The sequence below is a fragment of the Elephas maximus genome, chromosome 3 (assembly GCF_024166365.1).
Source record: "Elephas maximus indicus isolate mEleMax1 chromosome 3, mEleMax1 primary haplotype, whole genome shotgun sequence".
Classification (NCBI taxonomy): domain Eukaryota; kingdom Metazoa; phylum Chordata; class Mammalia; order Proboscidea; family Elephantidae; genus Elephas; species Elephas maximus.
Window position 1 is genome coordinate 213,252,978 of NC_064821.1, and position 72,089 is coordinate 213,325,066.

Genomic DNA, 72,089 nt, shown 5'->3' on the forward strand with positions numbered 1-72,089 from the left:
TTTGTTTTGATATACCCAAATAGGCTGCTGAAGTGATCTAGTTTGATTATTGGTGCCTTTGAAACTCTAACTTCCTGTCACCAAGTGATTAGAGCTCTTACTAGGTATATGAGCCCAGAAGTCCATTTACTTTTCCTGTATCAATTCAGCTTAGGTGTCCAGGTAGTTGGTCACCAAGTGTGTGGTGCAGGCTCTCACCTACAGTCTTAGACGAGCAGAGGTGGTTAGTGTAGGCCCAGGTAACTGGCTGCAGTATGCGGTTATGTGCTGAGCAAGGCAATGGGATGACAACTACCCCTGAGAGTGTGTGAGGCAAGTGTGTCCTTCTTCCATACAGTGCCCAGGTGTATGTGTTTTGCAGCTGGACTATGAGCAGGCAATGCTATTGGCTGTAAAGACTGGGAGACACAACTTATCCTTGGGCCCCTGTCACATGGTGGAGCCACCTGTCCTCAAGCCCCTGATGTGGGTACGTGAGGACACTGCTTAATAGGCAGAGAGGTGTCAAATGTCACAAACCTACCCCTCCACCAAATAGCTGAAACAGTTGAAGTTTGACTTCAGTTATATACCCTGTTGTACTGTGCTAATGAGGGCCTACACTGTTGAAATGGGCCCACGTAGGTCTATGCAGAGGTGAAAGACATTCAAAGCCTGTGGACCCCTTATACCTGTACCTTGTTAAAGGAACTGTTTCTGTTCTGAGTTCCTGACTCAGGGGAGCAAGTAGATTATTTTTTCCCTTTTCTTAATTTGTTCCTTCTCCAAGGCCAGGAGGATGCTCAAAGCATGTGACAGATCCCATTTCTAGCTCAGCAAAAGTGGCTATCACTGAAGCTGACTTGGAACCCAATGCAGTGCAGGGAGGAGTCGGGTAAATGGGAGAGAGTTTTTTTTCAAAGGAGTGTTTTTTGTTCCTTGTGGTAGATTAGACGCAAGTACTTATCTTTTGCTGATTGAGCACCACTTTTTGTTGATTCTGAAGGCATGAGTGGACTCTCCACCACTCGGTCTCCCCCGATGTGGAGCACACGTCCCAAATGCCACTGCTTGCCTCATCGTGCTCACACCAGCAGATCTGGTCTGCTGAGTGCTGTTTCCTGCCGGGTCACGTCTGGCAACTCATCACTGCTTCTGAACTGTCTCTCCTTCCCCCTGCCACTCAGTCTGATTCCTCAACTTTGCCTTTGATGTTCACTTGTTTTTCTGGTCTTTGTTGTAAGAGGGATGACAGGAAAAGTCTGACTACTCTGCCATCTTGGCCCCACCTTCTCTTTTGATTTCTTGACTGCTGCTTCCATGGGTGTCGATTGTGGATCCAAGTAAAATGAAATCCTTGACAACTTCAATCTTTTCTCCCTTTATCATGATGTTGCTTATTGGTCTAGTTGTGAGGATTTTTGTTTTCTTTATGTTGAGGTGTAATCCATACTGAAGGCTATGGTCTTTGATCTTCATCAGTAAGTGCCTCAAGTCCTCTTCAGTTTCAGCAAGCAAGGTTGTGTCATCTGCATAATGTGGGTTGTTAGTGAGTCTTCCTCCAATGCTGATGTTGAGTTCTTCTTCACATAGTCCAGTTTCTTGGATTATTTGCTCAGCATACAGATTGCATAGGTATGGTGAAAGGATACAACCCTGACGCACACCTTTCCTGACTTTAAACCACACTGTATCCTCTTGTTCTGTTCAAACAACTGCATCTTGATCCATGTACAGATTCCTCTTAAGCACAGTTAAATGTTCTGGAATTCCTATGCTCCACAATGTTATCCATAATTTGTTACGATCTGCACAGTCGAATGTCTTAGCATAGTCAATAATACACAGGTAAACATCTTTCTGGTATTCTCTGCTTTCAGCCAGAATCCATCTGACATCAGCATTGATATCCCTGGTTCCATGTCCTCTTCTAAATCCAGCTTAAATTTCTGGCAGTTCCCTGTGGATATATTGCTGCAGCCACTCTTCAATGATCTTCAGCTAAATTTTGCTTGCATGTGATATTAATGATATTGCTTGATAATTTCCACATTCTGTTGGATCACATTTCTTGGGAATAGCCATAAATATAGATTTCTTCCAGTCAGTTGGCTAAGTAGCTGTCTTCCAAATTTCTTGGCAATGATGAGCGAGTACTTCCAGCGCTGCATCCATTTGTTGAAAAATCTCAATTTGTAATCCGTCAATTCCTGGAGCCTTGTTTCTTACTAATGCCTTTAGTGCAGTTTGGACTTCTTCCTTCAGTGCCATCAGTTACTAATCATATGTTACCTCCTGAAAGGGTTGAATGTCGACCAGTTCTTTTTGGTACAGTGTCTCTGTGTATTACTTCCATCTTCTTTTGATGCTTCTTGGGTCATTTAATATTTTCCCTGTAGAATCCTTCAGTATTGCTACTCAAGGCTTGAATTTTTTCTTCAGTTCTTTCAGCTTGAGAAATGCTGAGGGTGTTCTTCCCATTTGGTTTTCCATCTCCAGGTTTTTGCACGTGTCATTATAATACTTTATCTTCTCTAGCCACCCTTTGAAATCCTGTGTTCAATTCTTTTACTTCATCATTTTTCCCTTTTGCTTTAGATACTCAACTTTCAAGAGCAAGTTTCAGAGCCTCTTCTGACATTCATTTAGGTCTTTTCTTTTCCCTCCTGTCTTTTTAATGACCTCTTGCTTTCTTCATGTATGGTGTCTTTGATGTCATTCCACTACTCACCTGGTCTTTGTTTGTTAGTGTTGAATGTGTCAAATGTATTCTTGAGATGGTCTGTAAATTCTGGTGGGATATACTCAAGGTCATACTTTGGCTCTCTTGGACTTGTTCTAATTTTCTTAAGTTTCAACTTGAACTTACATATGAGTGATTGATGGTCTGATCTGCATACAATCCCTGTCCTTGTTCTAACTGATGATAATGAGCTTTTCCATTGTCTTTTTCTGCAGATGTAGTTTATCTGGAAATGGCCTAATTTTGACATCTTATTAGAGAGAGAGTTTTGTTGGATGTAGAATTCTTGGCAGATAATTTTTTCCTGCAAGGCTTTATACATGTCATCCCATTGCCTTCTTGCCTGCATGGTTTCTGCTGGATAATCAGAGCTTAGTCTTATTGCTTTTCCTTTGTAAGTGATTTTTTGTTTATCCTTAGCCACTCCCAAGATTCTTTCTTTTTCTTTGGTTTTGGCAAGTTTGAATATGCTATGTCTTGGTGACTTTCTTTTGGGGTCTACCCTGTATGGCGTTAGTTGAGTTTCTTGGATAGATATCTTCTCATCTTTCGTGATATTAAGGAAGTTTTCTGCTAGCAAATCTTAAAAAATTCCTGTGTTTTGTATTATCTCCTCTGTTCTGGTACTTCAATAATTTTAGGTTTTTCCTCTTGATAGTATCCCACATAATTCTTAGGCTTTCCTCAGTTTTTTTTCCTGATTTTTCCTCAAACAAATTGGTGTCAAGGGATTTGTCTTTAATTCCCCTAATTCTGACTTCTGAGGTCTCAATTCTGTTCCTATGACCTTCTATTGAGGCGTCCAATTCTGAAATTTTATTATTAATCTTTTGGATTTCTAGCTGCTGTGTCTGTATGGTTTCTAGCAGCCTCTTTACTCTGTCATTTTGTCCTTGTATTGTTTTCCTAACTCTTCTACTGTTTTGTCTGTGTTCCTTGGTTTGGTGTGAGTTTTGCCTGATCTCCCTCCTGATCTCTTGGAAAGCTCTGTACATTAGTTTGCCTGCTGGGATTTTAAGGGGAGCCTATTGAATCTGTAGATCAACTTGGGGAGAACTGATATCTTAACCATATTGAATGTCCCTTCCCACAAAATGATATATCTCTCCATTTATCTTGGTCTTTAATTTTAGCAATGTTTTGTATTTTTTATTGTACAGGTCTTGCACATCTTTTGTCCCCCTTAGCCCTAACTAGTTCATATTTTTTGATGCCATTTAAAAAAAATTGTTATTAAAAATTTCAACTTTTGATTTCTTTTTGTTTCTAATGCGTAGAAATACAATTGATTTTTGTTTATAGATCTTCTAATCTTACTAAACTCACTTATTTGTTTTAGTAGTTTTTATAGATTATACTGGATTATCATTATACACCCCCTCCTCACTTATGAACGTGGTTAGGTTCCAAAGACCAGGTTTTTATGTAAAAACGATGTGTTGTATGAAAATGGAGGATGATCAGGGACAAGAGGATGCAGGCCGCCCCCTCACTGTCTTCCGCAATCCTGGGGACTGGCTGTAATGTGCCAGCTGTGGCAGGTTTGCTTCAACCCCCTCTTCTTTTTGCTCCTGTTCCCCCTCTTTTCCTCCCTTCATTCTCAACTCCTCCCCCACTGTCTCTCTCTCCTTTCTTCTACACTTTTGTTCTCCTCCCCCCTCCACTCTCTGGATTGCCTGGTCAGGAACTAATTGAAGCACAGGGGCTGGTGCTAGAGCACAGCTCCATGGCGCTAGGCAGGTCGGCCAATGGAGGAACCCAAGCACAGTGGGCTGAAGCCCCAGGGTAAGACTGTATAGGAGTGCTGAACCAGGTGCCTGGGGCTACGGGCCAGTCCCACACAGCTGCCCCATTCCCAGATGGGCTTCCAGCCCTCCTGGCTTGCCCCGCTTCTTCATGCCACCCAGCACTGCCACACAACACAGGGAGTTGGGCACATGCACCTGCCAAAGGAAGGTGAATCCCAAGGAGCTCAGGGCACTGCCTCCATTAGTGTTGGGACTGTACAGGAGAAGGTTCATGAGAGGGGTGACATCATGAGTTACTGCACAGGGTGACACAGACCCTAGTGATGCCACCGCAGCCAGCACTTCTCACCTCAGCATTCGTTACTGCCAGAGAGATGGTAGTTTTTTTTACTATTTTGTAAATGTGAAATGTCAGATAAGGAGGTAGTCAATAAGTGAGGAGTAGGTGTAAATGATGTTGTGTGCTAATACAGTTTTATTTCCTCCTTTCCTATCTGGATGCTTTTTATTTTTCTTACCATTTTTTAATGGGTGGAACCTCCAGTATAAAGGTGAATAGAAGTGGTAGATGAGACATTCTTGTCTTATTCTTGAACTCAGAAGGAAAGCATTCAGTTTTTTACCATTAAGTATGATGTTAACTGTAGGTCTTTCATTTATGCCCTTCATCAAGTTAAGAAAGTTTTCTCTATTTCTAGTTTGTTGAGGGTTTTAATCAGGAATGGATGTTGGCTTTTGTCAAGTGCTTTTCCTGTGTCTAGTGAAATGATCATATGGTGTTTCTTTTATATTTGTTAATGTGGTGAATTACACTAATTGATTTTCAAATAATAAACTAACCTTGCTTTCCTGAAATAAGTCCCATTTGTTCATGTATGTTACCTTTTTTCATACTGTTGCATTTGATTGACTAAAATATTTTTCATAATTTTTATATCTGTGTTCATAGTGATATTGGATTTTATTCGTAATGTCTTTGTCTGGTTTGGGAGTAGAGTAATACTGGCATTGTATAGTAAATTGGGAAGTATTCTCTCCTGTTCGATTTTCTGGACTAGTTTGTAAAGAATTGCTATTATTTCTTCCTTAATGTTTGGTAGAATTCATCAGTGATGCTATTTGGGTATGGAATTTTCTTTGTTGGAAGATTTTTAACTATAAATTCAATGTCATTGTTGGACATATATGGCGATTCAGGTTTCCATTTCTTCCTGAATGAGTTTTGGTAGTTTGTGTCTTTTAAGGAATTTTCCCATTTCATCTAAGATGTTGAATTCATTAGCTAAAGTTTAAATTTATTAAAACTTGTTATGTGACCCAGGATATGATCTATTTTGGTAAATTTCTGTGTGTACTTGAAAAGAATGTGTACTATGCCATTGAGGTGAAGTGTTCTGTGAATGTTAGTGAGGTCAGTTTTTTTGATAGTGTGATTTTACTCTTCCATACCCTTAGTGGTTTTCTGTCTGCAAACTCTAACAATTATAGAAAGAATGGTATTGAAATCTCCATTTATAATGGTGGATTTATCTATTTCTCCCTCCAGTTCTATCAGTTCTTGCTTTATATATCTTGGAGCTCTGTTATTAGGTGCTTTAACATTTAGGATTGTTATGTTCTCTTGAGGACTTGATCCCTTTATCATTATGAAATTACCTTTTTATCCCTATTAATATTCTTTACTCTGATTATGAAATTAATACATCCATTTCAGCTTTCTTTTGATTAACGTTATCATAATATACTTTTTCTATTATTTTACTTTTAATCTATTTGTGTCATTATATTTAGTGTTTTTCTTGTAAACCGTTGAGTGTTGATTTTTTTAATCCAATCTGGCAATCTCTGCCTTTTAACTGGAAAGTTTGCTATTTACATTTATTATAGTTATTATTGATTTGGAATCCCTGGGTAGTGCAAACAGTTAACACACTTGGCTGCTAACCAAAAGGTTGGAGTTTCGAGTCTACCAAGAGGAGCTCAAGAAGAAAGTTCTGGTGATCTGCTTCCAAAAAATCAGCCTTTGAAAACCTTACAGAGCACAGTTGGATTCTGACCTGCAAGAGGTTGGTATGAATTGGAATTGACTCCACGGCAACTGGTTATTTTTTTTAGTCAGGTGTGATGAGTCTGTTACCCAGCTATTTGTTTTCTACTTGTACCTTCTGTTCTTTCTTCTATTTTTTCATCTTCTTTTGGACTGAGTACTTTTTGTGATTTAATTTTATCTCCTTTGTTGACTTTTAAGATATAAATTTTTTTTGCTGTTATTTTATTGTTGCTGATAGAATACATTTTTAACTTTCACCATCTATTTGCAATATTATACCACTTTACTTATGGTATAAGAAGCTTAAAATAGTATACTTCCATTTCTCTACTCCCAGTCTTTTTACTATTATTGTAGATTTTATTTTTGCATGTATCATAAAACCCACACCACATCATTATTGTATTGTTTTAAAAGTCAATTATCTTTTAAGATTTAAGTAATAAGAATAAATTTTATGTTTACACATGTAGTTATTACTTATAATGCTTTTCATTCCTTTATATAGATCTATATTTCCATCTGGTTTCATTTTTGTTCTGCCTGAAGGACTGTCTATACCATTTCTTGTATTGCTGGTCTGCTGATGATGAATTTCAGCTTTTGTATATTTGAAACATTCTTTGTTTTGTCTTAATTTTTGAAATATATTTTCTCTAGTATGTAATGATAAGTTGACAGGTTTTTGTTTTTGTTTTTACTTTAAAGATGTTTCTCTACTGTCTTCTCCCTTGCATTGTTTTGGATAAGTAATCTGCTGTCATTCTTATATTTGTTCAGGCTTACATATTATTGTGTCTTTTTTTTAACTGTAATTTTTTTTCTTTTACTGTTTTGAGAAATCTGATTATGATTTGCCTTGGTGTAGTTTTCTTCATATTTCTTGTGCTTGGAATTCATTGAGCTTCTTAGATCTTTGAGTTTGTAGTCTTCATCAAATTAAAAAAAAAAATTAAACATTATTTCTTCAAGTATTTTTTCCATCCCCTTTGTTCTGTCCTTCAGACACAACTATATTAGGCCACTTGAAGTTGTTCCATAGCTCACTGATGCTCTTTTACTTATTTTTTCTCTGTGTTTCTTTTTGGACAGTTTGCATTGCTTTGTATTCAAGTTCATTTATCTTTAATTCTTCAAGGTCATATCTGCTATTAATTTAATCTAGTAGTTTTTTTTAACTCAGACATTTTAGTTTCACCACAAGTTTGACTGGTTCTTTTAAATTTCTCCTATGTTTTATATAACTTTTGAACATAAAGAATACAGTTTTAATAACTTTTTATATTCTTGTGTTCTCATTCCAATATCTCTGTCAGTTCTGCAATGATTTCAATAGATTTATTTCTCTTCTCATTATGTGTTATATTTTTCTGCTTCTTCGCATGCCTGGTAATTTTTTACTTAATGCCAAACATTGTCAATTTTACTTTTTGGAGTGCTGGATATTTTTGCATTTCCATAAATATTATTGTGCTTCCTTCTGGAATGCACTTAAGTTATTTAGAAACAGTTCAATATGTTGGGGTATCAATTTTAAGATTTATTAGATGAGATTAGAGTATTATTTGATCTAGGGCTAAGCATTCCTCACTACTGAGGCAAGATCCTTCTGACTATTCAGTGCACTGTGAATTATGAAGTTTTCCAGTGGCTGATAAGAGCAGGTACTCTTCTTGACACTGTGTGACTACCAGGTACTGTTTTCCCTAAAATTTTAGGTAGTTTTTTCCCTGGTCTAAGATAGTTTCCTTATGTATCCACTGGTTACTCTTCTGAATACTCAAGGATACCCTTTGCAGATCTCTGTAGTTCTTTCTCTGTGCAGCTCTGTGCTGTCTAGTTCTGTGTTTCATGAGCTCTAGCTGCTTTGATCTCTCTGGACTCTCAGCTCTGTCTCCTCAACTCAGGAAGTTTCTGGGCTCTACTAAGTTTCTTCTTCCTGTGCTATGGCATGCAAACTTTCTTGAAATAATTGCCTCATTTATTCCCCATTTCTCAGGGACCATTGACCTCTGGTGCCTAATGTCCAGTGTTTTGAAAATCATTGTTTTATATATTTTGCCTTGTTATTTTGTTTGTTTCATGTGAAAGAGTAAAATTCACCCTCCTTAGCCCACCTTGGCCAGGAGTAGAAGTCTTGAGACAGATGCTATTTAAAATCAATATAGGAGCTCCTGAGAGGGTTTGAACAATCTATAAAGACTCCAAAGTTTTTTTTTTTTTCATTTGTATATATTCCAGATTTGACAAGATTTCTTAAACACAGAGGGTCACTACAGCAATAATTACCAAATGGAGCATGTGATTCTCATTCACCACCCTCATCCTCTGCATTTGATGGGAATTTGTTAAACAGGTGCTGAAAGAATTGAAGGGAAAAAAAAGAGAGAGAGCCATTATTCCTTTAGTTTCTGTAAAGAGGGAGTTTTCAACCTGATATTATGGCATTGACCTGGATTAACATTATGGTAACAGATGAGTCCATTCTCCCTAATCTATAGACCTCGGCACAAACAGCTTCATATCACATCTGGTACCAATTTCATGATGTGCCTCAACACCTGATTTCATTGACAGATTTTTTTCTCCCCTTAGTTTTCACTTCAAGTTTCTGCCTACCCTTCTAGAACTCCAAAATAATAAAACAAAACAAAAACACCTTCTTTTGCTTCTTTTCTTCCATATAGAACTTGATGACCCATCAGATAAAGCTCATACCTCAGAAACACAGGGACAGACATGTACCTGAGAGAGGCTGGTGGGCATTCTGCTGAGTCATCCTTCTCTCCCATAAAATCTCTGAAACCCTATAAAAAATAATTTCTCTGTCTTTATAGTCTTCTCTAGGAGCATGGGAGATGAGCAGTACCTAGCCCAGGAACCCAAATATCTGTCCAGAGCTAGGTATACCAGAAGGGTAACTTCTCCAGGCAAAAGGATATTTTAGGGTAAAGGCTGTATTCTCCTCAGCCTCTTCAAGGACATGTATGTTTGAACCTGGATACTAAGCATGTTTTTTGCCTCTTTTGTCTTGGGGTCAACCTCCATTCCCCTAATTCCTCAGTTGTATTGAGTTTCTTCCTCAACTAGAGATGACTCCTCCACTTTTTCTGAGTTTTTACTCAGCTTCAGGTGTTTCCTGAGCATATAATCCCTTACAAAGGCCACCACATTGGAGGATTAAGATCTGAAGGGATGGGCAGGTTACCCCACTCCTAACTTGTCTGGTCCCTTCCCTGACTGTTCAACTTTCTTTCCTTGCTCTCTTATGAATCAGAATCAACTTCAAGTTATTTGGGGGAGTTGATATTGACTCCTATCTTGACAGACCCTTCTACATTTTGTACATGGAGGCAGGGAGCTGATGGGTTGGCCCCCATTCAAACATCAAAAAATAAACAGCAAAGACTCTGTGATTATTCCTGGGAACATTGTTAGCAGATAGCAAAAAATGCTACATGGTGTCTCTACTGATTTCAATCCAAGATTGTGGGTCCTTGATGTATTTAACAAAGTTTGTTTAAACTTCTCTGTTTGTCTCATTGTGGGTGGTGAGAAGTGGTCCTGACTACACCCCAGCCAATGAAATTGTTTCTCATAGTAGACAAGGGCTGTTAAAGTTCCTTCACCACCCCCAACCCCAAGTCATCTAATGTGAGTGACTTTAGAGGGGAGCTCACATATTAGGTGACTGCCATTGCTCTTGGGTCATAAGAATGACTTGTGTTTCCTTGTAAGAAAAGCCTGTGCATAACTGATGAAGGGGTCTGTCACCGCTAGACATATATCTTAGAGGTTGGGCTTCTCATTTGAAAGTCAATTAACTAAGAAGTCTTACTGTACTAATCGACTATTAAGTAAACTAATCCTGGGAACAAAGTTTTCACTGTTTGCTATGGCCACAAGCTTCTCATTTAGATTCAATGTTCTTGTAATCTTATATCAACAATATTTATCTGTAAAGTTCTCTGCCTTCCCAGATGGCAAAAGTCATTGGTAAAACTCATGAGACTAACTTGGTTATTTTGAGCAATAAAATTTTTAATCATGTCCTTTCACTTGGAGATGTAGTTTCCTTTACAACCCTTTAGAACTTGATGACCCATTAGGTAGAGCTCATACCTTTATGACTGGAGTGCTTGTGCTTTTCTTTCATCATTTCTCTCAGCTTGGGTTGATCCAGTGTGTCTTCTTCCATTCCCCTACCACCAACCCAAGGAATTGTCAGGTACCCAGTGTAGAAGGCCAGAATGAAGATGCCACAGGCCATCCAGGGGGAACTGAACTAGAGGGAACTGGGAGAACATGCTTAGGGTACTAAGTCAACAAAAAGTCTATCTACCTATAAAGATAAAATTTGTACACCAAAATGATCAAGGCACCTTTCACCTAAACCATTTTGTGCTGGCTTATTACGAAAAGAATGAGTGAGATATAAAGGGAAAGGGCTATTGTCCCAAGGTAAATTGCAGAAGAGAATCACCTTGAAGTTGTAGTAGAGAAAGCAATAAATTATCCATTTGGGGGTGACCTGGCTTGTTTCATCAATTACCTACTCATCTTTTCTATACCCTGAAAAATGAAGAATAATTTTTATTCCATATCCAGGTCCTTTTTCCTTTAAAATTTTCCTCAGCCAAATTACTGTATTGCTAACACTAACTGATGTTTACAGTGTATTAGCAAGAAAAATACATATATTTATCTTTATTTTAAAGTTTATTTTTCATGAACCCTTTTTTTAATACTAGTGCAAACACGGTATTTGAAGAAATGACAGATACATGGGAGCATGCTACTCGATGTTTATCTTTTATGTATCACTCTAGCTCTTTTCCGTGTGTTAAATAAATGACTTCATTCTTTGATCTCTTCCTAAATGCCTCCCAGAGTTAACTCCAATCCCTCTCCAAACGCAGAACCTGTTTACTACTTTCTTAATTTGCATGTGGTTTTGTGACTTATTAAAAATACTTTACATTGTTTCCTTTGTATTCTCATCTCTTTATCTATTTTAAAGAAGTATTGAGCATCTTTTATGGTCCAGATACTGCATTAGGTAAAAACAAAACAAAACAAAAAGCCTATTGCCATTGAGTCGATTCCAACTCGTAGTGATCCCAAAGGACAGAGTACAACTGCCCCATAGGGTTTCCAAGGAGTGCCCAGTGGATTCTAACTGCTGCCCTTTTGGTTAGCAGCCATAGCTCGTAACCACTACGCCACCAGGGTTTCCAATGCGTTAGGGAATGGGTATACAGAAATGTATAAACCCTAGTTCTTACCTTACAATATAGAGAGACAAGTAGCCTTATGGACCTTCATTTGGCAGATGAGAAAATTGAGGCTGAGAGTGAGTTAAGTGGCTTACCACAGGGTTTCTCAGCAAGCAAATAGTAAAACCTGTGTCTAAAGTCAGATTTGATTGTGGATAAACTATTCATCTAGTAAATGTAGCTATTCAGAGCACCGCTGAAAAAAGGATAGAAAGCATGGCAGTTCTTGATGCAAGCTGAATGTGTGTTGAACTTTGCCATACGCCTTTTCTGCATCAATTGATAAAATGATGTGATATTCTTGTCTTTTGTTTTATTTATATGATGAATTACATTAATTGTTTTTCTAATGTCGAACCATCCCTGCATACCTAGTTTGAATCCCACTTGGTCGGGGTGAATTATTTTTTTAATATGTTGTTGAATTCTATTGGCTAGAATTATGTTGAGGATTTTTGCATCTAAGTTCATGAGGGATAAAAAAAAAAAGCCCACTGCCGTCGAGTCGATACCGACTCATAGCTACCCTATAGGACAGAGTAGAACTGCCCCATAGAGTTTCCAAGGAGCGCCTGGCGGATTTGAACTGCCGACCTCTTGGTTAGCAGTCGTAGCACTTAACCACTACACCACCAGGGTTTCGTCATGAGGGATATAGGCCTGTAATTTTCTTTTTTTGTGGTGTCTTTACTGGTTTTGGTATCAGGGATATGCTGGCTTCATAGAATGAGTTTGGGAGTGTTCTGTCCTTTTCTGTGCTCTGAAATACCTTTAGTAATAGTGGTGATAACTCTTCTCTGAAAGTTTGGTAGAACTCAGCAGTGAAGTCTTCCAGTCCAGAGCTATTTATTGTTGGGAGATTTTTGATTACCTTTTCAACCTCTTCTTTTGTTATGGGTTCATTTAGTTGTTCTACCTCTGTTTTTGTTAGTTTATGTAGGTAGTGTGTTTCTAGGAATTCATCCATTTCTTCTGGGTTTTCAAATTTGTTAAAAAACCCATAAGAGTACAATTTTTCATAGTAATCTGATATGATTCTTTTAATTTCAGTTGGGTCTGTTGTAATATTGCCCATGTCATTTCTTATTTGGGTTATTTGCTTCCTCTTCTATTTTTCTTTTGTCAGTTTGGCCAATGGTTTATCAGTTTTGTTGATTTTTTCAATGAACTAGCTTTTGGTCTTGATAATTCTTTCAGTTGTTTTTCTGTTTTCCATTTCATTCAGTTCTGCTCTAATTTTTATTATTTGTTTTCTTCTGGTGCCTGAGTGTTTCTTTTGTTGCTCTCTCTCTATTTGTTTTAGTTGTAGGGATAACTCCTTGATTTTGGCCCTTTCTTCTTTTTCTGTGTGTGCATTTACTGATATAAATTGACCCCTGAGCACTGCTTTCACTGTGTCCCAAAGGTTCTGATAGGAAGTGTTTTCATTCTCATTGGATTCTATGAATTTCTTTATTCCATCCTTAATATCTTCTATAATCCAGTCTTTTTTGAGCAGGGTATTGTTCAGTTTCCAAGTGTTTGATTTTTTTCCCTGCTTTTTCTGTTATTGATTTCTACTTTTATGGCCTTATGGTCAGAGAAGATGCTTTGTAATATTTCAATGTTTTGTATTCTGCTAAGGCTTGCTTTATGACCTAATATGTGGTCTATTCTAGAGAATGTTCCATGTGCACTAGAAAAGAAAGTATACTTGGTTGCTGTTGGGTGGCGTGTTCTGTATATGTCTACGAGGTCAAGTTGGTTGATTGTGGCATTTAAATCTTCTGTGTCTTTATTGAGCTTCTTTCTGGATGTCCTGTTCTTCACTGAAAATGGTGTGTTGAAGTCTCCTACTATTATTGTGGAGCTGTCTATCTCACTTTTCAATGCCGATAGAGTTTGTTTTAGGTATCTTGCAGCCTTGTCATTGGGTGCATAAATATTTAATATGGTTATATCTTCTTGGTGTATTGTCCCTTTAATCATTATGTTGCGTCCTTCCTTATCCTTTATAATGGCTCTAACTTTAAAGTCTTTTTTGTCAGAAATTAATACTGCCACTCCTGCTCTTTTTTGATTGTTGTTTGCTTGATATATTTTTTTCCACCCTTTGAGTAGAACAGAAGTAAATCTTAAGTAATGATAGAAAATATTCAAAGAAGCTATGAAGGACAACCTCATAAGAGCAAAAGACATAGTGAAATTTTATGTGTTTAATATTTAAGCCATCCTGGAAAAAAATGAATTATTTTTCATCTGACCAAAAGTCAAGGGAATTGTTCTGACAGATTTTAGGAGACATTTCTGCTTAGGTTAGCAAGTCATCTAAATTAGTGGTTCTCACACTTGACTGAACATGAGAATCATCTTGATGATTTTTTTTTTTTTTTAAATCGATTCTAGGGCACCACTTTCAGAGAGAATATTTGCTCATTGAAATCACTTGAGGTCATTGTAATGTGCTCTCAGATTTGGGAAACATTATCTTGAATAAAACTATCTGAAAATTTAAATGGATGCTTATTTTACAACTTAAATATCAAAATACAATTATTGTTAATAAACACTAGTACTTTAGCTATAAGTTGTGAAATTCATAATACCACCAGTGAGAAAAATGAGCATTGAGGTCATGTACTTCATATATAAAACTGCTTTCTACAACTGCCTTATTTTAGTCTATGTTCCTTCCAGAAGCAGAGTGTGGAATAAGAATTTCTTTGGGATGGGATCCCAGGGAGCAGGAGAGAGAAATGGAGAGAGTAAAAGAAGGAAGGTGGAAAAGCTAAAACAATGGTGTTTTATCAAGCTGGTTACTCTGTGGGCAAAAAGGTCTTGAGGAGCATATAGAATGCCTCTCAGAATTTCCCACCCAAAGACCAACAGAAGAAGTGGTCTCTCATCCACCATTGTTTGAGGGTCAGCTCACATGGATGTGCGCCAGGTGGCATCATGCTGGCATTCTGAGACTAGGTATCAGCAAAATCCTGGGAGGAAAGCAAAACAGGGCACCCTCGAGGTACAATGCTGTCAGTGCCAAGTGAGTGGAAGCCTCCAGTGCTGGAATCTGGGGCAAGACCAAAAGGATGTGAGGTGGCGAGCATGAGGCATCTGATGCCATTTAGTTATAGTGCAGCAAACTTCAGATATCTTATTGCATACAAAAATATTACAGTAAGAATCTCTAAAAGATAAGGACCATTTACAAATACATAACTGAAAAATCGTTATCACATCCAGAAAGGGTGAAAAACAATTCCTTAATATCATCAAACATCCAGTGTTCAAATTTTCCTACTTATCATAAAACTTTATTTATTTTTACAGTTGGTTTGTTAGAATCAGGATCTGTACAAGGTTCATGCACTGCCTTTAGCTGTCTTCTTTCTCATTTCTTTTAAGCTGTGGGTTCCCCCTTCTCTCTTTCTTATTTTCCTTGCCATTTGTTTGTTGAAGAAAGTTGATGATTTGTCCTGAACAAAGTTCCATATTCTGGATTTTGTTCTAAAACTTTTTAAAGTATAAAATAATCAAATCTGCAGAAGAAACAGTGTAACAAAATAAAAGGAAATAGTTAACTTAGGACCACAGATCTGTTTTTCTATTCTTTGTGGAAATCTTTTTTTATAACAGATGGTTAATTCATTTCAAAGGTCATAGAAATCAGTGTTGATTTCTAAGACCTAAATGATTAACATTATTTGGAGATCCAAAATTCGGAAATGTATCCCAGACAAAAGTATGCTGTTGTTGTTGTTAGGTGCCTGTCATGGGTTGAATTGTGTCCCCCAAAAAATATGTGTCAACTTGATTAGGCCATGATTCCCAGTATTGTGTGGTTGTCCTCCATTTTGTGATTGTAATTTTATGTTGAGAGCATTAGGGTGGGATTGTGACACCACTCTTACTCAGGTCACCTCCTTGATCCAAGGTAAAGGGAATTTCCCTGGAGTGTGACCTGTACCACCTTTTAGCTCTTAAGAGACAAAAGGAAAGGGAAGGAAGAAGAGAGTGGGGGACCTCATACCACCAAGGAAGCAGCACCCGGAGCAGAGCACATCCTTTGGACATGGGGTCCCTGCACCTGAGAAGCGCCTCATCTGGAGGAAGATGGAGGACAAGGACCTTCCTCCAGACCCGACAGAGAGAGAAAGCTTTCTCCTGGAGCTAATGCCCTGAATTTGGACTTGTAACCTACTAGACTGTGAGAAAATAAATTTCTCTTTGTTAAAGCCATCCATTTGTGGTATTTCTGTTATAACAGCACTAGATAACCAAGACAGTGCCGGTGAGTCAGTTCCAACAGAACAAAACACTGCCCAGTCCTGCACCATTCTCATAAACATTGTTATGTTTGAGTCCATTGTTGCAGCCAATGTGTCAATCCACCTTGTTGAGGGTATTCCTCTTTTTTGCCGACCCTTTGCCCTACCAAGCACGATGTCCTTTTCCATGGACTAGTCCCTCCTGATAACAACATGTTCAAAGTACTCGAGACCAAGTCTTAACATCCTCGCTTCCAAGGAGCACTCTGGCTGTACTCCTTCCAACACAGGTAAAAATCTTTCTGTTATTCTCTGCTTTCAACCAAGAGCTAACTGACATCAGCAGTGATAGCCATTGTTCCACATCCTCTTCTGAATCTGGCTTGAATTTCTGGCAGTTCCCTGTCGATGTATGGTTATGACTGCTTTTGGATGATCTTCAGCAAAATTTTACTTGCATGTGATATTAATGGCATTGTTCAGTAATGTCCACATTCTGTTGGATCACGCTTCTTTGGAATGAGCACAAATACAGCTCTCTTCTAGTTGATTGGCCAGGTAGCTGTCTTCCAAAATTTCTTGGTATAGATGAGGGAGCACTTCTAGCACTGCATCTTTTTGTTAAAACATCTCAATTGATATTCCCTCAATTCCTGCAGCCTTGTTTTTCACCAATGCCTTCAATGAAGCTTGGACTTCTTCCTTCAGTACCATCAGTTCTTGATCATATGCTACCTACTGAAATGGTTGAATGTAGCCCAATTCTTTTTGGTACAGTGGTATTGTGTATTCCTTCAATCTTGCTTTGATGCTTCCTGTGTCATTCAACATTTTGCCCATAGAATTCTTCATTTTTGCAACTCGAAGTTGGAATTTTTTCTTCACTTCTTTCAGCTTTAGAAATGCTGAGCGCATTCTTCCTTTTGGTTTTCTAACTCCAGGTCTTTACATGTTTCATTATAATGCTTTGTCTTCTCAAGCAGCCCTTGAAATCTTTTGTTCACCTCTTTTACTTCATCATCTCTTCCATTCTTCCATTCGCTTTGACTTTCAAAGAACAAGTTTCAGAGTCTCTTCTGACATCCATTTTGGTCTTTTTTTCTTTCGTGTCTTTTTAATAATCTTTTGCTTTCTTCACTTGTGATGTCCCTGTTGTCGTCCCACAATTCATCTGGTCTTTGGTCATTAGTGGTCAATGCATCAAATCTATTCTTGAGATGGTCTCTAAATTCAGATGGGATATACACAAGGTAGTACTTTGGCTCTCATGAACTTGTTTTAATTTTCTTCAGCTTCAACTTGAACTTGCATGTGAGCAGTTGCTGGTCTGTTCCGCAGCCAGCCCCTGTCCTCATTCTGACTAATGATATGGAGTTTATTTGATTCCCGTGTATTCCATCCAGTAAGGTCCATGTGCATATTCACCACTTATGTTGTTGAAAAAAGGTATGTGCAATGAAGAAGCAGTTGATCTTGCAAAATTATATTATGCTATCTCCAGTGTTGCTTCTATCACCAAGGCCATATTTTTCAACTACCAATCCTTCTTCTTTGTTTCCAAGTTTTGCGTTTCAGACTGCTGAAGTTGGTAAAAATCTTCAATTTCTTCATCTTTGGCCACAGTGGTTGGTGCATAAATTTGCATAATAGTTTTATTAACTGGTCTTCCTTGTAAGTCATAATATCATCCTATCACTTGATAATATCCTCGCTTGAGGATAGATCTTGAAATATTCTTTTAGATGATGAATATGATGCTATTCCTCTTCAATTTGTCATTCCTAATAGTAGACCATATGATTGCCTGATTCAAAATGGCCAATACCAGTCCATTTCAGCTCACTAATACCTAGGATATTGATCCTTTTCATTTTTGATGAATTCCAATTCCCCTAAATTCGTACTTCATAATTCCATGTTCAGATTATTAATGTATGTTTGCAGCTGTTTCTTCTCAAAGGTATAGAGCAGGAAAATAATACATATTGCGTATACAGATAAAGAGCCCTGGTGGCACAGCAATTAAGTACTCGGCTGCTGAACAAAATGTTGGTGGTGCTAATCCACAAGCCACTCAGCAGAAGGCCAAATCCCTAGCTGTGGAATGGATTCCGAATCATGGTGACCCTATAGGACAGAGCAGAACTGCCCCATAGAGTTTCCAAGGAACAGCTGGTGAATCCAAACCGCTGACCTTTGGTTAGCAGCTGAGCTCTTAGCCAGTGTGCTACCTGGGTTCCATAAATATTACAGTCTGGGAAGCCCTATAGGGCAGTTCTACTCTGTCCTATAGGGTTGCTATGAGTCAGAACCTACTCAATGGGAAGGGGTTTGGTTTGGTTTCGTATATGGATATGTGTGTACACAGGCATATTATGTACATCTGTATGTCATATGCGCAGATATACATATATTTATAAAATGTTTAAATATATGGTTTAAAGGATTGTTTTTATTTTTCTTATGAAGTTTACATAGTCAATAAATTAGAACTTTTACTGAGTCTGCATTTCTGCTGGTAAATAAGATAGAAACATAAGCAAGCTCATACATTCCAAACATCTTTTCCTGCAAAATGAATTTCTTTCATGCTTTGCCTATGTTACAATTCTGTTTGGATCTAGCCCTAATTTCTCTGATTTATGGTAAGTAAACATTGTGCCCTATCCTAGCCATGTTAATAATAATAAGAATAATTAATGTACATTATTGACAAATAATGTATACGTTTAAGTTATTCAGATCCATGGAAACAAGGCACAATCCTTTCTGTACTAATATAATAACCTCCCAATTCTTCTCTTTGTTTTCTTTTCTACTACCACCTCCAACTCATTTTCGATGTGACAGACAATATTTTTATTTACTTAGTTTTGGTTAGCAGTATAGTTTCTTTTTTTTTTTTAAAGAAATATAAAGGTAAATTTAGAAAGAAAAACATCTAAATGATTGAAAGTGGTTCTTTGGAATTGCATCAGGATGGAGTGGAGTGAGTGTAGGAGATAGATAATTATTATTACTATTATTGAGCCCCTGGGTTGGAAGGTTAATACACAGTGGGTACTTGACAGCAGCGGGATACATGTCAGGGTATTCTGTAATAACGTAATAGTTTTATCTTTAAAGAACACAGTAATTAACAGGTGCAGCTCTGAGGAGGATGTCCACTATCCCCCTCCTGTCTAGATCTTGGGACTACTCTGAGACCATCCTTCCCAAGTGCTGGCTGTTTAGCTTTTACTTCAATTCTATAAGCTTTCAAACATCTTCCCAATAAATTCCTTTTCAGTTGGGGTCTATTTCGGTTGTTTGCAGCCAGAGGACTCTGATCAATATTTCCGCACAATGTATCTACCTGAAATGCCGATTTCATCTCTTATCTGCAATTCTCCAGTGGAGCCCCACTGTCTGCAGAACAGTAGAAGAGCCTCGGCTGGCCACTTGAGGACCTTCACCAAAGGCTCTTCTGGCCCACAGCAAGTGTGTCACCACTTGTATTTAAGGTTGGGAAGTTAGCTGTGCACTGAGTTTACTCGTTTTCCCATCTTCCTGGAACACATGGCACTCCCTTCTTCATTTGGCCAGTTGTTGCTCACTTTCAATGTTGGCTCAGGAATCATCTCCTCTAAGAAAACACCACCAAATCCTTTATTTGTACGCCTGTACTTTTTTAGAGCCCTATATAAGGAGCCCCGGTGGCACTACAGTTAAGTGCTGGGTCGCTAACTAAGAGGCTGATGGTTTGAATCCACCTGGCAGCGCCATGGAAGAATGGCCTGGCAATCTGCCCCAAAAGAGGTTACAGCCAAGAAAACCCTATGGGGCAGTTCTACTGTGTCACATGTGGTTGCTCTGATTCAAAATCAACTTAGCAGTAAGCAACAACAAAGACAGCGCCCTATACTGTATATAGCTTTACTTGTTATACACTATTAAAGATTAATATGATCTCTGTTGGGGGATGCTCTGCCACACAACTTCTGTGCCTCCCATCCAGGCCACTCAAGTTTTGTGAACTGAGATAAATATTTTTGAACCATAAAATTTTTACATTATATACCACATAATGGACTTAAACATTAAGCAACAATTCCAATGCTATGTTTCTTTATAATTTCTATTCAAAAATTTGACCAAGCACCCTACAGCTGATGGCTGTTCTTTGATGGCCATGTAAAGTTCTATAGAGTTTCTGTTGGGGAAACCACCAAGCTCTCCTGTACTGCCATAACCAGGTGCTGACATCAACATGATCTTTTATAAAGATGTTCATCAGCTCATGCTTAAACCCTTCTAGTATCTTCTCATTGCAGTTGCACTAAAATCTGATGTCCATGGATCAGTCCCTGCCTATTTTTCTGATATCATCTCTTGCCAGCTTCCTTCTTGCTCTAGCCACATTGGCCTTTATTCTGTTCCTAAAACAGGTGAATTGAATCTTCTTAAGGATATTGCTCCTGTTGTTCTTTATGCTGAGAAAACTCTGTAACTACCGCCCACTATAATCTTCTTGTTCAGGTCTCAGGTCAAAGTCAGAGTCTGACCCTGACCACTGTATCTAAAGCCCGTCTAAAGATTATTTATCTTTTCATAATATTTACCACTACCTGAAATCGCCTTGTTCTTCTATTTGCGTCTTTGCCTCTCTTACTTAGAATGGAGGCTCCAAGAAAGCAGGGATTCCACTTGCCTTATTAATGATGTATCCCCAGCACCTAAAACAGTGCCTATTCTGTAGGAGGGGCTCAATAAAAAATTATTGGTATTTTATTGGTTTAAACGTACTGGGCAGTAAGATGCGAAGATTATCATCTGGAGTCACGTCTCCAGACAGCATAAAAAATTATACCAAAGAAATAGGCAAAAGGAGGCCATTACCCAGAACTGTTATTTCCCCAAATGGAAACATCACTAGCCTTCCTCCTCCCACAATTTGAAATAGTCTCTGCTCACATATAATCTTTTTAATATGGCCTCCAGTAACTACACTATTTAAAAAGACAACTCCCTCCATGCCACCCGTATTTCATATTCAGTGAAACTTGTGAGAGCTAGGACTGCCGTGTTTTTCCAGGTCTCACCAGTTTTCCACCTTTGGCAGGGTTCATTCTTAACCACTTGTCTTTCGCTCTCTATTAGTGGAAAATATTTGAGTTTTCCCTCTCTGACCAGTTTCCGCCTTACACAGATTCTGGCTTTTGCAAGTATTACCGTACCTCTTCCTTGCCCTGTTGTTCCACAGCACTTATTACCTCCTAAAAGACTTTATAACACGCTTACTCACACTGCACTTTTTTATAGCCTTTCTCCCTTCCGAAAGAGAATTTTGTCTGTTTCTTTCATTAAAGTATCCCAGCCTAGAACAGTGCCTAACACATCATAGGTTCTCCATAATATTTATGGATGGATGAATGAAAGTGCTACCTTGGCCTATCTGTTTCAAGTTTGTTTACCTGAACACTATGGGGACAGAAAGGAGGCCTGGTGGTGCAATGGTTACGTGTTTGACTGCTAACCAACATGTAGTCAGTTAGAATCCTCTCAGTGGCTCTGCGGGAGAAAGACTTGGTGATCTGCTTCCATAAAGATTACAGCCTATGAGACCCTATGGGGCAGTTCTGCTCTGTCACATGGGATCACTATCACTTGAAAATCGACTCATTGTCACCTAACAACAGCACACCAACAAACTTTATTTGTAAAAGAAAATTTAAAAGAAAACTACAGCTAAGAGAGGAAAGAATCATGGTCAATAGACTGTGCCTATTGCAAACAGTGCTGGGATCTGTGTATCTTTGTGTAACACGTCAACATGCATTAGCCTTCATATCTCAATGCCCCTATTGGTTTATTTGAACCCACTAGGAGTGGCGTTGGTCCTGGACTCCAGGCTTCACTCTTTCCTTGACTAGAATTGAGGTCTTGCCACTCTTTAGGCTGAATTGTTGGTAGTCAGAGCATGGGCTCCACATTCCCTTATCCTACAGAAACTTTTTCTTTTTACCATACTAACATGCAAGACCACCCAACAATCCAGACGAACCTTTGTCTTAATGGAGTCTGAAGCTTCTTTCCTCCGTTTATGATGTGTAACAATCGAAGTGGGAGATATAAAGTTTGCAGCTATTATATAATCAAAACCATTTGTGTTTTCCCAGAGAGGAAGGAGGAGGCAAGAAGGGGATGGGAAGGCAGGGAGAAGAAAGAAAAGGAAAAATCCCCAAACTGGAAGCTTAGAGCCTGAGAGGTTAGCAGGAAGTTGAAACTCATCCAACTGTCACATAATGACAGAGAGAAGTGCTTTATGTATTCAATCATTATTAAACGTTCTGCAGGTCTATTTCCCACATTATTTGCCAGTATACATTGGTTTTCCAAGACTAGCATTTTAAGAGCAGCAGAAATATTTGCTTTTAAGATAAAAGTTGTTTCAGTTTTGAAAGCCATAAAAACAAAAATCTATGTGGTGAAACAGCGAACAAATGTTATATTCACCCTCACCTTCAAGCATTCTTTACTGAAACCAAAGAAACTTTTATGGCTCTTAACTGTAAAAGACACTTCTAGATGAAGGGCCACTCCAGGCTGGGCCAGGGGTGTGTCTGTCCCACAAATACATTTTAGGAATAAAGTGTTCAGTGTCCATCGATGGTGTAGAAGTGGTCAGGACTTCAAAGTAAGGTGATTTCCCCGTGGGCTGCCCACCCGCACACGGCTCTCCTGTGGAGAGGGGTTCCTCTAAGGCAGACCAGGCGATGGAAAATTGGGGGAAGTGAAAGTCTGCGGACATTTTCCTCTTTTAAAACTAAAAATACAAAGCAGTTGCTGTGAGTCCAATTCTGAGTCATAGTGACTCTTATATTACAGAGTATAGGCTGTAATCTTTACAGAAGCAAGCTGTCACATCTTCCTCCCTTGGAGCAGCTGGTGGGTTCCAACCAACCACCTTGAGGTTAATAGGTGAGCACTTAACCAATGTGCCACCAGGACTCCTTTCAGCTTCTAAAAAATGGTTTGAACAGGAATATGTCAGTTGGAATGGAATCACTGAATTTGTAAATCTTAGCATTATGGTATGTTAGGACTTTCTAGAGTTTTCTAATATTGAAGATAGCCAAGGTCCAACACTCTATTTTATAGATAAGAAAATTGGAGCACAGAGAAATGCTGTGATTACCCAAAAGGTCACATTGTCTAGCTGAGCTAAACTTCAACCCCAATTTTACAATTGGTTGAAAATAAACCTTGAACATAGATGTTCTGATTGTGATTTAGTCATTTTTTCCCCCTCTTTGGTCCTGTAAACGCCCTTGTGCTGTTCTTTAAAACCTTAAACAAGAATGGTTTTACTACCTCTGAAGAACGCTCACACAGCATACTTTAGTCCATTTGCTTCATTCCTATAAAAGACCACATCTTGAGAACATGTTTCATACAGTGCAGGTCAACATACACATAAAACCTGATCCCCCATGAATAGAAATATTTCTGGTGGATTCTTGAAGTGCAGCAGACTTCTGATGCTGCTTTTCCACAGAAAGCGTTCGCAAGTCCCCATTGGCATGAACTTCTCCTGGATTTAAGGCTTGGTTTACTTTACACAGAATGCGTATTGCCTGTTATTCTCAGCCACATGATCATCATGAGCTTCATAGTTTTTTGGGAACATAAGACTGAAGTTTGAATTTGGGTGGTGCCTGCAAGCTGTCTCTAAGGGTTACAGCGTGGTGCCACAGAGTAAACCCAATTAAATATCATTCCAACGTTAAGTTTCTCTCTTTTATGATTAATAGTTGGCTAACTGCAAAAGTGGAGACCACAGGTGGTAGGAACGGTTAACACGTTTATAACTGGAAGTTTGGATATTCGAGTCCACCCAGAGGCATCTCAGAATAAAGGCCAGGTGACCTACTTCTGAGAAATCAGTCATTGAAAACTGTATGGAGACCAGTTCTACTCTCACATGCATGAGGTTGCCATCCACGAGTTGCGGTTAACTTGATGCAACTCTCCTTTTTTTTTTTTATTGTGCTTTAGGTGAAAGTTTACAGTGCAAATTTGTTTCTCATTTAACAATTAATACACAAATTGTTTCAGACGTTGGTTGCCAACCCCACAGTGTGTCAACACTTCTCCACCTTGGGTTCCCCATTTCCATTTTTCCTGTCCTTTCCTGCCTTCTCATCTTTGCTTTTGGGCTGGTGTGCCCATTTAGTCTCATATACATGATTGAACTATGTGTGTAGTTTGTTTCACAGGCTTGTCTAATCTTTGGCTAAAGGGTGAACTTCAGGAGTGACTTCAGTCCTGAGTTAAAAGAGTGTCCAAGGGCCGTACTCTTGGGGTTTCTCCAGTCTCTGTCAGACCAATAAGCCTAGTCTTTTTTTGTGAGTTTGAGTTTTGTTGTACATTTTTCTCCTGGGACCCTCTATTGACATCCTTGTCAGGGCAGTCACTGATGGTAGCTGAGCATCATCAAGGTTTCCTGGACTCAGTCTGGTGGAGATTATTAGCCTTCATTATTTATCTTGATACATTAGTTCTTTGGACTAATCTTTCCCTTGTGTCTTTGGTTTTCTTCATTCTCCTTTGCTCCAGATGGGATGGGGCCAGTTGATGTATCTTAGATGACCACTCGAAGGCTTTTAAAACCCCAGATGCTACTCACCAAAGTAGAATGTAGAACATATTCTTTATAAACTATGTTATACCAATTGAACTACATGTCCCCTGAGACCATGGTCCCCATCCCTCAGCCCAATAATTCAGTCCCTCAGGGGAGTTTGGATGTGTTTATGAAACTTCCATGATTTTGGCTTGGTCAAGTTGTGCTGGCTTCCCCAGTATTGTGTACTGTCTTACTCTTCACCAAAGTTACCACTTGTCTACTATCTAGTGTTTTTCCCTCCCCTCAAAGCCACCAAAGATTGGGTTTTTTTTCCGTGTAAAAATATTTTCTTGAGTTTTTATAATAGGGGTCTCATACAGTATTTGTTCTTTTGCGACTGATGTATTTCACTCAACATAATGCCCTCCAGATTCATCTATGTTGTGAGATGTTTCCCAGATTCATCACTGTTCTTTATTGTTGCATAGTGTTCCATTGTGTGTATGTACCACAGTTTGTTTATCCATTCATCTGTTGATGGGCACTTAGGTTGTTCCCATCTTTTTGCTATTGTGAATAATACTGCAATGAACATAAGTATGCATATGTCTATTCTTGCAACAGCTCTTATTTTTCTAGGATATATTCCTAGGAGTGGGATTGCTGTATCTTATGGTATTTCTATTTCTAGCTTTTTAAGAAGCACCATGTCATTTTCCAAAATGGTTGTACCATTTTACATTCCCAACAGCAGTGCATAAGAGTTCCAAACTCCTTGCAGTCTCTCCAACATTTGTTATTTCCAATAATGTCAGGGTTAGACAGTAGTTCACTGTAGTTTGATTCCCATTTCTCTAATTGCTAGTGATCATAAGCATTTCCTCGTGTCTTCTTTGGTAAAGTGCCTTTTCTTATCCTTTGGTCATTTTTAAATTGGATTATTTGTCTTTTTGTTGTTGTTGTTGTTAGGTGCTGTCAAGTTGGTTCCAACTCATAATGGTGCATGACAGGGTGAAACACTGCCCAGTCCTGCACCATCCTCACAATTGTTGTTACACTGGAGCCCATTGTTGCAGCCACTGTGTCAATCCATTTAGCTGAGGGTCTTCCTCTTTTTCACTGACCATCTACATTACGAAGCATGATGTCCTTCTCCAGGGACTGAGCCCTTCTGATAACATCCAGAGTATGTGACATGTAGTCTTGCCATCCTTTCTTCTAAGGAACTTTCTGGTGGTATTTCTTCCAAGACAGATTTGTTCCTTCTTTTGGCAGTTCATGGTATATTCAATATTCTTCGCTAGCATCACAATTCAAAGGCATCAGTTCTTCTTCGGTTTTCCTTATTCATTGTCCAGCTTTCGAAAGCATATGAGGTGATTGAAAACATAATGGCCTGGGTCAGGCATGCCTTAGTCTTCAAGGTGACATCTTTGCTTTTCAACACTGTAAAGAAGATTTCTGCAGCAGATTTGCCCAACGAAATGTGTCTCTTGATTTCTTGATGCTGCTTCCATGGACGTTGATTCTGGATCCAAGTAAAATGAAATTCTTGACAACTTCAATCTTTTCCCCGTTTATCATGGTGTTTTTTATTGGTCCATTTGTGAGGATTTTTGTTTTCTTTACGTTGAGATGTAATCCATACTGAAGGCTGTGGTCTTTGATCTTCATCAGTAAGTGCTTCAAGTCCTCTTCCCTTTCAGCAAGGAAGGTTGTGTCATCTACATAATGCAAGCTGTTAATGATTCCTCCTCCAATCCTGATGCCCAGTTCTTCATATAATCCAGATTCTCAGATTATTTGTTCAGCATACAGATTAAATAGGTATGATGAAAGGATACAACCCTGACGCACACCTTTCCTGACTTTAAACTACGCGGTAACCCTTATTCTACCCGAACAACTGCCTCTTGATCTAAGTACAGGTTCCACAAAAGCATAATTAAGTGTTCTGGAATTCCCATTCTTCACAATGTTATGCATAGTTTGTTATGATCCACACAGTTGAATGCCTTTGCATCACCAATAAAACACAGATAGACATCCTTCTGGTATTCTCTGCTTTCAGCCAGGATCCATCTGACATCAGCAATGATGTCCCTTGTTCCACGTCTTCTTCTGAATCCCACTTGAATTTCTGGTAGTTCCCTGTTGATATACTGCTGCAGCCATTTTTGAGTGATCTTCAGCATAATTTTACTTCTGTGGTTCAGTGATAGAATTCTCACTTGCCACACAGGAGACTAGCCAATGCAAAGCTTTTTGTTGTAGAGGTGTTGGATTTTCCTATAGATTTTAGAGATTAGATCTTTGTCAGATTTGTCATAGCCAAAAAATTTTTCCCAGTCTGTTGGTTCCCTTTTTACTCTTTTGGTGAAGTTTATTGATGAGCATAAGTGTTTAATTTTTAGAAGGTCCCAGTTATCTAGCTTATCTTCTGATGTTTGTGCTTTTGTTATGGTTCGTATAATGTTTATGCTGTGTGTTAGGGCCTCTAGCATTGGCCCTATTCTTTCTTCTATGGTCTTTAGAGTTTTTAGTTTTATATTTAGGCCTTTGACCCATTTTGAATTAGTTTTTGTTTATGGAGTGAGGTATGGGTCCTGTTTCATTTTTTTTTTACAGATAGGCATCTAGTTTTGCCAGCATGATTTGTTGAAAAGGCTGTTTTTTCCCATTTAATGCAACTTGGGCCTTTGTTAAAGATCAGGTGGCGGTAGGTGAATGGATTCATGTCTGGGTTCTCAATTCTGTTCAATTGGTCTATGTGCTGTTTTACATGTACCAGGCTGTTTTGACTACTGTAGCTGTATAGTAGCTTCTAAGGCCAGGTAGTATGAGGCCTCCTACTTTGTTCTTCTTTTTTAATAGTGCTTTACTTATCTGGGGTCTCTTTCTTTTCCATATAAAATTAATGATTAGTTTTTCCATCTGGTTAAAGAATGCCGTTAGTATTTGTATAGGGATTGCGTCAGATCTGTAGATCGCATTGGATAGGACTGCCATTTTCACAATGCTGAGATTTTCTATCCATGAGCATGGTATATTTTTCCATTTGTGTAGGTCTCTTGACTTCTTGCAATAGAGTTTTGTAGTTTTCTTTGTATAGGTCTTTTACATCCCTGGCTAGATTTATTCCAAAGTATTTTATCTTTTAGGGGCTATTATAAATGGTATTTCTTTCCTGATTTCCTTTTTGTAGTTGTCTTTATTGGTGTATGAGAATCCAACTGATTTTTATGTTCATCTTATATCCTGCTACTCTGCTGAATATTTCTATTAGTTCCAGTAGATTTCTTGTGCAGTCTTTAGGGCTCTCTATGTATAAAAAAATGTAGTATCATATTATCTGCAAATAGGTATAGTTTTACTTCTTTCTTTCCATTCTGGATGCCCTTTATTTCTTTTTCTTGTATATTGTTCTAGCTAGAACTTTCAGCACAGTGTTAAATATGAGTGGTGATAATGGGCATCCTTGTTTTTTTTCTTTTCTCAGGGGGAATTGTTTTCAGCCTCTCTCCATTGAGAATGATTGTGGCTGTTGGTTTGTATAGATGCCCTTTATTATATCGAGCAATTTCACTTCTATTCTGATTATAATTCAGAGTTTTTGTCAGGAATGGGTGTTGGACTTTATTGAATGCCTTTCCTGCATTGACTGAGATGATCATGTGATTCTTTTGTTCTATTTATGTGGTGGATTACGTTGATTGATTTTCTAATGTTGAGCTATCTTTATATACCTGGTATGAATACCATTCATTTATGAATGGTATGAATACCATTCATAAAAAATATATATATATTTTATTTTTTATGAATACCACTTGGTTGTGGTATATTATTATTTTTTTATAGGGTCCTGAATTCTTTTGGCTACAACTTTGTTAAGAATTTTTGCATCTATATTCATGAGAGATATTGGTCTGTAATTTTCTTTCTTTCTTTTTTCTTTCCTTCCTCCCTCCCTCCCTCCCTCCCTCCCTCCCTCCCTCCCTCCCTCCCTCCCTCCCTCCCTCCCTCCCTCCCTCCCTCCCTTTCTTTCTTTCTTTCCTGTCTTCTTTCTTTCTTTCTTTTCGGTGTTTTTGCCTGGCTTTGGTATCAGGGTTATGCTGGCTTTATAGAATGAATTCGGAAGTATCCCTTCCTTTTCTATGTTCTGAAATTGTTTCGGTAATACTGATGTGAGCTCTTCTCTGAATGTTTGATAGAATCCTCTAGTGAAGCCATCTGGGCCAGAGCTTTGTTTTAAATTACCTTTCCAATCTCCTCTCTTGTTATGGGTCTGTTCAGATTTTCGACTTCAGTTTGTTACTTTAGATAAGTAGTGTGTTTTTAGAAATTTGACAACTTCTGTATATTTTCAAATTTGTTGGAGTTTTTCATAGTCTGTTATGATCCTTTTTATCTCAGTTGGGTCTGTTGTAATGTCCCCCATTTCATTTCTTATCTGAGTTATTTGCTTCCTCTCCTGTTTTTCTTTAGTGAATTTCACCAGTGGTTTGTCGAGTTTGTTGATCATTTCAAAGAGACAACTTTTAGTTTTGTTGAGTCTATTGATTTTCTATTCTCTGATTCATTTACTTCTCCTCTGATCATTATTATTTCCTTTATTCTTGTGGCTGTGGGCTTCTTTTGCTGTTCTCTTTCTATTTGAGTTGTGTAGCTGAGGTTTTGCTTTATTCTGTTCTTCTTTTTTAGAGTGTACATCTATTTCTATAAATTGACCTCTGAGCACAGCCTTTTCTGTGTTTCAAAGATTTTGGCATGCTGTGTTTTCATTCTCATTTGATTCTAGGAATTTTTTAATTCAATCTTTGATTTCTTCTATTATCCAATGGTTTTTAACCAAGGTGTTATTCAGTTGCTATGTATTTGTTTTTTGTTTTTTTTTTCCTTGCCCTTCCTGTTACTAATTTCTACTTTTGTAGAGTTGTGATCAGAGAAGATGAGTTGTATTATTTCAATGTTTTGTATTCTGTTGAGTGTTGCTTTTTGGCCTAAGATATTGTCTATTCTGGAGAATGTTCCATGTGCACTGGAAAAGAATGTTTATTTTGCTGCTTTTGGGTCAAGTTTTCTATACATGTCTATGAGGTTAAGCTGGTTGCTTGTGGCCTTTAGATCTTCTTTATCTTTGATGAGTTTCTTTCTAGATGTTCTGTCCTTTACCAATAGTGGTGTGTTGAAGTCTATTACTATTGTTGCAAAACTGTCAATTTCTCTTTTCAATGCTGTTAGAGTTGGTTTTATATATTTTGGAGCCCAGTTGTTGAGTATTTAGATATTTATTAAGGTTATGTCATCATGGTGGATTGTCCCTTTAATCATTATTTAATGTCCTTCCTTGCCTTTTATGGTGGATTTTGCCCTAAGGTCTATTTTACCTGAGATTAGTTTTGCCACACCTACTGTTTTTGGTTGCTGTTTGCTTGACATATTTTTTCCATCCTTTGATTTTACATATTTTTGTGTTTTTGTTTCTTAGGTGTGTCTCTTATAGACAGCATATTGATGGGTCGATTTTTTTTTTTAATACATTCTGTTACTGTCTCTTTATGGGTACATTTAGTCGTTTAGTCAGTGTGACTTTATTGCTGTTATTTTGTAGTTTTTGTTTGTTTGTTTTGTGTGTAATGCTCACATTTTCTTTTTTCCTCTTACTCTTCTGTGCTGAATTCTGTTTATTCATGAAATTTCTTTCATTTTTATAGATTTTGAGTGTGTTGAGACATGTTTTTCTTCTTTATTTTGATGAGTAGGTTTGTTAACTTTCTTTCTGGTTACCTTGAAATTTACCCCTATTTTCCTAAGTTTGTACCAGTCTTTTATTACTTGATGTCACCTTGACTTTCTCTCCATTTGAAAATTCTATACCTACACCATTTATTCCCCCTTTTATTGTCCCTACGTTGTTGTCATTTACAGATTGATGTTTCTGGTTCCCTGTTGTAAGTCTTTTAGATTTGTTTTATCCTTCAGAGTTCATTGCCTAGGATGGCATCTGGATGATGCTGACCTGTATCCTAGATTCAGGTTGTTGTCTGATGTTGTTGGTTCTCTAACTGAAGGACTCCCTTTAATATTTCTTGTAAGTTTGGTTTGGCTTTTACATATTCCCTTAATTTCTTTTTATCTGGAAATGCTCTAATTTCACCATCATATTTGATCGAGGGTTTTGCAAGAAATATCATTCTTGTTTGGCAGTTTTTTTCTTTCAAGGCTTTATATATGCCATCCATTGCCTTCTTGCCCTATGTGGTGTTTGCCAAGTAATCAGAGCATAGCCTTCTTTCTTCCACTTTGCATTTGACTTTTTCATTTTTTCTCTAGCTTCCCTCAGGATTATTTCTTTGTCATTGGTTTTGGCGAGTGTGATTATCATGTGTTCTTGGTGACTTTCTTTTGGTATCTACCCTGTATGGGGTTGGTTGAGCCTCTTGAATGGCCAGCTTTTCATCTTTCATGATATTAGAGATATTTTCTGTCAGCCAAGCTTTAATGGTCCTCTCTGTGCTTTCCATTTTCTCCCCCTGTTCTGGAACTCCAATCATGCACAAATGTTTGCTCTCAATTGTATCTCACATATTTCTTAGATTTTCATCATTTTACGTCATTCTTTTCTTTGATTTTTTCTCAAACAAAATTGTATCCATGGATTTGTCTTCAATTTCGCTGCTCTTGTCTTCCATTGTGTCAAATTTGCTTCTAAAACTTTCTATTGTGTTGTCTATTTCTGAAATTTTGTTTTTATTGTTTGGATTTCTGATTGCTGTTTTTGTATGATTGTAATTGTTTATTTATTTGGACATTTTGTTTTCTTTTTATTTTCCTGAATTCTTCTATTGCTTTGTCTGTGTTTATCTTGATTTTGACTGTATTTTCTATGATTTTTTTCTATTTTTTCTCAGTTTTGTCTGCGTTTCCTTGATCTATTCCCTAATCTTTTGGAGACCCCTGAAAATTAGACTTTTGAATTCCCATCAGATAGTTCCAGTGATTTTTCTTCTACTGGAAGGTCATCTGGTGCTTTATTTTGTTCACTTACTGGAACCGTCTTGTCCTGTTTTTTAATATGCTTTGATATTGTCTCTCTGCCAGACATTCAGGTATCATTTTTTTCAATTAGTTATTGTAAGTTTGTTTTTTTTTTCTGCTTTTCTGTTTTATTTGATTATATCTGGGTGGGCTTTCTGGGTATATTTTGTTGCTTGCTCATCTGTGGACATGATAGTTCTCACCCCCCTTGTCCAGTTGTGCTGGGCAGGTCCAGTGGGGGAAAAGGGGGGTAGATGGGTCATTTATTTGCAGTGTGAACCAGAACCAGCAGGGTGGGGATGGGGATGGGGATGGTGAGTTGGGCCCAGGGGTCCAAAGGTCCAGGCAGGCCTGCTTGGGAGTGCACCACTCAGGGGGGTGGGACCAGGTGGAGCAGGGTGGGGTCTGGGGTTCCTTAGGTCTGGTTCAGTCCCATCTGGTGACACAGTGTTAGGGTGGGCTTGTACTGTGGTTCCTGGCAGTCAGGGCTGCCAGGATCGGCCTTTTCTTGCAGCAAAAAAAAAAATTTACCAGGCTGGTGGGGGTTTTAGGAGTGTGTTCCTGTGTTACTGCATGAGAGTGTCTGGGCACCGCCCTGAGCTGCAGCCAGCAATCGTGGTCTTACTTAGTTCTGGGTGTGCGTACACCATGCCTCTCTCTCCTATTGAGAATTCTGTGAAGGTGCTTTTCTGTGTTTTTCCTATGGTGTTGTTGGGCTTATTCCAAGATGGCCACACTGTGTCCTGCTTGTCGGCTGGGAACCTCCACTCCATATCTCTACTTGTTTACCTTATTCTATCAGTTTCTTCCTCTCAGTGGCTTCTGATCTAATACTTTATCTCTTAGTTTAAGTTTCAGGTTTCTGGGATCAACATTTGTATCTGTTTTACTTGGTTTTTCAGGTCTTTGTTGCAGAGGGATGGCTTAGTGCATCTGGCTAGTCTGCCATCTTGGCTCTGTATCCCAGCAACTGGTTTTTAACAGGAAAACCTGTATACTGTCCTGGTGTTAAAAATAGATTCAACTATAAAGAAACAGAGTAGTAGTTTCACCTCTGTAGGGCCTATTTTTCTAAAGTGTAAAATGGAGATAATTATCTCTGTCTTAACTACAGCACAGAATTACTATGACAGATACATGAAATACTACCTGCAAACCATGTATTGAACCTGGAATTCCTTCAATCCTCTGCCAACTCCTTTCTTCATTTTTTTTCTTTAAAATTTTCTTCTTATTATGTGGGGCTTAACAGGACAGGGAACAAATCCTGCTCATTGCTGCATTGCCCAGGCTTCCTAGCATAGGGCAGTGCCCTTGGTAGGTGCTTAATAAACATCAAATAAATAACTGAACCAGGTATCTACTTGTTTCCTCTTCATCCCTTTTCTGACTTTTTCATTACGCCCCCAGCCATGCTATTGGACATCCAAATGAATTTCTCTGCAGAGAAGTCAACCAGAGGAGCACAAAGTGAAAGCAAGATGTGAAGACACTACAACACTGATGTGGGGACAAAAGAGTACCCTAGGGCTGCACCTAAGGTGGTAGCATGTCAGAAGTCAGTTTATAGGCAGGGAAGATGTGGAAGACATAGCATGTGGCACTGTTTTCCTGTAGGCTTTGAAATTATATAAGCTAAAATAATGTAGGTTTCCTTCTGTCCAGTGAAGTATAGAGCTAATTTTCTTTCATAATCTGTTATGCTTTCTTGTCCCCTTGTAATATTTCTCAGAACTGTCTTTGACCTGACTCTCACTGCCTTTTTTGCTCATACATCTTCCCTCCAGTCTAAGTCCAGCTATCCCTCTCTTTAAATTTCTGTCTTAGCTCCCTATCCAACACATTTTTGGCTTCAGATCAGAATTGCTCTCTGAGAAGCCTCAATAATATGGACAATTTCATTGTCACCTTTTTACTGCCCTTGGTATCTGATTAGCATGTTTTTGTTTTTTTCAGGTCCCTGAGCACAGTACCTGCTAAATTCCCCTGAACTGAACACCTTCTTTCTATTAATATATCTTAAATTCTTGGCACTTTTATTCCTATCTATTACTTTCAAAAGCTGAAATACACCCAAAATTTTGCACGTGAATCAACTTATTTTATCCCTATAAACTCTTGCATAAAATACATGTGTGTAGTATTTAAGAACAGCAATAGCATGAACACTTATGTCCATCATAAAGTTTAAGAAATAGAATATTGTCAATATCTACAATAAAATATTGTAGGTTCCTCCTAATTGCATCTGCCTCCCCATCTATGGTGCAAGGAATCACTTTTACATGGCATTTCTTGCCATACCCTTGCAACTCTTACCAAAAGACTGGGCGGGACTACACAAATGAGGTTGTTGTGGCCCATCAAGGTGACTGAATAGCTTACTAATAATGTAAATAAGGTGTATGGAACTCTTGTGGGGATGGAACCATGTAAATGGAGGATTGGTCATTTTTGCCATCCCACTAGCCTTAAAATGAGCCATCCTCAGAGGCTGGAAGGGAGGACCTCACCACCACAAAGAAAGAAGAGCCAGGAGTAGACTGCATCTTTGAACCCAGAATCCCGGTGCTGAGAAGCTCCTGGAACCAAAAGACTGAGCAAGAGAGAGAAAGAGAGAGCTGTAATGCTGAAGGTGGCAAGAAGCAGCAGCAGAGAAATGGTGACGACAGAGGCAGGAAACTGGGAGGACACAATGAATGGGCTCCCTGGCCCACGGAGAAAGAAACCTGATCACCTTCAGGCAAGAGGCTTGCTGGTAGAGTAGGATGCCTCTGGGCACTCATGGAGTTAGGTTTGCTGACCCACAGAGTTAAGTGCTGAGCACCTTTGGGCTGAGGCTTACTGGCAGAGTGGGGTGTCAGGAAGGAAATGAAGCAATACGCAGAACAAGCCAAGGAACACACAGATAAAGCAATTGAAGAAATTAAAAAGATTATTCAGGAACATAATGAAAAATTTAATAAGCTGGAAAAATCCATAGACAGACAGCAATCAGAAATTCAGAAGATTAACAATAAAATTATAGAAGTAGACAACTCAATAGAAAGTCAGAGGAGCAGAATCGAGCAAGTGGAAGGCAGAATTTCTGAACTTGAAGATAAAGCACTTGGCACTAATATATTTGAAGAAAAATCAGATAAAAGAATTTTAAAAAAAGAAGAAACCTTAAGAATCATGTGGGATTCTATCAAGAGAAATAACCTACAAGTGATTGAAGTAGCAGAACAGGGAGGGATAACAGAAAACACAGAGAGAATTGTTGAAGATTCGTTGGCAGAAAACTTCCCTGATATTGTGCAAGATGAGAAGATATCTATCCAAGATGCTCATCGAACTCCACATGAGGTAGATTTTAAAAAGAAAGTCACCAAGACATATTATAATCAAACTTGCCAAAACCACAGATAAAGAGAGAATTTTAAAAGCAGCTAGGGATAAACAAAATGTCACCTAAAAAGGAGAGTCAATAAGAATAAACTTGGACTACTATGCAGAAACCATGCAGGCAAGAAGGCAATGGGATGACTTATATAAAAAATTGAAGGAAAAATATTACTAGCCAAGAATCATATATCCAGCAAAACTGTCTCTTAAATATGAAGGTGAAATTAGGATATTTCCAGTTAAACAGAAGTTTAGGGAATTCATAAAAACCAAACCAAAACTACAAGAAATACTAAAGGGAGTTCTTTGGTTACAAAATCAATAATATCAGGTATCAAGCCAATACTAGAACACTGGGCAGAGCAATCTGAAGTCCAATCAGGCAGGGAAATCACAAAAATAAATCAAGATAAAAACAGGGAAACAGCGATGTTATTATGTAAAAGAAAACATTAAAAAAATACAGAGGGACTAAGAAATGTAGTCATAGATCTTTCATAGCGAGGGGAAGACAAGGCAATACAAAGAAACAAAAGTTAGGTTTAAATTCAGAAAATTAGGGGTAAATAATAAGGTAACCATAAAGGAGACAAACTATCCTACACATCAAAATAAAAAACAAGAAACAAATACTCAGCAGAAAAAAATCAACAACAACAAATGTGATGAAAGGACAATATATAAGGATAATCTACTCAGCACATAAATTTAAGTGAGAAAAAGAAACAGTCAACAACACACACACAAAAAAAATCAAAATTATAGCAGTAAATTCATATCTATCCATAATTACTCTGAATGTAAATGGACTAAATGCACCAATAAAGAGACAGAGAGTGGCAGAATGGATATAAAAACACAATCCGTCTATATGCTGCCTACAAGAGACATACTTTAGCCTTAAAGACACAAGCAAATTAAAACTCAAATGGTGGAAAAAATTTATCAAGCAAACAACAAACAAAATAAAGTAGGAGTGGCAATATTAATTTCTGAAAAAATACACTTTAAAGTTAAATCCATCATAAAAGATAACAAAGGACACTATATAATGATTAAAGGGACATTACACCAAGAAGATAAAACCATATTAAATATTTACCCACCCAATGACAGGGCTGCAAGAAACATAACTGAAAAGTGAGATAGACAACTCCACAGTAATAGCAGGAGACTTTAACACACCACTTTTGGTGAAGGACAGGACATCCAGAAAGAAGCTCAATAAAGACACAGAAGATCTAAATGCCACAATCAACCAATTTGACCTCATAGACATACAGAACACTCCACCCAACAGCTGCCAAGTATACTTTCTTTTCTAGTGCACATGGAACATTCTCTAGAATAGACCACATATTAGGTCATAAAGCAAGCCTTAGCAGAACACAAAATATTGAAATATTACAAAGCGTCTTTTCTGACCATAAGGCCATTAAAGTGGACTTCAATAACAGAAAAAGCAGGGAAAAGAAATCAAACACTTGGAAACTGAACAATACCCTGCTCGGAAAAGACAGGATTATACAAGACATTAAGGATGGAATAAAGAAATTCATACTATCCAATGAGAATGAAAACACTTCTTATCAGAATCTTTGGACAGAGAGAAACCAGTGCTCAGAAGTCAATTTATATCAGTAAATGCACACATAGAAAAAGAAGAAAGGGACAAAATCAAGGAATTACCCCTACAACTTGAACAAATAGAAAGAGAGCAACAAAAGAAACCCTCAGGCACCAGAAGAAAACAAATAATAAAAATTAGAGCAGAACTAAATGAAGTACCTCCACATGTCTCTAAGGTTGTCATGCTGTGGGGCCTTGTGTGTTGCTGTGATGCTGGAAGCTATGCCACCAGTATTCAGATACCAGCAGGGTCACCCATGGAGGACAGGTTTCAGCTGAGCTTCCAGACTAAGACAGACTAGGAAGAAGGACCCGGCAGTCTACTTCTGAAAAGCATTAGCCAGTGAAATCCTTATGAATAGCAGAGGAACATTGTCTGATATAGTGCTGAAGATGAGCCCCCCAGGTTGGAAGGCTCTCAAAAGATGACTGGGGAAGAGCTGCCTCCTCAAAGAAGAGTCGACCTTAATGAGGTGGACGGACTAAAGCTTTACGGACTTTCATTTGCTGATGTGGCACGACTCAAAATGAGAAGAAACAGCTGCAAACATCCATTAATAATCGGACCTGGAATGTACAAAGCATGAATCTAGGAAAATTGGAAATTGTCAAAACTGAAATGGAACACATAAACATTGATATCCTAGGCCTTAGTGAGCTGAAATGCACTTGTATTGGCCATTTTGAATCAGACAATCATACAGTCATCCATGCTGGAAATGACAACTCGAAGAGGAATGGTTTTGCATTCATAGTCAAAAAGAACATTTCAAGATCTATCCAGAAGTACAACGCTGTCAGTGATAGGATAACACCCATACGCCTACAAGGAAGACCAGTTAATACGACTATTATTCAAATTTATGCACCAACCACTAGGGCCAAAGATGAAGAAAGAGATTTTTATCAGCTGCTGTAGTCTGAAATTGATCGAACATGCATTCAAGATGCATTGAGAGGGTGGAGCCAAGATGGCGGACTAGGCAGACGCTACCTCGGATCCCTCTTACAACAAAGACACGGAAAAACAAGTGAATCGATCACATACATAACAATCTACGAACCCTGAACAACAAATACAGATTTAGAGACGGAGAACGAACTAATACGGGGAAGCAGCGATTGTTTCCAGACCCTGGAGCCAGCGTACCAGTCAGGTACCGCACAAGCACAGAGACCTGCTCCACCCCCCTGAACTAACCCCGGGAGGGGGACCAGCCGGTTCCACGGGCGGCGTGGGACGCAGCCGGTAGGAGAAGTCCCCAGGAGGCAGTGACTGATCTTGGAGCAGAAAGAGCAGCATCCGAGCCGGGGAACCGTCCCGCAGGGATTTGGACTGGACGCAGGTACGCCATAAACAAAGAGAGTTTGCTCCACTCCCCTGAACTAACCCCGGGAGGGGGACCAGCCGGGTCGCGCGGGCGGCGTGGGACACAGCCGGTAGGAGAAGTCCCCGGGAGACAGCGATTGGTATTGGAGCGGGGAGAACAGTGTCCCAGCCAGGACACTCGGTCACGGCACAAGCACGGGGAGCTACTCCACCCATCTGAACTAACCCCGGGAGGAGGCCCAACTGGTTCTCGGAGGCGGCACGGCCACGTGGCTGGAGGGACGAGAAGTCCCCGGGAGGCAGCGACTGATTTTGGAGTCGAGAGTGCACCGTCCCAGTAGGGGAGCCTTGACGCTGGGCGTGGGGCTGGAAGCGGAGGATCTGACCGTGACTCCAGCGGGCCAGACCCCCCGGGGGCAATCTCCACACAGCCAGCACACATAGGTGACGCGCCCGCGGGAATCTCAGATATAATATTCATTCCAAGCAAGACAAGCAACTCTGGCTATATTCTGAGGTGCTACTCTCCTATCTCTCTGTTCCCTCCCCCACCCTCCCCAGGCGGCTTCATTAACATCTGAATAGCCTGAGCCAGAGGGAGAACTCTGATAGGGATCTGACTGCATTTTTTTTTAGCGGATTTTCTGGAAAAACTAGTTTCCCAGTGATGGCTCGGAGACAACAATCCATATCAAACCACTTAAAGAAGCAGACCATGACAGCTTCTCCAACCCCCCAAACAAAAGAATCAAAATCTTTCCCAAATGAAGATACAATCTTGGAATTATCAGATACAGAATATAAAAAACTAATTTACAGAATGCTTAATGATATCACAAATGAAATTAGGATATCTGCAGAAAAAGCCAAGGAACACACTGATAAAACTGTTGAAGAACTCAAAAAGATTATTCAAGAACATAGTGGAAAAATTAATAAGTTGCAAGAATCCATAGAGAGACAACATGTAGAAATCCAAAAGATTAACAATAAAATAACAGAATTAGACAACACACTAGGAAGTCAGAGAAGCAGACTCGAGCAATGAGAATGCAGACTGGGACATCTGGAGGACCAGGGAATCAACACCAACATAGCTGAAAAAAAATCAGAGAAAAGAATTAAAAAAAAATGAAGAAACCCTAAGAATTATGTGGGACTCTATCAAGAAGGATAACCTGCGGGTGATTGGAGTCCCAGAACAGGGAGGGGGGACAGAAAACACAGAGAAAATAGTTGAAGAACTCCTGACACAAAACTTCCCTGACATCATGAAAGACGAAAGGATAGCTCTCCAAGATGCTCATCGAACCCCATTTAAGATTGATACAAAAAGAAAAACACCAAGACATATTATCATCAAACTCACCAAAACCAAAGATAAACAGAAAATTTTAAAAGCAGCCAGGGAGAAAAGAAAGGTTTCCTTCAAGGGAGAATCAATAAGAATATGTTCTGACTACTCAGCAGAAACCATGCAGGCAAGAAGGGAATGGGATGACATATACAGAACACTGAAGGAGAAAAACTGCCAGCCAAGGATCATATATCCAGCAAAACTCTCTCTGAAATATGAAGGCGAAATTAAGATATTTACAAACAAACACAAGTTTAGAGAACTTGCAAAAACCAAACCAAAGCTACAAGAAATACTAAAGGATATTGTTTGGTCAGAGAACAAGCACAACACAAGGTCACAAAACAGATCGTCCTGATATCAACTCAAATAGGGAAATCACAAAAACAAACAAATTAAGATTAATTAAAAAAAAATACACATAACAGGGAATCATGGAAGTCAATAGGTAAAAGATCACAATAATCAAAAAGAGGGACTAAATACAGGAGGCATTGAACTGCCATATGGAGAGTGATACAAGGCGATATAGAACAATACAAGTTCGGTTTTTACTTAGAAAAATAGGGGTAAATAATAAGGTAACCACAAAAAGGTATAACAACTCTATAACTCAAGATAAAAACCAAGAAAAACGTAACGACTCAACTAACATAAAGTCAAGCACTATGAAAATGAGGATCTCACAATTTACTAAGAAAAACGCCTCAGCACAAAAAAGTATGTGGAAAAATGAAATTGTCAACAACACACATAAAAAGGCATCAAAATGACAGCACTAAAAACTTATTTATCTATAATTACCCTGAATGTAAATGGACTAAATGCACCAATAAAGAGACAGAGAGTCACAGACTGGATAAAGAAACACAATCCATCTATATGCTGCCTACAAGAGACACACCTTAGACTTAGAGACACAAACAAACTAAAACTCAAAGGATGGAAAAAAGTATATCAAGCAAACAATAAGCAAAAAAGAAGAGGAGTAGCAATATTAATTTCTGACAAAATAGACTTTAGACTTAATTCCACCACAAAGGATAAAGAAGGACACTATATAATGATAAAAGGGACAATTGATCAGGAAGACATAACCATATTAAATATTTACGCACCCAATGACAGGGCTGCAAGATACATAAATCAAATTTTAACAGAATTGAAAAGCGAGATAGATACCTCCACAATTATAGTAGGAGACTTCAACACACCACTTTCGGAGAAGGACAGGACATCCAGTAAGAAGCTCAACAGAGACACGGAAGATCTAATTACAACAATCAACCAACTTGACCTCATTGACTTATACAGAACTCTCTACCCAACTGCTGCAAAATATACTTTTTTTTCTAGCGCACATGGAACATTCTCTAGAATAGACCACCTATTAGGTCATAAAACAAACCTTTGCAGAGTCCAAAACATCGAAATAGTACAAAGCATCTTCTCAGACCACAAGGCAATAAAACTAGAGATCAATAACAGAAAAACGAGGGAAAAGAAATCAAATACTTGGAAAATGAACAATACCCTCCTGAAAAAAGACTGGGTTATAGAAGACATCAAGGAGGGAATAAGGAAATTCATAGAAAGCAACGAGAATGAAAATACTTCCTATCAAAACCTCTGGGACACAGCAAAAGCAGTGCTCAGAGGCCAATTTATATCAATAAATGCACACATACAAAAAGAAAAAAGAGCCAAAAGCAGAGAACTGTCCCTACAACTTGAACAAATAGAAAGTGAGCAACAAAAGAATCCATCAGGCACCAGAAGAAAACAAATAATAAAAATTAGAGCTGAACTAAATGAATTAGAGAACAGAAAAACAATTGAAAGAATTAACAAAGCCAAAAGCTGGTTCTTTGAAAAAATTAACAAAATTGATAAACCATTGGCTAGACTGACTAAAGAAATACAGGAAAGGAAACAAATAACCCGAATAAGAAATGAGAAGGACCACATCACAACAGAACCAAATGAAATTAAAAGAATCATTTCAGATTATTATGAAAAATTGTACTCTAACAAATTTGAAAACCTAGAAGAAATGGATGAATTCCTGGAAAAACACTACCTACCTAAACTAACACATTCAGAAGTAGAACAACTAAATAGACCCATAACAAAAAAAGAGATTGAAACGGTAATCAAAAAACTCCCAACAAAAAAAAGCCCTGGCCCGGACGGCTTCACTGCAGAGTTCTACCAAACTTTCAGAGAAGAGTTAACACCACTACTACTGAAGGTATTCCACAGCATAGAAAATGACGGAATAATACCCAACTCATTCTACGAAGCCACCATCTCCCTGATACCAAAACCAGGTAAAGACATTACAAAAAAAGAAAATTATAGACCTATATCCCTCATGAACATTGATGCAAAAATCCTCAACAAAATTCTAGCCAATAGAATCCAACAACACATCAAAAAAATAATTCACCCTGATCAAGTGGGATTTATACCAGGTATGCAAGGCTGGTTTAATATCAGAAAAACCATTAATGTAATCCATCACATAAATAAAACAAAAGACAAAAACCACATGATCTTATCAATTGATGCAGAAAAGGCATTTGACAAAGTCCAACACCCATTCATGATAAAAACTCTTACCAAAATAGGAATTGAAGGAAAATTCCTCAACATAATAAAGGGCATCTATGCAAAGCCAACAGCCAATATCACTCTAAATGGAGAGAACCTGAAAGCATTTCCCTTGAGAACGGGAACCAGACAAGGATGTCCTTTATCACCGCTCTTATTCAACACCGTGTTGGAAGTCTTAGCCAGGGCAATTAGGCTAGACAAAGAAATAAAAGGTATCCGGATTGGCAAGGAAGAAGTAAAGTTATCACTATTTGCAGATGACATGATTATATACACAGAAAACCCTAAGGAATCCTCCAGAAAACTACTGAAACTAATAGAAGAGTTTGGCAGAGTCTCAGGTTATAAAATAAACATACAAAAATCACTTGGATTCCTCTACATCAACAAAAAGAACACCGAAGAGGAAATAACCAAATCAATACCATTCACAGTAGCCCCCAAGAAGATAAGATACTTAGGAATAAATCTTACCAAGGATGTAAAAGACCTATACAAAGAAAACTACAAAGCTCTACTACAAGAAATTCAAAAGGACATACTTAAGTGGAAAAACATACCTTGCTCATGGATAGGAAGACTTAACATAGTAAAAATGTCTATTCTACCAAAAGCCATCTATACATTTAACACACTTCCGATCCAAATTCCAATGTCATATTTTAAGGGGATAGAGAAACAAATCACCAATTTCATATGGAAGGGAAAGAAGCCCCGGATAAGCAAAGCACTACTGAAAAAGAAGAAGAAAGTGGGAGGCCTCACCTTACCTGACTTCAGAACCTATTATACAGCCACAGTAGTCAAAACAGCCTGGTATTGGTACAACAACAGACACATAGACCAATGGAACAGAATTGAGAACCCAGACATAGATCCATCCACGTATGAGCAGCTGATATTTGACAAAGGACCAGTGTCAATTAACTGGGGAAAAGATAGCCTTTTTAACAAATGGTGCTGGCATAACTGGATATCCATTTGCAAAAAAATGAAACAGGACCCATACCTCACACCATGCACAAAAACTAACTCCAAGTGGATCAAAGACCTAAACATAAAGTCTAAAACGATAAAGATCATGGAAGAAAAAATTGGGACAACCCTAGGAGCCCTAATACAAGGTATAAACAGAATACAAAACATTACCAAAAATGATGAAGAGAAACCCGATAACTGGGAGCTCCTAAAAATCAAACACCTATGCTCATCTAAAGACTTCACCAAAAGAGTAAAAAGACCACCTACAGATTGGGAAAGAATTTTCAGCTATGACATCTCCGACCAGCGCCTGATCTCTAAAATCTACGTGATTCTTTCAAAACTCAACCACAAAAAGACAAACAACCCAATCAAGAAGTGGGCAAAGGATATGAACACACATTTCTCTAAAGAAGATATTCAGGCAGCCAACAGATACATGAGAAAATGCTCCCGATCATTAGCCATTAGAGAAATGCAAAATAAAACAACGATGAGATTCCATCTCATACCAGCAAGGCTGGCATTAATCCAAAAACCACAAAATAATAAATGTTGGAGAGGCTGCGGAGAGATTGGAACTCTCATACACTGCTGGTGGGAATGTAAAATGGTACAACCACTTTGGAAATCTATCTGGCGTTATCTTAAACAGTTAGAAATAGAACTACCATACAACCCAGAAATCCCACTCCTAGGAATATACCCTAGAGATACAAGAGCCTTCATACAAACAGATATATGCACACCCATGTTTATTGCAGCTCTGTTTACAATAGCAAAAAGTTGGAAGCAACCAAGGTGTCCATCAACGGATGAATGGGTAAATAAATTGTGGTATATTCACACAATGGAATACTACGCATCGATAAAGAACAGTGACGAATCTCTGAAACATTTCATAACATGGAGGAACCTGGAAGGCATTATGCTGAGCGAAATTAGTCAGAGGCAAAAGGACAAATATTGTATAAGACCACTATTATAAGATCTTGAGAAATAGTAAACCTGAGAAGAACACATACTTTTGTGGTTACGAGGGGGGGAGGGAGGGAGGGTGGGAGAGGGTTTTTTATTGATTAATCAGTAGATAAGAACTGCTTTAGGTGAAGGGAAAGACAACACTCAATACATGGAAGGTCAGCTCAGTTGGACTGGACCAAAAGCAAAGAAGTTTCCGGGATAAAATGAATGCTTCAAAGCTCAGCAGAATAGGGGCGGGGGTCTGGGGAACATGGTTTGCGGGGACTTCTAAGTCAATTGGCAAAATAATTCTATTATGAAATCATTCTGCATCCCACTTTGAAATGTGGCGTCTGGGGTCTTAAATGCTAACAAGCGGCCATCTAAGATGCAGCAATTGGTCTCAACCCACCTGGAGCAAAGGAAAATGAAGAACACCAAGGCCACATGGCAACTAAGAGCCCAAGAGACAGAAAGGGCCACATGAACCAGAGACCTACATCATCCTGAGACCAGAAGAACTAGTTGGTGCCTGGCCAAAATCGATGACTGCCCTGACAGGGAGCACAGCAGAGGACCCCTGAGAGAGCAGGAGATCAGTGGGATGCAGACCCCAAATTCTCATAAAAAGACCAAACTTAATGGTCTGACTGAGACTGGAGGAATCCCGGCGGCCATGCTCTCCAGACCTTCTGTTGACACAGGACAGGAACCATCCCCAAAGACAACTCATCAGAAATGAAAGGGACTGGTCAGCAGGTGGGAGAGAGACGCTGATGAAGAGTGAGCTAATTATATCAGGTGGACACTTGAGATTGTGTTGGCAACTCTTGTCTGGAGGGGGGATGGGAGGATAGAGAGAGAGGGAAGCTGGCAAAATTGTCAAGAAAGGAGAGACTGAAAGGGCTGACTCAAGACGGGGAGAGTAAGTGGGAGTAGGTAGTGAGATGTATGTAAACTTGTATGTGACAGACTGATTGGATTTGTAAACGTTCACTTGAAGCTTAATAAAAGTTATTAAAAAAAAAAGATGCATTGATAATTACTGGCGATTGGAATGCGAAAGTTGGCAACAAAGAAGAAGGATCAGTAGTTGGAAAATATGGCCTTGGTGATAGAAACAATGCCGGAGATCGAGTGATAGAATTTTGCAAGACCAACAACTTCTTCATTGCAAATACTTTCTTTCACCAACATAAATGGCGACTATTTATACACATGGACCTCACCAGATGGAACACACAGAAATCAAATTGACTACATCTGTGGAAAGAGGCGATGGAAAAGTCAGAACAAGACCAGGGGCCGACTGTGGAACAGACCATCAATTGCTCATATGCAAGTTCAAGCTGAAACTGAAGAAAATCAGAGCAAGTCCACCAGAGCCAAAATATGACCTTGAGTATATCCCACCTGAATTTAAAGACCATCTCAGGAATAGATTTGACACATTAAACAGTAGTGACCGAAGACCAGACGAGTTGTGGAATGACATCAAGGACATCATCCATGAAGAAATCAAGAGGTCACTGAAAAGACAGGAGAAAGAAAAGACCAAGGTGGATGTCAGAGGAGACTCTGAGACTTGCTCTTGAGTGTCGAGCAACTAAAGCAAAAGGAAGAATTCATGAAGTAAAAGAACTGAACAGAAGATTTCAAAGGGCCTCTCGAGAAGACAAAATAAAGTATTACAATCACATGTGCAAAGAGCTGGAGATGGAAAACCAAAAAGGGAAGAACGCACTTGGCGTTTCTCAAGTTGAAAGAACTGAAGAAAAAATTCAAGCCTCGAGTTGCAATAGTGGAGGATTCCATGGGGAAAATATTAAATGATGCAGGAAGCATCAAAAGAAGATGGAAGGAATACACAGAGTCATTATACCAAGGAGAATTCGTTGATATTCAACCATTTCAAGAGGTGGCATATGATCAGGAACCGATGGTACTGAAGGAAGAAGTCCAAGCTGCTCTGAAGGCATTGGCAAAAAACAAGGCTCCAGGAATTGATGGAATATCAATTGAGATGTTTCAACAAACAGATGCAGAGCTGGAGGTGCTCACTCGTCTATGCCAAGAAATATGGAAGACAGCTTCCTGGCCCATATTTATGCCTATTGCCAAGAAAGGTGATCCAACCGAATGTGGAAATTATAGAACAGTATCATTAATATCACACACAAGCAAAATTCTGCTGAAGATCATTCAAAAACAGCTACAGCAGCATATCGACAGGGAACTGCTAGAAATTCAGGCCGGTTTCAGAAGAGGACATGGAACCAGGGACATCACTGCTGATGTCAGATGGATCCTGGCTGAAAGCAGAGAATACCAGAAGGATGTTTACCTGTGTTTTATTGACTATGCAAAGGCATTTGACACTGTGGATCATAACAAACTATGGATAACACTGCAAAGAATGGGAATTCCAGAACACTTAATTGTGCTCATGAGGAACCATTACATAGATCAAGAGGCAGTTGTTCGGACAGAACAAGGGGATAATGACTGGTTTAAAGTCAGGAAAGGTGTGTGTCAGGGTTGTAATCTTTCACCATACCTATTTAATCTGTATGCTGAACAAATAGTACGAGAAGCTAGACTATATGAAGAGGAACGAGGCATCAAGATTGGAGGAAGAGTCATTAACAACCTGCGTTTTGCAGACGACACAACCTTGCTTGCTGAAAGTGAAGAGGACTTGAAGCACTTACTAATGAAGATCAAAGACCACAGCCTTCAATATGGGTTACACCTCAACATAAAGAAAACAAAAATCCTCACAACTAGACCTATGAGCAACATCATGATAAACAGAGAAAAGATTGAAGTTGTCAAGAATTTCATTTTACTTGGATCCACAATCAACAGCCATGGAAGCAGCAGTCAAGAAATCAAAACACGCATTGCTTTGGGCAAATCTGCTGCAAAGGACCTCTTCAAAGTGCTGAAGAGCAAAGATGTCACCCTGAAGACTAAGGTGCACCTGACCCAAGCCATGGTATTTTCAATCACATCATATGCATGTGAAAGCTGGACAATGAATAAGGAAGACCGAAGAAGAGTTGACGCCTTTGAATTGTGGTGTTGGTGAAGAATATCGAATATACCATGGACTGAGAAAAGAACGAACAAATCTGTGTTAGAAGAAGTACAACCAGAATGCTCCTTAGAAGCAAGGATGGCGAGACTGCATCTTACATACTTGGGACATGTTGTCAGGAGGGATCAGTCCCTGGAGAAGGACATCATGCTTGACAGAGTACAGGGTCAGCGGAAAAGAGGAAGACCCTCAATGAAGAGAGCTGACACAGTGGCTGCAACAATGAGCTCAAGCATAACAACAATTTTAAGGATGGCGCAGGACCGGGCAGTGTTTCGTTCTGTTGTGCATAGGGTCGATATGAATTGGAACCGACTGGACGGCACCTAACAACAACAACAACAACATCAAACTAGTACCGTGAGGAGACAAGTATGTACTTGGCCTTGAAAAATCTTCTGTTCTGGTTGGAACTTTAAGCATCTGCATCCATAAGCAAATTACAGTCCAGAGCAAGCCATCAAATTGCAGCAATCTACACCAGCTCACAGTGTCAACATCTTTCTTTTCTTCCAATCATGTTCTGGTCAGTTCATCCCTAACCATCCAAGCTAGATCACAATGCATACAAGCCATAGGAGTTCACACAACTCCTTGCACTTCTAACCAATCAGCCCTTTCTCTCTTTCATCTTTAGCCCCATGGTCTAAGTCAACATACACCGATGGAACACGTCCAACCTCAGCCCATCTCTTCATTGCTGCACTTCCCCCACTTCTTCTCACTGAGTGGCCCCAGATGGTCACCACAAGCAAGCATACCAAGCTGTCTACTCACCAGCTCCCTTTAACTTCCGGCCCTAGAAGGGATTTTTCTGATGGGCACTGACTTCTCCTGCCTCAATGCACCCAAAGCCAAACCACTTGCTTGAAATTCAAAAAGCAAAAAAATTGTGTTTTCTCTTTTTGTTTGTTTTTTTTCTGCAGGTTCTTCGTTTAAGTGCAAATCTCTTGTTCTCTCAGCAGCTCTGTGTGGGTCTGCATGTCTTTTCAAATGCAAATTTCCCAAATCTAAAGGGTTGGGGTGGGGCTCAGGTATACACAGGGCTACTGCATTGAAATTAACACATATCCATATACAAACAAGTATTGGCTGAAGGTGGAGTTACACCCTCTCTGTATTCTATAATACCAAATGTTCATTTCTATCATAAATTTAGGTCTGTTTTACAACACTAGGTAGGAGAAACATTTGATATCTATAGCACATTCAAATAAGCACATAACCCTTTTAAAAACACTCTCGTTTCATATTCTCTTCTCCACCCCTTGCCTACCTTCCCATTCATATGCATATGCTTCGGACCTCTGGCTGGGTAGAAGCAGTAGATCCTGGCCCCCTATCAAGATCTTGTTTAATCAACCTAGCTTTTGCCCCGGGCAGCTTTTCTACCCTCAGCAGAAGCATAACATCCCTTACTTTCCTTTCAGCCATTACAGGTGACAAAAACCAAAGTAATCATCTAAGAATCAAAAGTTTCACTTCCCACACCCCTTCGTTCTTTGTCTTACAAAGTCGCATGCTTCCATGCATCTGGAGCCATTACAACAAATCACATTTTCTTTTTTATAATTTTTACTGTGCTTTTTTTTTTAAGTGAAAGTTTACAAATCAAGTCAGCCTCTCAAGCCTCTCACACAAAAACTTACAGACGCCTTGCTACATACTCCCAACTGCTCTCCCCCTAATGAGACAGCCAGCACCCTCTCTCCACTCTCTCATATTGTCTCCATTCCGCCAGCTTCTAACCCACTCCACCCTCTCATCTCCCCTCCAGGCAGGACATGCCAACATAGTCTCAAGTGTCCACCTGATCCAAGAAGCTCACTCCTCACCAGCATCCCTCTCCATCCCATTGTCCAGTCCAATCCCTGTCTGAAGAGTTGGCTTTGGGAATGGCTCTTGTCCTGGGCCAACAGAAGGTCTGGGGGCCGTGACCACCGGGGTCCTTCTAGTCTCAATCAGACCATTAAGTACTGGTGTTTTTACAAGAATTTGGGGTCCGCATCTCACTGCTCTCCTGCTCCCTCAGGGATTCTCTATTGTGTTCCCTATCAGGGCAGTCATCGGCTGTAGCCGGGCACCATCTAGTTCTTCTGGTCTCAGGATGATGTAGTCTCTGGTTTATGTTGCCCTTTCTGTCTCTTGGTACCTTGTGACCTTGGTGTTCTTCATTCTTCTTTGATCCAGGTGGGTTGAGACCAACTGATGCACATTAGATGGCTGATTGCTAGCATCTAAGACCCCAGATGCCACTCTCCAATGTGGGATGCAGAATGTTTTCTTAATAGATTTTATTATGCCAATTGACTTAAATGTCCCCTGAAACCATGGTCCCCAAACCACTGCCCCGCTACGCTGGCCTTTGAAGCATTCAGTTTATTCAGGAAACTTCTTTGCTTTTGGTTTAGTACAGTTGTGCTGACATCACCTCTATTGTGTGTTGTCTTTCCTGTCACCTAAAGTAGTTCTTATCTACTATATAATTAGTGAACAGCCCTCTGCCATCCTCCCTCCCTCCCCTCTCTCATAACCATCAAACAATATTTTCTTCTCTGTTTAAACTATTTCTTGAGTTCTTATAATAGTGGTCTTATACAATATTTGTACTTTTGCAAATGACTAATTTCACTCAGCATAATGCCTTCCAGATTCCTCCATGTTATGAAATGTTTCACAGATTCATCACTGTTCTTCATCAATGCCTAGTCGCTATGAGTCCAAATCGACTCAACGGCAACGGGTATGGGTAGTATTCCACTGTGTAAATATACCATAATTTATTTCTCCATTCATCCGTTGATGGTCACCTTGGTTGCTTCCATCTTTTTGCTATTGTAAACAGTGCTGCAATGAACATGGGTGTGTATATATCCATTCGTGTAAAGTCTCTTCTTTCTCTAGGATATATTCCAAGGAGTGAGATTTCTGGATTGTATGATAGTTCTACTTCCACCATTTCAAGGAAGTGCCAAATCGATTTCCATAGTGGTTGTATCATTTTACATTCCCCTCAGCAGTTTATAAACATTCCAGTCTCTCCACAACCTCTCCAACATTTATTAGTTTGTGTTTTTTGGATTAATGCCAGCCTTGTTGGAGTGAGATGGAATCTCATTGTAGTTTTGATTTGCATTTCTCTAATGGCTAATGATCCTGAGCATTTTCTCATGCATCTGTTAGGTACCTGAATGTCTTCTTTAGTGAAGTGTCTGTTCATATCTTTTACCCATTTTTTTAAATGGGTTCTTTGTCTTTTTGTAGTTGAGTTTTTGAAGTATCACGTAGATTTTAGAGATCAGGCGCTGACTGGAAATGTCATAGCTAGAAATTTTTTCCCAATCTTTAGGTAATCTTTTTACTCTTTTGGTGAGGTCTTTGGATGAGCATAGGTGTTTGATTTTTAGGTGCTCTCAGTTATCTACTTTTTCTTCTGCGTTGTTAGTAATGTTTTGTATAATGTTTATGCTATAATGTTAGGGCTCCTAACGTTGTCACTATATTTTATTCCATGATCTTTATTGTTTTAGATTTTATATTTAGACCTTTGATCCATTTTAAGCTTGTTTTTGTGCATGGTGTGAGGTATGGGTCTTGTTTCATTTTTTTGCAGATGGATATCCAGTTATTCCAGCACCATTTGTCAAAAAGACTATCTTTTCCCCATTTAACTGCTATGGGGCCTTTGTCAAATATCAACTGTTCATATATGGATGGGTTTATGTCTGGATTCTCAATTCTGTTCCTTTGGTCTATATATCTGTTGCTGTGCCAGTACCAGGCTGTTTTGACTACCATGTTCTAAAATCAGGAAGAGTGAGGTCTCCCACTTTGTTCTTCTTTTGCAGTAATGCTTTATTTATCCAGGCCTCTTTCCCTTCTATATGAAGTTGGTGATTTGTTTGTCCATCTCATTAAAAAATGTTGTTGGAATTTGGATTGGAATTGCATTAAATCCATAGATTGTTTTGGTAGAATAGACATTTTTATGATGTTAAGTCTTCCTAGCCATGAGCAAGATATATTTTTCCACTTACGTAGGTCTTTTTTGGTTTCTTGCAGAAGTGTTTTACAGTTTCTTTGTACAAGTCTTTTACATCTCTGGTAAGATTTATTCCTAAGTATGTTATCTTCTTGGGGGCTGCTGTAAATGGTATTGATTTGGTGTTTTCCTCTTTGATGTTTTTGTTGTTGGTGTAGAGGAATCCAACTGATTTTTGTATGTTTGTCTTGTATCCCGATACTCTGCTGCACTGTACTATTAGTTTCAGTAGTTTTCTGGAGGATTCCTTAGGGTTTTCTGTGTATAAGATCATGTCATCTGCAAATAGAGATACTTTTACTTTTTCCTTGCCAATCTGGATTCCCTTTATTTCTTTATCTAGCCTAATTGCTCTGGCTAGGACTTCCAGCAGAATGTTGAATAAGAGTGGTGATAAAGGGCATCCTTGTCTTCTTCCCAATCTCAGGGCCAATGCTTTGAGGCTCTCTCCATATAGGATGGTGTTGGCTATTGGCTTTGTATAAATGCCCTTTCTTATGTTGAGGAATCTTCCTTCTATTCCTATTTTGCTGAGAATTTTATCATGAATGGTGTTGAATTTTGTCAAATGCCTTTCCTGCAACAATTGATAAAATCATGTGATTCTTGTCTTTTGTTTTATATATTTGATGGATTACATTAATTGTTTTTCTAATGTTGAACGAACCATGCATACCTGGTATGAATCCCACTTGGTCATGGTGAATTATTTTTTTGATACGTCATTAAATCTTTGGCTAGAATTTTGTTGAGGATTTTTGCATCAGAGTTCATGAGGGATATAGGTCTGTAATTTTCTTTTTTTGTGGTGTCTTTACCTGGTTTTGGTATCAGGGATATTCTGGCTTCATAGAATGAGTTTAGGAGTATTCCATCCTTTTCTACGCTCTGAAATACCTTTAGTAGTAGTAGTGATAACTCTTCTCTGAAAGTTTGGTAGAACTCTGCAGTGAAGCCTTCCAGGCCAGGGCTTTTTTTTTTTCCTGGAGTTTTTTGATTACCTTTTCAATCTCTTCTTTCGTTATGGGTCTGTTTAGTTGTTCTACCCCTGTTTGTGTTAGATATGTAGTGTGTTTCTAGGAATTCATCCATTTCTTCTAGGTTTTCAAATTTGTTAGAGTACAATTTTCCATACAATCTGATATGATTCTATTAATTTCAGTTAGGTCCATTGAAATATCGTCCTTCCCATTTCTTTTTTGGGTTATTTGCTTCCTCTCCTGTTTTTCTTTTGTCAGTTTGGCCAATGGTTTCTCAGCTTCACTGATTTTTTCAAAGAACCAGCTCTTGGTCTTGATAATTCTTTCAGTTGACTTTCTGTTTTCCACTTCATTTTGTTGTTGTTGTTGTTAAGTGCCATCGAGTCGGTTCCGACTCTATGCATAATAGAATGAAACACTGCCCGGTCCGTACAATTGTTGTTATGCTTAAGCTCATTGTTGTAGCCACCGTGTCAACCCTCCTCATTGAGGGTCTTCCTCTTTTTTTCTCTGAGCCTGTACTCTGCCAAGCATGATGTCCTTCTCCAGGGACTGATCCCTCCTGACAACATGTCCCAAGTATGTAAGACGCAGTCTCGCCATCCTTGCTTCTAAGGAGCATTCTGGTTGTACTTCTTCTAACACAGATTTGTTCGTTCTTTTCTCAGTCCATGGTATATTCGATATTCTTCGCCAACACCACAATTCAAAGGGGTCAACTCTTCTTCGGTCTTCCTTATTCATTGTCCAGCTTTCACATGCATATGATGTGGTTGAAAATACCATGGCTTGGGTCAGGTGCACCTTAGTCTTCAGGGTGACATCTTTGCTCTTCAGCACTTTGAAGAGGTCCTTTGCAGCAGATTTGCCCAAAGCAATGCGTGTTTTGATTTCTTGACTGCTGCTTCCATGGCTGTTGATTGTGAATCCAAGTAAAATGAAATTCTTGACAACTTCAATCTTTTCTCCATTTATCACGATGTTGCTCATAGGTCCAGTTGTGAAGATTTTTGTTTTCTTTATGTTGAGGTGTAACCCATACTGAAGGCTGTGGTCTTTGATCTTCATTAGTAAGTGCTTCAAGTCCTCTTCACTTTCAGCAAGCAAGGTTGTGTCGTCTGCAAAACGCAGGTTGTTAATGACTCTTCCTCCAATCTTGATGCCTCGTTCCTCCTCATACAGTCTAGCTTCTTGTATTATTTGTTCAGCATACAGATTAAATAAGTATGGTGAAAGATTACAACCCTGACGCACACCTTTCCTGACTTTAAACCAATCAGTATCCCCTTGTTCTGTCTGAACAACTGCCTCTTGATCTATGTAATGGTTCCTCATGAGCACAATTAAGTGTTCTGGAATTCCCATTCTTTGCAGTGTTATCCATAGTTTGTTATGATCCACAGTGTCAAATGCCTTTGCATAATCAATAAAACACAGGTAAACATCCTTCTGGTATTCTCTGCTTTCAGCCAGGATCCATCTGACATCAGCAATGATGTCCCTGGTTCCACGTCCTCTTCTGAAACCGGCCTGAATTTCTAGCAGTTCCCTGTCGATATACTGCTGTAGCTGTTTTTGAATGATCTTCAGCAGAATTTTGCTTGTGTGTGATATTAATGATATTGTTCTATAATTTCCACATTCGGTTGGATCACCTTTCTTGGCAATAGGCATAAATATGGATCTCTTCCAGTCAGTTGGCCAGGAAGCTGTCTTCCATATTTCTTGGCATAGACGAGTGAGCACCTCCAGCTCTGCATCTGTTTGTTGAAACATCTCAATTGATATTCCATCAATTCCTGGAGCCTTGTTTTTTGCCAATGCCTTCAGAGCAGCTTGGACTTCTTCCTTCAGTACCATCGGTTCCTGATCATATGCCACCTCTTGAAATGGTTGAATATCAATGAATTCTCCTTGGTATAATGACTGTGTATTCCTTCCATCTTCTTTTGATGCTTCCTGCATCATTTAATATTTTCCCCATGGAATCCTCCACTATTGCAACTCGAGGCTTGAATTTTTTCTTCAGTTCTTTCAGCTTGAGAAACGCCAAGTGCGTTCTTCCCTTTTTGGTTTTCCATCTCCAGCTCTTTGCACATGTGATTGTAATACTTTATTTTGTCTTCTCGAGAGGCCCTTTGAAATCTTCTGTTCAGTTCTTTTACTTCATGAATTCTTCCTTTTGCTTTAGTTGCTCGACACTCAAGAGCAAGTCTCAGAGTCTCCTCTGACATCCACCTTGGTCTTTTCTTTCTCCTGTCTTTTCAATGACCTCTTGATTTCTTCATGGATGATGTCCTTGATGTCATTCCACAACTCGTCTGGTCTTCGGTCACTACTGTTTAATGTGTCAAATCTATTCCTGAGATGGTCTTTAAATTCAGGTGGGATATATACTCAAGGTCATATTTTGGCTCTGGTGGACTTGCTCTGATTTTCTTCAGTTTCAGCTTGAACTTGCATATGAGCAATTGATGGTCTGTTCCACAGTCGGCCCCTGGCCTTGTTCTGACTTTTTCATCGTCTCTTTCCACAGATGTAGTCAATTTGATTTCTGTGTGTTCCATCTGGTGAGGTCCATGTGTATAAATAGTCGCCATTTATGTTGGTGAAAGAAAGTATTTGCAATGAAGAAGTTGTTGGTCTTGCAAAATTCTATCACTCGATCTCCGGCATTGTTTCTATCACCAAGGCCATATTTTCCAACTACTGATCCTTCTTCTTTGTTTCCAACTTTCGCATTCCAATCGCCAGTAATTATCAATGCATCTTGAATGCATGTTCGATCAATTTCAGACTACAGCAGCTGATAAAAATCTCTTTCTTCATCTTTGGCCCTAGTGGTTGGTGCATAAATTTGAATAATAGTCTTATTAACTGGTCTTCCTTGTAGGCTTATGTGTATTATCCTATCACTGACAGCGTTGTACTTCTCGATAGATCTTGAAATGTTCTTTTTGGCGATGAATGCAACACCATTCCTCTTCGAGTTGTCATTCCCAGCATAGTAGACTATATGATTGTCAGATTCAAAATGGCCAATACGAGTGCATTTCAGCTCACTAATGCCTAGGATATCAATGTTTATGCATTCCATTTCATTTTTGACCCTGCTATTCATAAGGTTTTCACTGGCTAATGCTTTTCAGAAGTAGACTGCTGGGTCTTTCTTTCTAATCTGTCTTAGTCTGGAAGCTCAGCTGAAGCCTGTCCTCCGTGGGTGACCCTGCTTGTATCTGAATACCAGTGGCATACCTTCCAGCATCACAGCAACACGCAAGCCCCCACAGTACTACAAACTGATGGACACGTGGGGGAGTTTGATAGGGGTGGGCAAAGTAAACATTGGTTTTCTAAAATGGGAGTAGATAAAGGCATGAAGTGTCTCGCTTATACACTTTTGCTTACACTCAGAATGAGGGGGACTGGGGAGGATCTGCACTGAATAGTTTCCTCTTTTTCTGATGATCCGGGGAAGAGAGTGAGAGAAGATGTTGATAGAATTACATGATTCAGTTAAGAGTGTTGATTGGAAACAGGGTTAATTGTGATTGTGAAAACTATAATTGTGGAAGCCATGAGTGTGTAGGAGTGGACTAATGGGGAGGTACTCCTGGACTGGAGTACAGTGGTTAAACCTAAAATCCTTAAAGGTTTTGCTATCCTAATGCCTCGTGAAGCTCAGAGCAAGGGAATAATCTCTCAGTTAAATTTTATCAGAGGCTAGGAAAGGTGAAGCCAAGATGACTTTTGGAGAGCCTGACCAGATCAGATGGACACATGCAGCAGACCTGAGTGGCAGGTACCTGAGTAACCGTACCCTGAGGACCTTTTGCCCTACTGAAGTGCTAATTGTGACTGTTTTGGACTGGTAAAATGATTGGGAGGGGGAAGTTATCTTCCAAGTATGAAGGAACCCTGGCTAAAAAAGCCAGAGGGTGGCCTGTGGAGCGATGGTGTCCGTAGTGTTGTAACTCCCACCAAAAGCCTGGGTGAGACTACGCAAATAACATACTTGTGGCCCCCCCAAGGGGATTGGATAGTGTCATGGATTGAGTTACGTTCCCCCCCAAAAAGTGTGTATCAGCTTGGTTAGGCCATGATCCCTAGTATCAAGTGGTTGTCTTCCATTTCGTGATTGTAATTTTATATTGAGAGGATTAGGGTGGGATTGTAACACCTCCCTCACTCAGGTCACCTCCCTGATCCAATGTAAAGGGAGTTTCCCTGGGGTGCGGCCTGCATCACCTTTCATCTCTCAAGACATAAAAGGAAAGAGAAGCAAGCAGAGAGATGGAGACTTCATACCACCAGGAAAGCAGCTCCAGGACCAGAGTGCGTCCTTTGGACATGGGGTCCCTGTGCCTGAGAAGCTCCTCAACCACGGGAAGATTGAGGATGAGGGTCTTCCTCCAGAGCCGACAGAGAGAGAAAGCCATCCCCTGGAGCTGACACCTTGAATTTGGACTTTTAGCCTACTTTACTGTGAGAAAATAAATTTCTCTTTGCTAAAGCCATCCACTTGTGGTATTTCTGTTATAGCAGCACCAGATGACTAAGATAGATAGTTCGCTAATAACGTGAAGAAGACTTGTGGGGTAGAACCATGCAAATAAAGTTTATGGAACCCTAATGAGGAGATTGGCCAGTTTTACCATCCCCTTAGTCTTAAAATGACCCATCCCACAAGTTAGAAGGAATAATCTCACCACCACCAAGAAAGAAAAGCCAGGAGTGGAGTGCATCCTTTGGATCTGGGATCCCTGTGTTGAGAAGATCCTGGAACCAGGAGACCGGGGAGGGGGGGAAGAGAGAGAGAAAGAGAGAGAGCTTTAATACCAAAGACGGTGAGGAGTGGCAGCAGAGGCAGGAGGCCAGCAGGAGATGGCTTGATGAGCTTCCCAGTCCACAGAGAGAAGAAGCTGTGCACCTTTGGGCAGGTGGCTTTCTGGCAGAGTGGAATGCCTCCAGGTACTTGGTGGAGCTAGGTTTGCTGACCACAGAGAGAGCTGAGCGCCTCAGGCCAAGGCTTACTGGCAGAATGGGGTGCCTCTGGACACTTATCTGCAGAGCTAAAACAGCTTTGTAACACTTGCCTGAGCAAGAGGCCAAGCTGAGGGGCCAAGGGTAGAGAGAGACATGTCTGCAGCACGGCTGAGAAGAGGCTGTCCTGATTGAAGAACTCTGTCCTGACGGTTCCTGAACCTGAACTGTAACCTGTTACTTCCCTGATAAACCTCATAACTGTGAGTATGATCTGTGAGTTCTGCATAGCCATTGCAACAAATTATCAAACCCAGTAGAGAAGTAGAGTGCCGTGGCTTGGTGTTAGAATTAGTAAAATGTTGGAAAGAGGCAAGTCTGAGCTCTGCCTCATAGTGATCAAGCTTGAGCTGTTGATCTTGATTCTCCTTCCCCCTTGTGAAGCTAGAAGTCAGACACTGTCCCCCATGCTATTTTTACACTATCCCTTCAAAGTGTTTATCATTCTGTCGCTTTTCTTTATAATTTTACCCCTTCTGCATGTATCCTTATCCTATGTAGTTTAGTTTTGCTTTTATTGAGCTTTACGAACCTGACATTTCCACCCAGAAAGTGCAGATGTGTACCCAGATGCAAACCTCTAAAGTCTGCAAAATACAATTTGTACTGGACGTTTTACAAGATTTCTGGTACTTCTAGCTTGATAAGAAGTACCCCTGAGAGCCACCCATCTCATGCTCTTTTGGTTTACTGCTTTTGTGAAATCCATCCAAATTGATAGGTTTGATTAATCATTATTCATTTCTGTAAGGAATTAAATTATATAACTATATCACAATTTATTCATCCTTTCTACTTCTGAGTGACAGATCTTTGACTTACTTAGTTATTTGTTTTACAAAAATTACTGTTATAACAGTTTATTTATTTATTAAGAGTTTCTCTAGGATGTAAAACTGAGAGAAAAATTGCTAGACCATAAAAAAAAACCATAGCCCATGATTATTTTCCACATTACCTGATAATGCCAAATTATTTCCTAAAGGGGTTGTACCACTTTATACTCCCATTGCTCCTCATTGTCACCAACACTTGGATTTGCCCAGTTTTTCTTTTTCTTTTCCTAATTTGGGCATGCCTGTGAAATTTTATCTCATTTTTGGTGTTAATTTGCATTTTTCTAGTTGCTAATGACGTTGAGCATTTTTTCTTTAGAGTCATTCCTGTTTCCTCCACTGATATATGCCTATTCATGCAGTTTGTTACTTTTTTTTTATTGGGTTGTCTTTCTTTTTCTTATTGATTTATGAATTCTTTGCATATTCTAGACACCAAGTTTTTCATCCAAAATGTATTGCGAATATCGTCTTTCCGGTTTGTAGCTTGTCTTAATGCTTTCTACCTAATGTCCTTTGATGATCAGAAGTTCCTAATTTTAATACAGTCAAATTTATCGATTTTTTTCTTTACGATTTGCATTTTTTGTATTTTAATTAGGAAAATAAATACCTTTTTCTGATTGATCTAATATTTTGAGAGGTTAGGATGTTGGTGAGGGAAGGCAAAGAGATAGAGTAGTTGAGGATGGAATGAACCCTTGAAAAAATATACTAGACTATGAAATATAATGAGAGAACAGAAAGGGGAAGAAATATTGGCAATCATTTACCACTTATGTGGTAATTTACAGTTTTCTTTCCAAAGCATGTTAATAAGCAAAACTTCATTTGATCTTCTAACAGCTCCAATCTCAGTAAATTGGGCAGGATGGTTATGCTAGAGAATATAGAATGAGAAACAAATGCCTGGGGGTTGTTTCCTTGGGAAAGGAAGTTCTCCATTTGACTGAAGACAGCCTTAATAATGATATAACTGATAATAGGTTTTTAAAAACTTTTTGTTGAACTTCTGGGGTGCATAGAGTGTCTTGAGTGTATTTTGAGATGAACTTGATAAGAGGCAGATTGTTTCTTTGGGCATGGCCTTCCTGAGAATTGTCTTTATTCTTTGCATTGATTTGCTTTTCAGGGCCCGAAATGCAATACTTATCTTTTATTTATCTCATCACTCCTGTGCGGCACTTTCCAGCATCTGCCATTGAATTTGCTAAGTGAAGGCGTATCTTTATTTTGTAATCCATGAAAGCTGGTATGATACACAAAATAAATACACTTCAGGACAGATAACATTTTTCACAACAGATGTGAGAGCAAAGAAACTGCTGACATGTTTATTAGCAATGGCTAAACTGAAAGTCTCAGTTTGGCCCAGCACCCAGAAAATGCAGATGTGTATCCAGATGCAAACCTCTAGAGTCTGCAAAATAAAATTTGTATTGGACATTTTACAAGATTTTTGGTACTTCCTGCTTGACAAGAAGTACCCCTGAGAGCCACCCATCTCACGTAAGCTTGACAGCTCTTCCTCCCTGCTCTGGTCAGAGCCAAGAAGTGCAGAGGGGCACAGTACAATAATAATAATAAAAACAATAGAAATACTAAGAAGAAAAAGACCTAGAATTGAGACACTTAATGACCTATTTTTGACCTTCAAATTAGAATTTTAAAAAAGTGCCTCTTTCTCAGAATAAGGGATGTCAAGGTCACCTTTATGCGTCTTAGGCTATTTTTTTTTACTAGTTGTGAATAAAGTGATTTCTTAACTCTTGAAAACATTTTTAAAAACACATAAGCCATCAGTTTAATTCCTTGATTGTCTTTTCCTTTTCCTCAGGGGGAAAATACTTGGTTACAGACATAGAAAATCTCAGTACTTAGTAATTAAAAAAAAAAAAAAATGATCGTACATTAGATGAAGGTTTACAGAACAAACTAGTTTCTCATTAAACAGTACACGTATTGTTGTATGACATTGGTTAACAATCTCGCGACATGTCAGCAGCCTCCCTTCTCTACCTTGGGTTCTCTATTACCAGCTTTCCTATCCCCTCCTGCCTTCTAGTCCTTACCCCTGGGCTGGTGTGCCCCTTTAGTCTCGTTTTATTTTATGGGATGGTCTAATCTTTGGATGAAGGGTGAGCTTCAGGAGTGACTTCATTACTGAGTTGAAAGGGTATCCAGGGGCCATACTCTCAGTGTTTCTCCAGTCTCTGTCAGGCCAACAAGTCTGGTTTTTCTTTTTGAATTAGAATTTTGTTCTAAGTTTTCTCCAGCTCTGTCCAGGACCCTGTATTGTGGTCCCTGTCAGAGCAGTCAGTGGTGGTAGCTGGGCACCATCTAGTAGGACTGACTCAGTCTGGTGGAGGTTGTGGTAGATGTGGTCCGTTAGTCCTTTGGACTAATCTCTCCCTAGTATCTTTAGTTTTTTCATTCTTACTTGCACCCAAAAGGATGAGACCAGTGGAGTATACTAGATGGCCACTCATAGGCTTTTAAGACCCCAGATGCTACTCAGCAAAGTACAATGTAGAACATTTTCTTTATAAACTATGTTTGTTATGCCAGTTAAGCTAGATGTTCCCAAGACCATGGGCCCCACAGCCCTCAGCCTAGCAATTTGGTCCTTCAGGTAATTTGAAGGTGTCTGTGAAGCTTCCATGACTTTGCCTCGTACAAGTTGTGCTGGCTTCCCCAGTATTGTGTACTGTTTTACCCTTCACCAAAGTTACTTGGGAGGATGGCGGACTAGGTGGACGCTACCGCGGATCCCTCTTGCAACAAAGACTCGGAAAAACAAGGGAATCGATCACATACATAACAATCTACGAACTCTGAACAACAAGCACAGACTTAGAGATGGAAAACGAACAAATACGGGCAGACAGCGACTGTTTTCAGAACTAGGAGCCAGCGCACCAGCTGACTACTTGGAAAATCTAGTTTCCCAGTGATGGCTCGGAGACAGCAGTCCATATCAAACCACATAAAGAAACAGACCATGACAGCTTCTCCAACCCCCCAAACAAAAGAATCAAAATCTTTCCCAAATGAAGATACAATCCTGGAATTATCAGATACAGAATATAAAAAACTAATTTACAGAATGCTTAAAGATATCACAAATGAAATTAGGATAAATGCAGAAAAAGCCAAGGAACACACTGATAAAACTGTTGAAGAACTCAAAAAGATTATTCAAGAACATAGTGGAAAAATTAACAAGTTGCAAGAATCCATAGAGAGACAGCATGTAGAAATCCAAAAGATTAACAATAAAATTACAGAATTTGACAATGCAATAGAAAGTCAGAGGAGCAGACTCGAGCAATTAGAATGTAGACTGGGACTTCTGGAGGACCAGGGAAACAACACCAACATAGCTGAAAAAAAAATCAGATAAAAGAATTAAAAAAAATGAAGAAACCCTAAGAATCATGTGGGACTCTATCAAGAAGGATAACTTGCGAGTGATTGGAGTCCCAGAACAGGGAGGGGGGACAGAAAACACAGAGAAAATAGTTGAAGAACTCCTGACACAAAACTTCCCTGACATCATGAAAGACGAAAGGATAGCTATCCAAGATGCTCATCGAACCCCATTTAAGATTGATCCAAAAAGAAAAACACCAAGACATATCATCATCAAACTTGCCAAAACCAAAGACAAACAGAAAATTTTAAAAGCAGCCAGGGAGAAAAGAAAGGTTTCCTTCAAGGGAGAATCAATAAGAATAAGTTCAGACTACTCAGCAGAAACCATGCAGGCAAGAAGGGAATGGGACGACATATACAGAGCACTGAACGAGAAAAACTGCCAACCAAGGATCATATATCCAGCAAAACTCTCTCTGAAATATGAAGGAGAAATTAAGATATTTACAGATAAACACAAGTTTAGAGAATTTGCAAAAACTAAACCAAGACTGCAAGAAATGCTAAAGGAGATTGTTTGGCCGGATGACCAATAATATCAGGTACCAGCACAATACAAGGTTACAAAACAGAACGTCCTGATATCATCGCAACTCAAACAGGGAAAGCACAAAAACAAACAAATTAAGACTAATTCTAAAAAATAAATAAATAAACAAAATAATACACACAACAGGAAATCATGGAAATCAATAGATAAACGATCAAAATAATCAAAAAGAGGGACTAAATATAGAAGGCATTGAACTGCCAGATGGAGAGTGATACAAGGCGAAATAGAAGGATACAAGTTAGGTTTTTACTTAGAAAAATAGGGGTAAATAAAAAAGTAACCACAAAAAGGAATATCAATTCCATAACTCAAGAAAAAAGCCAAGAAAAACGTAACGACTCAATAAACACAAAGTTAAACATTATGAAAATGAGGATCTCACAAGCTACTAAGAAAAATGTCTCAGCACAAAAATGCATGTGGAAAAATGAAATGGCCAACAACACACATGAAAAGGCATCAAAATGACAGCACTAAAAACTTACTTATCTATAATTACGCTGAATGTAAATGGACTAAATGCACCAATAAAGAGACAGAGAGTCACGGACTGGATAAAAAAACACGATCCATCTATATGCTGCCTACAAGAGACACACCTTAGACTTAGAGACCCAAACAAACTAAAACTCAAAGGATGGAAAAAAATATATCAAGCAAACAATAAGCAAAAAAGAAGAGGAGTAGCAATATTAATTTCTGACAAAATAGACTTTAGACTTAAATCCGCCACAAAGGATAAAGAAGGACACTATATAATGATAAAAGGGACAATTGATCAGGAAGACATAACCATATTAAATATTTACGCACCTAATGACAGGGCTGCAAGATACATAAATCAAATTTTAACAGAATTGAAAAGTGAGATAGACACCTCCACATATATAGTAGGAGACTTCAACACACCACTTTCGGAGAAGGACAGGACATCCAGTAAGAAGCTCAATAGAGACACAGAAGACCTACTTACAACAATCAACCAACTTGACCTCATTGACTTATACAGAACTCTCCACCCAACTGCTGCAAAGTATACTTTTTTTCCTAGCGCACATGGAACATTCTCTAGAATAGACCACATATTAGGGCATAAAACAAATCTTTCCAGAATCCAAAACATCGAAATATTACAAAGCATCTTCTCAGACCACAAGGCAATGAAGCTAGAAATCAATAACAGAAAAACTAGGGAAAAGAAATCAAATACTTGGAAAATGAACAATACCCTCCTGAAAAAAGACTGGGTTATAGAAGACATCAAGGAGGGAATAAGGAAATTCTTAGAAAGCAACGAGAATGAAAATACTTCCTATCAAAACCTCTGGGACACAGCAAAAGCAGTGCTCAGAGGCCAATTTATATCGATAAATGCACACATACAAAAAGAAGAAAGAGCCAAAATCAGAGAACTGTCCCTACAACTTGAACAAATAGAAAGTGAGCAACAAAAGAATCCATCAGGCACCAGAAGAAAACAAATAATAAAAATTAGAGCTGAACTAAATGAATTAGAGAACAGAAAAACAATTGAAAGAATTAACAAAGCCAAAAGCTGGTTCTTTGAAAAAATTAACAAAATTGATAAACCATTGGCTAGACTGACTAAAGAAAAACAGGAAAGGAAACTAATAACCCGAATAAGAAACGAGAAGGACCACATCACAACAGAACCAAATGAAATCAAAAGAATCATATCAGATTACTACATAAAATTGTACTCTAACAAATTTGAAAACCTAGAAGAAATGGATAAATTCTTGGAACAATACTACTTACCTAAACTAACACATTCAGAAGTAGAACAACTAAATAAACCCATAACAAAAAAAGAGATTGAAACGGTAATCAAAAAACTCCCAACAAAAAAAAGTCCTGGCCCAGATGGCTTCACTGCAGAGTTCTACCAAACCTTCACAGAAGACTGAACACCATTACTATTGAAGGTATTTCAAAGTATAGAAAAAGACGGAATACTACCCAACTCATTCTATGAAGCTACCATCTCCCTGATACCAAAACCAGGTAAAGACATTACAAAAAAAGAAAATTTTAGACCTATATCCCTCATGAACATAGATGCAAAAATCCTTAACAAAATTCTAGCCAATAGAATCCAACAACACATCAAAAAAATAATACACCCTGATCAAGTGGGATTTATACCAGGTATGCAAGGCTGGTTTAATATCAGAAAAACCATTAATGTAATCCATCACATAAATAAAACAAAAGATAAAAACCACATGATCTTATCAATAGATGCAGAAAAGGCATTTGACAAAGTTCAACACCCATTTATGATAAAAACTCTAACCAAAATAGGAATTGAAGGAAAATTCCTCAACATAATAAAGGGCATCTATGCAAAGCCAACAGCCAATATCACTCTAAATGGAGAGAACCTGAAAGCATTTCCCTTGAGAACGGGAACCAGACGAGGATGCCCTTTATCACCGCTCTTATTCAACATCGTACTTGAAGTCCTAGCCAGGGCAATTAGGCTAGACAAAGAAATAAAGGGTATCCAGATTGGTAAGGAGGAAGTAAAGCTATCACTATTTGCAGATGACATGATCGTATACATGGAAAACCCTAAGAAATCCTCCAGAAAACTACTGAAACTAATAGAAGAGTTTGGAAGAGTCTCAGGATATAAAATAAACATACAAAAATCACTTGGATTCCTCTACATTAACAAAAAGAACACCAAAGAGGAAATAACCAAATCAATACCATTCACAGTAGCCCCCAAGAAGATAAAATACTTAGGAATAAATCTTACCAAGGATGTAAAAGACCTGTACAAAGAAAACTATAAAACTCTGCTACAAGAAATTCAAAAGGACACACTTAAATGGAAAAACATACCCTGCTCATGGATAGGAAGACTTAACATAGTAAAAATGTCTATTCTACCAAAAGCCATCTATACATACAACGCACTTCCGATCCAAATACCAACGTCATACTTTAAGGGAATAGAGAAACAAATCACTAATTTCATATGGAAAGGAAAGAACCCCCGGATAAGCAAAACATTACTGAAAAAGAAGAAGAAAGTGGGAGGCCTCACCCTACCTGATTTCAGAACCTATTATATAGCTACAGTAGTCAAAACAGCCTGGTACTGGTACAACAACAGGCACATAGACCAATGGAACAGAATTGAGAATCCAGATATAAATCCATCCATTTATGAGCAGCTGATATTTGACAAAGGACCAGTGTCAGTCAATTGGGGAAATAATAGTCTTTTTAACAAATGGTGCTGGCATACCTGGATATCCATTTGCAAAAGAATGAAACAGGACCCATACCTCACACCATGCACAAAAACTAACTCCAAGTGGATCAAAGACCTAAACATAAAGACTAAAACGATAAAAATCATGGAAGAAAAAATAGGATCTACCCTAGGAGCCCTAATACAGGGCATAAACAGAATACAAAACATTACCAAAAATGATGAAAAGAAACCCGATAACTGGGAGCTCCTAAAAATCAAACACCTATGCTCATCTAAAGACTTCACCAAAAGAGTAAAAAGACCACCTACAGACTGGGAAAGAATATTCAGCTATGACATCTCAGACCAGCGCCTGATCTCTAAAATCTACATGATTCTGTCAAAACTCAACCACAAAAAGACAAACAACCCAATCAAGAAGTGGGCAAAGGATATGAACACACATTTCACTAAGGAAGATATTCAGGCAGCCAACAGATACATGAGAAAATGCTCTCGATCATTAGCCATTAGAGAAATGCAAATTAAAACTACGATGAGATTCCATCTGACACCAACTAGACTGGCATTAATTCAAAAAACACAAAATAATAAATGTTGGAGAGGCTGCGGAGAGACTGGAACTCTCATACACTGCTGCTGGGATTGTAAAATGGTACAACCACTTTGGAAATCCATCTGGCGTTATCTTAAACAGTTAAAAATAGAACTACCATACAACCCAGAAATCCCACTCCTTGGAATATACCCTAAAGATACAAGACCCTTCACACAAACAGATATATGCACACCCATGTTTATTGCAGCTCTGTTTACAATAGCAAAAAGCTGGAAGCAACCAAGATGTCCATCAACGGACGAATGGGTAAATAAATTGTGGTATATTCACACAATGGAATACTACGCATCGATAAAGAACAGTGACGAATCTCTGAAACATTGCATAACATGGAGGAATCTGGAAGGCATTATGCTGAGCGAAATGAGTCAGTTGCAAAAGGACAAATATTGTATAAGACCACTATTATAAGATCTTGAGAAATAGAAAAAACGGAAAAGAACACATACTTTTGTGGTTACAAAGGGGGGAGGGAGGGAAGGAGGGAGGGAGAGGGCTTTTTATTGATCAATCTGTAGATGGGAACTGCTTTGGGTGAAAGGAAAGACAACACTCAAAACAAGGAAGGTCAGCCTAATTGGACTGGATTAAAAGTAAAGAGGTTTTCGAGATAAAATGAAAGCTTCAAAGGTTAGCGAAGCAGGGGCTGGGGTCTGGGGAACTTGGTTTGAGGGGACTTCTAAGTCAATGGGCAAAACAATTCTATTATGAAAACACTCTGCATCCCACTTTGAATTGTGGCATCTGGGGTCCTAAATGCCAACAAGCAGCCATCTAAAATACATTAATTGGTCTCAACCCACCGGGAGCAAAGGCAAAGGAAGAACACCAAGGTCACACGACAACTAAGAACCCAAGAGACAGAAAGGGCCACTTGAACCAGAGACCTACATTATCCTGAGACCAGAAGAACTAGTTGGTGCCCGGCCACAATCGCTGTCTGCCCTGTCAGGGAACACAACAGACAACTCCTGAGGGAGCAGGAGACCAATGGGATGCAGACCCCAAATTCTCATTAAAAGACCACACCTAATGGTATGATTGCAACTAGGGGAATCCCAGAGACAATGCTCCCCAGAACTTCTGATGGCACAGGACAGGAACCATCCCCGAAGACAAATCATCAGGCATGAAAAGGACTGGTCAGTGGGGGAGAGAGAGATACTGATGAAGAGTGAGCTAATTAAATCAGGTGGACACGGGAGAGTGAGTTGGCAACTCTTGACTGGAGGGGGGATGGGAAGATAGAGAGGGAAGATGGTAAAATTGGCACGAAACGAGAGACTGTAAGGGCTGACTCAATAGGGGGAGAGCAAGTGGGAGAAGGGAGTAAGATGTATGTAAACTCACATGTGACAGACTGATTGGAATGGTAAACGTTCACTTGAAGCTTAATAAAAATTTAAAAAAAAAAAAAAAGTTACTTGGGAATCCAAAATGATACAACTATATTGTCTATTGAGTGTTTTTCTATCCCCACCACTCTCCTCCCTCCTAACCATCAAAGATTGTTTCTTTTTTATGTAAACCATCAAAGATTGTTTCTTTTTGTATGTAAACGTTTTCATGGGTTTTTACAGTAGTGGTCTCATAGAATATTTGTCCTTTTGTGATTGACTTATTTCACTCAGCATTGTGCCCTCCAGATTCTTCACAGATTCATTGTTGTTCTTTATCGTTGCATAATACTCCATTGTGTATATGTACCACAGTTTGTTTATTCATTCATCCGTTGTTGGGCATCTAGGTTGTTTCCATTTTTTGCTATTGTGAACAATGCTGCAATGCACATGGGTGTGCATATGTCTATTCGTGTGACAACTTTTATTTCTCTAAGATATATTCCTAGGAGTGGGATTGCTGAATCATATGGCATTTCTTTCCTAGCTTTCTAAGGAAACTCCATATCGTTTTCCAAAATGGTTGTATTGTTTTGGATTCCCACCAGCAGTGTGTGAACGTAAGAGTTCCGATCTCCCCACAGGATTTCCACCCTTTGTTATTTCTTCTTCTCATGGTTCCTGCGGGGGTGAGATGGTATCTCAGTGTGGTTTTGATTTGCATTTCTCTTATGGCTAGTGATCACGAGTATTTCCTCATGTGTTTGTTGGCTGCTTGACTGTCTTCTTTGGTGAAGTGTCTGTTCATTTCCTTTGCCCATTTTTAAATTGGATTATTTCTCTTTTTGTTGTAGACTTGTTGTATTTTCTTGTAGATTTTAGAGATTAGATCTTTGTCTGATTTGTAATAGCCAAAAATTTTTCCCCCAGTCTATGGGTTCTCTTTTTACTCTTTTGGTGAAGTCTTTTGATGAGCATAAGTGTTTAATTTTTAGAAGATCCCAGTTATCTAGCTTATCTTCTGGAGTTTGTGTTTTGTTGGTTGTGGTTTGTATTTGTTAATGTCATGTATTAGGGCCTCTAGGGTTGATCCTTTTTTTTTTTTTTCATAGTTTTTGGGTTTATATTTAGGTCTTTGATCCGTTTTGAATTAGTTTTTGTATATGCTGTGAGGTATGGGTCCTGTTTCATTTTTCTACAGATGGACATCCAGTTTTGCCAGCACCATTTGTTAAAAAGACTGTCTTTTTCCCATTTGATGGACTTTGGGCCCTTGTCGAAGATCAAGTGGCCATAGGTGGATGCGTTTACATCTATGCTCTCAGTTCTGTTCCATTGTCAATGTATCTGTCATTGTACAAGCACCAGGCTGTTTTGACTACTGTAGCTGTATAATAGGTGCTGAGGTCAGGTAGCGAGAGTCCTCCTACTTTATTCTTCTTCTTCAATACTGCTTTACTTATCTGGGGCTTCTCCGCTTTCCATATAAAGTTAATGATAAGTTTTTCCATCTCTTTAAAGAAAGTTGTTGATATTTGGGTAGGGATTGCATTGTATTTGTAAATCGCTTTGGGTAGAATTATCATTTTCACAATGTTGAGTCTTCCTCTCCATCAGCATGGTATGTTTTCCCATTTATGCAGATCTCTTTTGGTTTCTTGCAGTAGTGTTTTGTAGTTTTCTTTGTATAGGTCCTTTATGTCTCTGGTTAGCTTTATTCCTAAGTATTTTATTTTTCTTAGGGTCTATTATAAATGGTATTGTTTTTGTGATTTCTTTTTCATCATTTTCTTTATTGGTGTATAGGAATCCAACTGATTTTCTATGTTTATCCTGATGTTCTGCTGAATCGTTCTATTAGTTCCAGTAGTTTTCTCCTGGAGTCCTTTGGCTTTTCTATGTATAGTATCATATCATCCACAAATAGGGACAGTTTAACCTCTTCATTACCAATTTGAATGCCCTTTATTTCTTTTTTTTGCCTTATTGTTCTAGCTGGGACTTCCAGCACAATGGTAAATAAGAGTGGTGATAAAGGGCATCCTTGTCTTCTTCCTGTTCTCAAGGGGAATGTTTTCAGCCTCTCTCTGTTAAGAATGATGTTGGCCATTGGTTTTGCATGGATACCCTTTATTATGTTGAGAAATTTCTATATCTATTTTATTGAGAGTTTTTATTAGAAATTGGTGCTGGACTTTGTCAAATGCCTTTTCTGCATTGATTGAGATGATCATCTGATTCTTTTGTTTCCTTTAATTTGTGTGATGGATTACCTTATTGATTTTCTAATGGTGAACCATTCTTGCATTCCTGGATGAATCCTACTTGGTTGTGGTGTATTATTTTTTTGATATGTTGCTGAATTCTATTGGCTAGAATTTTGTTGAGAGTTTTTGCATCTATATTCATGAGAGATATTGGTCTGTGATTTTCTTTTTTTGCGGTGTCTTTACCTGGTTTTAGTATCAGGTATCAGGATTTTGCTGGCTTCATAGAAGGAGTTTGGAAATATTGCTTCCTTTTCTATGTTCTGAAATAGTTTGAACAGTAGTGGTGTAAGCTCTTCTCTGAACGTTTGGTAGAATTCTCCAGTAAATCCAATTGGGCCAGGGCTTTTTGTTGTCGTTGTTGGGAGGTTTTTTGTTTTTTTTTTTTAAATTATCTTTTCAATCTCTACTCTTGTTATGGGTCTGTTCAGATTTTCAACATCATTTTGTGTTAGTTTGGTTAGGTAGTGTGTTTCTAGAAATGTGTCCATTGCCTCTAGGTTTTCAAAATTGTTGGAGTACAGTTTTTCATAATAGTCTGTTATGATCCTTTTTATTTCAGTTGGGTCTGTTGTAATGTCCCGCATTTCATTTCTTATTTGGGTTATTTGCATCCTCTCCTGTTTTTCTTTTATCAGTTTGGCCAGTGGTTTGTCAATTTTGTTGATCCTTTCAAAGAACCAACTTTTGGTTTTGTTGATTCTTTCTATTGTTTTCCTATTCTATATTTCATTTATTTCTGCTCTGATCTTTATTATTTCCTTTCTTCTGGTGGCTGTGGGCTACTTTTGCTGTTCTCTTTCTGTTTGTTTGAGTTGTGTACCTAATGTTTTTGATTTTGTCCCTTTCTTCTTTTTTGATGTGTGCTTCTATTGCTATAAATTGACCTCTGTTATCTGTCTTTGCTGTGTCCCAAAGGTTTTGGTATGCTGTGTTTTTATTCTCATTTGATTCTAGGAATTTTTTTTATTCCGTCTCTGATTTCTTCTATTCAAAAAAAGAGAAAAATTACCCAGTGGTTTTTAAGCAGGGTGTTAGTGTTATCATGTAATTGATTTTTTTTTTCTTGCTGTTCCTGTTGTTCGTTTCTGAGGGGTGCTCTGTGGCTTAAGATGTGTTCTATTCTGGACAGCATTCCATGTGCATTGGAAACGAACGTGTACTTTTCAGCTGTTGGGTGGAGTGTTCTATATACCTATGAGATCAAGTTGGTGATTGTGCCCTTTAGCTCTTCTGTATCTTTGTTCAGTTTCTTTCTAGATGTTCTGACCTTTACTGGGAGTGGCGTGTTGAAGTCTCCTACCATTATTGTGGAAATGTCAATTTCTGTTTTCATTGCTGTTAGAGTTTGTTTTATGTATTTTGGAGCGCTGTCATTGGGTGTGTAGATGCTCATTATGGTTAAATCTTCATGATGGATCATCCCTTTAATCATTATATATTGCCTTTTTTTCTCTATTATGGTGGATTCTGTTTTAAAGTCTATTCTATCTGAGATTAGTGTTGCCACACTTTCTCTTTTTTGGTAGCTGTTTGCTTGATATGTTTTTTTCTATCCTTTAATTTTTTTTTTAATTTACATCTTTGTTTCTAAGGTATGTCTGTTGTAGACAGCATATTGATGGGTCCTGTTTTTTTTATCCATTCTGTCACTCTGTGTCTCTTTATGGTTCCATTTAGGCCACTTAAATCCAGTGTAATTACTCATAGGTGTGAGTATATTGCTGTCATTTTGTAGTGCTTTTTTTTGTGATGCTGACGTTTTCTTTGTTCCTCTTACTCTCCTGTGCTGAATTCCTTTTGTTTGTGAATTTCATTCTCATTTCTTTTGTTTTTGTAGTTTTTTTTTTGAGACTTTATGTTTTTCTTCTTTATTTTGATTAGTAGGTTTGTTAACTTTCTTTGTATTTACCTTGAAATTTACCCTTATGTTCCTAGGTTTGACTAGTCTATTGTTACTTGGTATCATCTTGCCTTCCTTTGCATTAGAAAGTTCTATAGCTACACCGTTTATTCCTTCTTTTATTGTTCTGATGTTGTTATCATTTACAGATTAACTTCTCCAGTTCCCTGTTGCAATTCTTTTGATTTTGAATAGTCCTTGAGAGTTCATTTCCTAGGCTGGGATTTGGCTGGTACAATTTTGCATCCTAGATTCAGGCTGTGGTCTGTTGTTGTCTGTTCTCAGACTGAAGGACTCCCTTTAATAATCCTGGTGAGTTTGGTTTGGTTTTTACATATTCCCTTAATTTCTGTTTATCTGGAACTGTCTTCATTGCACTATCATATTTGAATGAAAGTTTTGTAGGATATATTAGTCTTGGTTGGCAATTTTTCTTTTCTTTTAAGGCTTTATATATGTCATCCCATTGCCTTCTAGCCTGCATGGTTTCTGCTGAATAATCAGAGCTTCATCTTATTGTTTCTCCTCTGTATGTGCCTTTTTGTTTTTCTTATGCTGCTCCCAAGATTTTTTCTTTGTCTTTGGTTTTACCAAGTCTGATTATGATATGCCTTGGTGATTTTCTTTTGGGGCCTATCCTCTATGGGGTTTGTTGTGCTTCTTTCATGATATTAGCAAGTTTTCTGTCAGCAATTCTTCAGTGTTCCTCTCTGAGTTTTCCATTTTCTCTGCCTGTTCTGCAACTCTGATCACTCGAAAAGTTTTG